This window comes from Balaenoptera musculus, chromosome 6 (genome assembly GCF_009873245.2).
Source record: "Balaenoptera musculus isolate JJ_BM4_2016_0621 chromosome 6, mBalMus1.pri.v3, whole genome shotgun sequence".
NCBI lineage: Eukaryota > Metazoa > Chordata > Mammalia > Artiodactyla > Balaenopteridae > Balaenoptera > Balaenoptera musculus.
Genome location: NC_045790.1, coordinates 83,628,026 through 83,700,114, shown reverse-complemented (window position 1 = coordinate 83,700,114; position 72,089 = coordinate 83,628,026). Strand labels below are relative to the sequence as shown.

General features: G+C 41.9%; 3 protein-coding genes across 3 annotated transcripts; 2 read left to right on the top strand and 1 right to left on the bottom strand.

Annotated features, from left to right (window-relative positions):
* Positions 1–38,667: 38,667 nt before the first annotated feature.
* Positions 38,668–71,848, top strand: LOC118896396. The gene is made up of 3 exons (XM_036854168.1): positions 38,668–38,783; positions 68,220–68,517; positions 71,470–71,848. Exons 2-3 carry the CDS (start codon positions 68,225–68,227, stop codon positions 71,846–71,848), a joined length of 672 nt encoding a protein of 223 aa, XP_036710063.1. The 5' UTR covers positions 38,668–38,783; positions 68,220–68,224.
* On the bottom strand, positions 48,289–57,043 carry SEC61B (SEC61 translocon subunit beta). The gene is made up of 4 exons (XM_036855561.1): positions 56,734–57,043; positions 56,439–56,536; positions 51,438–51,539; positions 48,289–48,571 (listed from the first exon to the last, which is right to left on the bottom strand). The coding sequence occupies exons 1-4, from the start codon at positions 56,734–56,736 to the stop codon at positions 48,484–48,486; spliced, it is 291 nt and encodes a 96-aa protein (XP_036711456.1). The 5' UTR covers positions 56,737–57,043; the 3' UTR covers positions 48,289–48,483.
* Positions 57,050–61,503, top strand: ALG2 (ALG2 alpha-1,3/1,6-mannosyltransferase). The gene is made up of 2 exons (XM_036855560.1): positions 57,050–57,546; positions 59,990–61,503. The coding sequence occupies exons 1-2, from the start codon at positions 57,199–57,201 to the stop codon at positions 60,890–60,892; spliced, it is 1,251 nt and encodes a 416-aa protein (XP_036711455.1). The 5' UTR covers positions 57,050–57,198; the 3' UTR covers positions 60,893–61,503.
* Positions 71,849–72,089: the final 241 nt, after the last annotated feature.

The following is a 72,089-nucleotide window of genomic DNA, read 5'->3' as shown; positions in this document are numbered from 1 at the left end:
TATCTACTTTTAACTCTATTATTTACCTCCTGCTATTATATTTAGTTTAATATTTATCATTTTAAGAAGGTATAAAATTGCAATTTTCTCCATATCTGAAAATATTTATTTTTACAGCTACACCTATTTAGAATATTTTATTTATTATTATTTCAATTAGAAATAGCACTGGAAGGAACATCTTTGAGTAATTATTTCAGAGGAAGTATGTATGGTATACTTTCTGAGACCTGTTATACAACTTAATATTTCCAGTTTCTTCATGCATGAACATCTTGACGGAGTTTAATTCTTGGGTCACAATATTTTTCTTTCAAGCACTACATGTATTAATTAGTTCATTGTCATCTAGGAAAGTGTTTCCCAAGTATTTTTGAAGGAACACTGGTTTTACATAATGTTTCTGAGAAAAAGAGTCTGACAGTCAAAGATATTTGGGAAGTGCTTCATGTGTGGTACCATGAAACATGTTCTAGTTCAAATTCTAGTATTCGAACATTTGGCATGAATGCAAGAAAATCTGAGAACCGCTGACCTGGGACTTACATCTGGGAAATCCTCACCTTTTGGAGTGCATCACACTTCCCATCACCAGTCTCGTTTCATCTGTAACTGTGTCATTGTCAGACTGTAATTAGATGAAGGGAAGGAGATTCTGGGGTCTGCCCTGGATGCCTTCTTTTTTTTTTTTTTTAAGTTTTTAATTTATTTATTTATTTTTGGCTGCATTGGGTCTTTGTTGCTGCGCGCAGGCTTTCTCTAGCTGCGGCGAGCAGGGCTACCCTTCACTGCGGTGCGTGGGCTTCTCATTGCGGTGGCTTCTCTTGTTGCGGAGCACGGGCTCTAGGCGCACGGGCTTCAGTAGTTGTGGCTCACGGGCTCTAGAGCGCAGGCTCAGTAGTTGAGGCAAACGGGCTTAGTTGCTCCGCGGCATATGGGATCTTCCTGGACCAGGGATCAAACTTGTGTCCTCTGCACTCACTGGCAGGCAGATTCTTAACCACTGCGCCACCGGGGAAGCCCTGGTGGACTTCTTTTGGAAATTTCATTTCTTAGTCTGAGAGGTTCTACCCTGAGGAATAGTGTATACCTCAGAAACCACTGCAGTGTCTTTAGGAGAAATGACACTATAAATGCCTGGAGTATAACACAATGAATGATAATTTGGTTTATATACCTCAATTTTAAATTCCAATGTATTTAAAGTTCCAAATATATCTCAAGTAAATATGCCAAACTCTACTAAAAGTTTGATCACCTTTTAAATTCACACAGTTGGTCTTTTCTCTGGCATTTCAAAAATAGGGCAAATGATAGTCAATGATGAACCTCACGTAAAACAGGAGAACTTTGTTATCCACATTTAATTTTTTATAAAGCAAAGCAAATAACTTGACGCTTCTACCCAATTTTGTTAATAAAAAATTACTACCCAATTTTGTTAATAAAAAATTACTATCTTGATAGCAAGATTAAAATCCTTTCATAAATTGTTTATCAATAAAGTCAACATATATCCTAAAAGCAGATGAAAATTTTAAAGTTTTTTCCATTAAAAAAAAAGTCTAATTTCAGACCCAGCATTGCTGGTTCACCATCAGGACACACTAAAACATTTTTTCCCAATTTAGTTCATTAACTTCAAATAATTTTGACACAGCTCGAAAGACATCATCAACTTCGATGATGGTCTCCAAGTCTTTAATTTAAAAAGTAGCACATCTTATTCAAATGTATCTCTAACCGTGCATTAGGAAATATACTCAATTCCTGTCCTCTGTGGATTCATCACAACTAAAAGCAAAATAATTTAAGATCAGCTCTTTTGCAAAGCTTGAAGTTTGATATCTTCAACAATACATCAGTTTGATTCTTGACTATAGAACAGAATAGAAAAAATATCCCAGTATTTTATCTACTAATAATTCTTGGCAGTATCCCAAATGCAAAATTGAGGAGAGTGTCTTCATTAGAGGAATAGTTTTTAAAGTTATTCTTTGTGATTAAATGAGCTATTTCATACAACAATTTCACTTTTGTGCATTCCTAATGCAATATTATATGTTACAGGGAAATCCAATTTGTAGAAAAATCCACTGCCTTTTAAATTATGTCAGTATGATTTTACTTGAGTGTTATTCAGTTTGAGAGATTCTCAAGGCATACCTGCTCTTCATTTTTACACTACTGATGCTAAGGAAGCTGGACTTCTCTTTTTCAATATATAAGAATCCATATGTATTAATTATCTATTGCTGCATAACAAAACAAAAAAACCAATTCTAATTCTCTTGCACTTGTACATCTTTTGGTCTTTTTGTTTATTGGCCTTAAGGACTTTTCTTTATGTTTAAAGTTTAATAGTTACACTAGAATATGTCATAGAATTGATCCTTATGAGTAAATTTTCCCAGGTACCTAGTGGACCCTTTCAATATGTAGATCCTGATCTTCTTTCATTTCCAGAAAGTCTCCTTGAATTATCCTCATCAGTGACTCCAATTATATATATTGTTTCTTTTTTGCCTTTCAGTCTACCATTTCAACTACTTTCTCCCTAACCCTTTTTGCTTCTTTATCTTCTTTTCATTCTCTTATATGTTTTCCTGCCTTTCTTCAATTTCTCTAATTAAAATTTCATTTTAGTCTATTCTTTCTTGGGCACCTTGTAAAAGGGCACTTAATCTTTTCTTTTCCAATTTCTTTTTTTTAATTGAAGTATAGTTGATGTACAGTGTTATATAAGTTACAGGTGTACAATATAGTGATTCACAATTTTTGAAAGTTACATTCCATTTATAGCTATTAAAGAATATTGGCTATATTCCCTGCGTTGTACAATGTATCCATGTAGTTATTTTATACATAGTAGTTTGTACCTCTTAATCCCCTACCCCTGTGTTGCGCCTCCCCACTACTCTCTCCACACTGGTAACCACTAGTTTGTTCACTATAACTGTGAGTCTGTTTCTTGTTTTGTTATATTCACTAGTTTGTTGTATTTTTAAGATTCCACATGTAAGTAATATCATACAGTATTTGTCCTTCTCTGTCTGACTTATTTCACTTAACATAATGCCCTCCAAGTCCATCCATGTTGTTACAAATGGCAAAATTTCCTTCTGTTTGTGGCTGAGTAGTATTCCATTATAGTAGTATAGTAGTATTCCAATATATATATTCCTCAACTTCTTTATCCATTCATCTGTTGATAGACACAGGTTGCTTTCATATCTTGGCTCCAAGTTCTCGAGGGGAATTTATTTTTATCATCCCATATTCTCTATTCAGTGCATCTATAAAGGCATAATTAATCATTCTTGTAAATTCCTGGCAACTGTTGGATGTGACAGTAGATCAAGCTAGATATTTAATTGAAGACCTTTCCAGGCATGCCTTGACCTCTCATTTCTATAACTCATTCAGACATTTTTTTTACTTGCTGACTTGTTTTGTTATCTATCTCATATGTATCTCTTGCTTTCCTAGGAAGATAGTAAATTTCCTTTTTTTTTTTTAAACAACTTTATTGGAGTATAATTGCTTTACAATGGTGTGTTAGTTTCTGCTGTATAACACAGTGAATCAGCTATACATATACATATATCCCCACTTTTCCTCCCTCTTGCATCTCCCTCCCACTCTCCCTATCCCACCCCTTTAGGTGAACACAAAGCACTGAGCTGATCTCCCTGTGCCATGCGGCTGCTTCCCACTAGCTATCTATTTTACATTTGGTAGTGTATATATGTCCATGCAACTCTCTCACTTCGTCCCGGCTTACCCTTCCCCCTCCCCATGTCCTCAAGTCTATTCTCTACATCTGTGTCTTTATTCCTGTCCTGCCCCTAGGTTCTTCAGAACCATTTTTTTTTTTAGATTCCATACATATGTGTTAGCAAACGGTATTTGTTTTTCTCTTTCTGACTTACTTCACTCTGTATGACAGTCTCTAGTTCCATCCACCTCACTATAAATAACTCAATTTCATTTATTTTTATGGCTGAGTAATATTCCATTGTATATATGTGCCACATCTTCTTTATCCATTCATCTGTTGATGGACACTTAGGTTGTTTCCATGTCTTGGCTATTGTAAATAGTGCTGCAATGAACATTGTGGTACATGATGCTTTTTGAATTATGGTTTCCTCAGGGTATATGCCCAGTAGTGGGATTGCTGGGTCATATGGTAGTTCTATTTTTAGTTTTTTGAGGAACCTCCATACTGTTCTCCATGGTGGCTGTATCAATTTACATTCCCACCAACAGTGCAAGAGGGTTCCCGTTTCTCCACACCCTCTCCAGCATTTATTGTTTGTAGATTTTTTGATGATGGCCATTCTGACCAGTGTGAGGTAATACCTCATTGTAGTTTTGATTTGCATTTCTCTAATGATTAGTGATGTTGAGCATCCTCCCACGCGTTTGTTGGCCATCTGTATATCTTCTTTGGAGAAATGTCTATTTAGGTCTTCTGCCCATTTTTGGATTGGGTTGTTTGTTTTTTTGATATTGAGCTGCATGAGCTGCTTGTATATTTTGGAGATTAACCCTTGATCAGTTGCTTCGTTTGCAAATATTTTCTCCCATTCTGAGGGTTGTCTTTTCCTCTTGTGTATGGTTTCCTCTGCTGTGCAAAGCTTTAAGTTTCATTAGGTCCCATTTGTTTATTTTTTTGTTTTATTTCCATTTCTCTAGGAGATGGGTCTAAAAGGATTTTGCTGTGATTTATGTCATAGAGTGTTCTGCCTATGTTTTCCTCTAAGAGTTTGATAGGTCTGGCCTTACACTTAGGTCTTTAATCCATTTTGAGTTTATTTTGTGTATGGTGTTAGGGAGTTCTAATTTCATTCTTTTTCATGCTAGTCCAGTTTTTTTTCCAGCACCACTTATTTGAAGAGCTGTCTTTCTCCATTGTATATTCTTGCCTCCTTTATCAAAGGTAAGGTGACCGTATGTGCGTGGGTTTATCTCTGGGCTTTCTATCCTGTTCCATTGATCTATATTTCTGTTTTTCTGCCAGTACCATACTGTCTTGATTACTGAAGCTTTGTAGTATAGTTTGAAGTCTGGGAGCCTGATTCCTCCAGCTCCGTTTTTCTTTCTCAGATTGCTTTTGGCTATTGGGGTCTTTTGTGTTTCCATACAAATTGTGGAATTTTTTGTTCTAGTTCTGTGAAAATGCCATTGGTAGTTTGGTATGGGATTACATTGAATCTGTAGATTGCTTTGGGTAGTATAGTCATTTTCACATGTTGATTCTTCCAATCCAAGAACATGGTACCTCTCTCTCATCTGTTTGTATCATCTTTAATTTCTTTATCAGTAGTCAGTGTCTTATAGTTTTCTGCATACAGGTCTTTTGTCTCCTTAGGTAGGTTATTCCTAGTATTTTATTCTTTTTGTTGCAGTGGTAAATGAGAGTGTTTCCTTAATTCTCTTTCAGATTTTCATCCTTAGTGTATAGGATGCAAGAGATTTCTGTGCATTAATTTTGTATCCTGCTACTTTACCAAATTCATTGATTAGCTCTAGTAGTTTTCTGGTAGCATCTTTTGGATTCTCTATGTATAGTATCATGTCATCTGCAAACAGTGACAGTTTTATGTCTTCTTTTCCAATTTGGATTCCTTTTATTTCTTTTTTCTTCTCTGCTGTGGCTAAAACTTCCAAAACTATGTTGAATAATATTGGTGAGAGTGGGCAACTTTGTCTTGTTCCTGATCTTAGTGGAAATGGTTTCAGTTTTTCACCATTGAGAATGATGTTTGCTGTGTGTTTGTCATATATGGCCTTTATTATGTTGAGGTAAGTTCCCTCTATGCAGGACACTTAATCTTGATTTCTGATATGATTTTGTCTTTGTTTACATTTCTTTTCTGTTTTCAACCAATTCTCTTTAATTCCTAATACAAGGGTGCCCTTTTTATGTCCATGTGTCAGTGCAGAATATCTTTAAAAGGTGGCTTTTATTTTTTGTGGTTGAGGAAGGAATTGCGTGTCCTTCAGTTTTTTGGTTCTCTCTTATTTGCAAGACTCTAAAATGTTCCCTTTGCTTCTTTTCCCCATCACCACCATATCTGTAAAAACCATCTCTCCTGGCCTTTTCACATTCTCTTCCCTCAGAAGCAGTGCCTTTTTAAAACTGCTACCTCAAATAACATATGTTTTTATATTCCTTCCTTATAGCAGGTACTGTGGTATACCAGGACTCTTTTTCAGAATTTTCCCAACTCAGAGTAGACTTTGTCTTTCTAGGAGTGATTTTAGATCAAGCCTGGGCCTGTCACTATCTACCCTCTTCACTCTTCCATGTAGCATTTCCCCTACCACCCTTGGTCTTCGTGGATGCTAGTGGGCAAAGCATGAAAAATAATTTCCTGGCATTAGGAGTTTTTATCTACTTGGGGATAAATCTGAAATTTGTACATTCTCTTTCTCCTGGTTATGCTGAAGACATGGATTTTTGTGGTTGTATTTATCCTTCTTGTTGTTCTCTATTATTTTTGAGAGATTCAGGTTTTTGTGGCCATCATCTCAGCTACCCCTAGGGCTAAGTTAGAAAGGTTTCTTATATCTTTTATATGACCCTATCAACCATAAAGATTTCATTGAGCTTTACTTCTTATAGTTTTCTCTAAGAATATATTAGCTATTTTTTGTTTTCCAGACATAAAATTATATGATAATATTGAATATGTTCTCAAACTACATGCCCCTCAGCCCATAGATTCTAATATTATCCTCCCCCAGGAGACATGCTTCACTCTCCCCACTCCTTATTTTCTGAGAATCACTATTCCAACTATTATACTTAAATCTGTATAATGCAGAATCTGTAGGTGATATGTTACAGGGACCCTGGAGTAACCAACAGAGAAACTCCTCAGAATGACATGCCCTAGAACAAAAGGATTTCATAAACCTTCCTGATTTTAGGCAGGAAAAATAATAACACTCTATGAATGTGGGGAAAAGGATGCATCAGATCAAATCCACACCCACTCTTCCCAGCCCCTGAGGGTATTAACATCAGGACATGACTGTTTACATATTGCTATGAGAGAAATAAAAGCAGAGGTAATTTTAAAAATTGTAAGTGGTAAGAAAATAATGAGTATTTCACTTTGGATATATGTACGGAATAAGTCAAAAAATGCCATGTGTATCTTTCATTGTTATATACTATAACTTGACATCAGTGTATACACATTAATAACTGGTAGAAAGTCATTTTAGACTTAGCAACAAATAGATTCATGAGCAGTTGTGCAAAATCCAAATTTTTTTGTTGATGGAGGAGCTTCTGGATCCAGTTTAGTCTGTGAGAATTTTCTCCATTTTTCAACCATCTATCTCTATACCTTTTCTGATGATCTCTTATCATGAAAGGTTTTTTTTTCAAACACTATAGAAGAGATCAAAAGGATTTTTGGAACATTGGGCTACAGGTTAAGCCTACAGACTATCAGGCAAAGTCCTATTATATAGCTGTTTCAGACCCACTTCATTTGGCTTGTACTTGTTCTCTTTACCCCAGAACCAAATATTATGAATCATACCTTTGACTCCTCTTCAACCAGACCCAGCAATTAGCTATTGGAATCGACAACTCTGCAAATTAAAATCCCACTGTCAAACACTGAGGTTTTGTTGGTAGTGATGGTGTTGGTGGTGGTTGCTTTGGTTTTGTTTTGGTTTCTCTTTGCTTCTGAAATTAAAAATCATGGTTATGGAACTGGACTTATGATCCTCAGGTATGAGGGTAGAAAAATAAGGCATCAACTGGGACATTGTTACTCTGTCTCCAGTCTCCTTGTTTGTATTTTAAACAAATAGCTCTTGTCTTTTGACACCCTAGCCCAGAGCAGCACTGAAGCATCCTTCCTACATGACAGGTGTAATTTATCATCTGCCAGGGTCTGGTGCAAATTATTACTCACCAGCCCTAAATGAGACAGAGCGGACTGTTGAGGGAGGCTGGATCATAACCTCAGCTCTACCTCTGGCTCATTGTTTAACCTGGGGCAAGTCCCTGCCCTGCTCTTGAGCCTCAGATTTCCCATCTGAACTGGATGCTGTCTGGAGAGACTAGCAGCTCAGAAGAGCGCAGCCCTCTTCTAAAAGAGACTTTGGTTAGAAATTGCCCTCATGGCCTCCAAGAGCTTTGTAGGTCTTGTGGAGTAGTGCCTACACAAGCAGGAGAAAGGAGTGGTCCAAGACAATGGAGGCCTGACCCCTCACCCCACAGCTTAGACAGGTGAGAGAGGATGAGAGAACACTCTCTATCACCTAGTTATCTAGCCTCTGCCATATCATTCACGCCAAGGGGCCAACCAGTCTCTCTTTGTATACCACCACCAATGATGAGTTCACTTCCTGGCAAAGTAGCCCCTTTCCTTTTGCATTTTTAACGCAGTAGAGTTGGAGAGAAGTGGGTACTTTCAAGAGATATTCACAGGATAAAAGTAACAGGAGGGAAGTGTCAGAGATGAAGCCTAGTTTTCTGACTTGTGAAAGTACATGGACGGGCAGTGCATTCACTTATATAGGAGCAGATTAAGGGTACGTAGAAGAAGATCATGAATTCAGTCTTTGACATGTGACTTTGAGGAGCCATTGAGACATCCAAGCAAAGGCAAGTGACCGGTAGGATATTCAGATCCAGAGCTCAAAGGAGACATCCAGACTGAAGACAAATAAATTAGAGTCGTTTTCCTAAAGACTGATAGAGGTAGTTATTGAGGAAGACAGTATGGAATGAAAAGGAGAAAAGGGACCTTAGATAAGAACTTGAGGAATACCAATGTTGAAAGTGTGGATGCATGGGGAATTGATGGGCAACCAGAGAGGTGAGGGGAGAACCAGGAAGGTGGCACTTTGGAAATCACTAGAGGAGAGTTTCAAGAAAGACCAAGTTGTCAATAGTGTCAAGAACTGCTAAGTCAAGTAAAATAAAGACTAAAAACAGCCATTGAATGCAATGAAGTAGTGATGCTTGATGACTCTATTAAGAACGATTTTGGTAGACTTATGGGGCCAGAAGTTAGGGTAGAGGGTTGAGGACTGAGTGGGAGGTGAGGAAATGAGGCAGCAAGTGTAGACAATTCTGCGAAGGCATTTAGCTGTGAAAGGAGAGGAGAGAAATGGGCAGTACTGGGGTGGGATGTGGAGCATTAGATGCTTTCTTAAATGGGAAAGGATTTATCATGGTTCCATGTCAATGGGATGATCCAGTTGAAATAGAATGATTGACTGCACAGGAGAGAAAAGGTTACTGATGTTCCTTAGAAGACAGGAGGGGGATGGGATCCAAGAACAGAGGGGAGGGGTTGCTTCATCAGTGTTTCAAATTCTTCAGCCGGGTTTCTAACCAGGGCTGTAAAGTAAATAACTGGTCTTTGGTTTCATTTTATTGTAGTACTTAGGTCAATTTTTTTATAAATTACAATTTTACATGTGATTGTCCTCTTTTTGCTCTCTTCACATCTCAAAAAGTATTCAATTCCTATGAAACATGTTTAAAATGAAATAAACATCTGCAGAAGTTATGATAGCTAAAAAAAATGTTATATTTATTCAGAGAAATGAAATTCAAATATCTTAGAGAAAATTCACAGAACTGTATTTCAGTATACTTTGTGAGAATATTCTCCAATCTCATCTTCTAATTGACTGAAGGAAATCTAAATGGAAAATAAGACATCAATAATTTGTGTGATTATCACTTAGCCATCTTTTCTTCAGAGAAGAAGCATTGGGCCACACAGTGATCCAGACTGCTCTGATCCATGGTCAACACCCATGTGGCCACCCCAACCGTCTGACTCCCTGCAAAAACCCCTGACTAGTAGTCTTTTACCCCTCATACACAGGCAGTTTATGGACCCTCATATAGATTCAGAGCCATTCTCATCTCAACTCAAAAGAGGAAAAAGTCTCTCCATGGGAATCATCAACTCAGAAGAATTACTCACCTTTCAAGGTCAAGCACCACAAAGCCACTGAGGACCTCTTTCTTTCCTACTGGGGACTGCGACACATTTCTTCACAGCCCGTTCATTTAGAAATTCCTTCTCTATTCATATTTCCTGAGACCCTTCATGCAACTCATAGAGAAAAAGACCACAGGGGCAAGTGGATAATGCAGATGAACACAGCCCTTCACCAGTAAGTCTTAGATTCATAGATTCCAAGAAGATTCTAAGAAACCATGGGTTAGTGGGGATCATCTAGTCCAGTCTCTCACCTGTGGGGGTTCCCTTTTCAACTTCTCTAACAATGGCACTGTGGCCTCCATTTGAACCCCTCAAGTGACGGGGTTCTACCCCGTGAAGCGGATACAAGAGAGAATATAACTAACACAACATTGTAAAGCAGCTATACTCCAATAAAATTTTAAAAACAAAAATAAAAAAATAAAAGACCTATATCAAGTGAAAAAGAGAGAGAGAAAGAGAGAGAGATAGGACACTCTCTTTGAGTTTCTAAAGGGTTCTCCTTAGGAAGAGGGGCCTGACCTCCAGGAACCTAGGATAGAACCTCAAAAAAAGCAGATTTCAACTTCATACGAGGCAGAAGACCTTGAGAGAAAGAGTTGTCCAAACTGAGTTCATGGTCTCATCCTCAGTTGTTCTCTCTCCTTCCTTCTGATACAGAGGGTCCTCCTGCCTAACCACCTACAATCCACTATTTTTGTTGGGAAAGACTTCCTGGTATGGAGCCACAAGTCCTCAGGGAGCTTCTTCTGGTTTGTCCTTTTTTATGCTCATGGAGAAATAGTGGCCATCCCGTTCTTTTAATAAGAAGAAACCTTCAGAATTTGCTAATGGGGTCATGTCTTACTTTAAACCAGATTAACAAGAAAAGGGAGTCCCACATCCACCCAGCAGACTAAAGAGAGAAAGAATCCTTAGGCAAGAGCCCTCCCCTGACAGTGATGGGTTAAAAGCAGAGGATGCTGGTAACCGGGGCTGCCTCTCAGCTCTGCCAGCAGTCATGGCTTAGCCTCCATCAACAGGGCCCCCACCCATCCAAGCAGAGGCACACAGCTTGATTGCAGGGGTCATGGTTTTGTTTATATAAATGGATCAGACATCACCTAAAGTCCTGCAACTTGCTTTTTTTTTTTTAATTTTATTGAAGTAAAGTTGATTTGCAATGTTGTGTTAATTTCTGCTGTACAGCAAAGTGATTCAGTTATACATATGTATATATTCTTTTTCATATTCTTTTCCATTATGGTTTATCACAGCATATTAAATATAGTTCCCTGTGCTATATAGTAAGACCTTGTTATTTATCCATCCTATATATATAATAGTTTGCATCTGCTAATCCCAAACTCCCAATCCTTCCCTCCCTTACCCTCCTCCCCCTGGGCAACCACAAATCCGTTCTCTATGTCTGTAAGTCTGATTCTGTTTCATAGATATGTTCGTGCAACTTGCTTTTTTAAGTAATGGTTATGGATATTATTCATTTTTTATTATTATGAACATCTTTATCTGTACATATAGGCCTATCTCATTCATTTTACAGGCTGAGTAGTAGTCTATTAAGTGGATACACATAATTTATTTACATAATCTGCTTTTATTGGACATCTGAGATATTTCCAAGTCCTTCCAAAACTACAGTGACAATTCTATGCATACATACATTTGTGTGCACTTCTGTTAGCATCCTCTAAAATATGTGAATATCTTTTCCTTCACTTTTTACTACAATAAACAGTTAGAACCTTTTTACATACATCTCTGGGCACAAGTGTAGTATTTCTAAGAATATATCCTCCAAAGCAGAATTTGGATCGGAGAATTCCGAATATTCAGAGGGGATGAATATTTTTAAAATTTACTGCCAAATCGCCCTCCTAAAGATCTTACCAATTTATATACTTTCACCAGTAAGAGTATGAAAGTGTCTGCATCCCTCGTATACACTACAACTCTGGTTATTTTTAACTTTTTAAATTTTGCTGATTTGTTAGGTAGAAAGGTGACTTTTTTAAAAAAGAATTGCATTTCCCTGGTCATTGGTGAGGTTGAGCATTTTTTAATATCTTTGTTGATATTTTTACTTCTTCTTCAGTGATTTGCCTGTTCAGAGACTTAGCTGGTTTTTCTTTGTCTTTTGTAATATTGATTTACAGGAGCTCTTTAAACAATTAATGCTTTCTTAATACTTTATCTGTTTTATATGCTATAAAAATTTTCTCCTGGTCTGTCACTTATCTTTTAATTTTGCTTATCTTTGCCCATTTTTCTGTTGACTTATTTAGATTTTCCCATTGATTTGTAAAGACTTTTTCTATCCTAAGAATATCCATCTTTGTCGTAAATCTTGCAAATATGTTTGTTTTCTTTTCTGTTTTAGACTTTCTTGAGTGGAGGAGATGTTTTATGTTTGTTTTGGCACATATAACTTTGTATATCATAAGTCTTTAGAAAGGTTTTCTCCACCCTGAGATGCGATATTCACCAATATCTTCTTTATGTTTTCCTAGCTGTGATTCTTTAATCCATCTGGAATTGATTTTGTTGTGCGATATGCCATAGGAATCTCATTTTTTTCTTCCAAAATAGTTGGTCAAATTTCCCAATATCTTTCATCAAATTAGTCATCCTTTCCTCTCTGGTTTGTAATCCCAACTTAGTCATATATTTTTTATTTGGACCTGAAAGAGGTAGAAATTTTTATTATCAGCAATCTTGACTTCATTTACAAGGGAGAGATGAATTATTTGTTTTGCATGGGAAAGGAGAGTGTGGTGGCGGATAAAATCAGGAGAAGGCAGTTAAGATAGTCATGGAATTTATTGTGAAAAAGGAAAGTCTGAGGAAAAAATGGGGAAAGAGAAAACTACTGAGTCATAGAAGGAATGTGTTATCAAAACAACAATGGCCACAGGGGAGGAATGTTCGTGAGCGTCTCACAAAGAGAAGGATGCAAGCAGAACTGAGTTGGCTGTCCTGGGCTCCCAGCTGAAGGGAAAGGTCGTCAGTCAGCTCCCCTTGCCACATGACCTAAGTGGCTCTCACTAAGCCTGGCATAGAGTGCGTGTTAAGTCAGGGCTCTTAATTAATTAACAACTATGAAGAACTGGCATTGGGGCTATATATTTAACATATATGTGAAGGTTGTCCTGTAACATTTACATTATGTGTAAAATACATATAAAGCTTTACTTTAAAGCTGAAAGCTATTTAAACTTTAAAGCAATACATGTCCGTTATTAAAGAGAGAGAGAGAGAAAATAGAGGACAGAATAATGCTAGGGTTAGGATTAGCTTTTTTGAGCACCTACTAGGGTCCAGAACGTTATTAGCTGCTTTACATATATTTTATTTCATAAAGAAGAAAATTAAAACTCCTGTAATCCCACGACTTGAGATTAACCACCATTAACACTCTGCTATATTTCCGTCCAGTCTGGTTCTTCTGATAAATGTTTTATAACAATATCTAACATTTATTGAGCTGTTACATGCCAGAACTAATAAAAAACGCTTTACTAAACCTCATGACAATCCTAAGAGATAGACACTATTATTATTTTAATTTTATAGATAAGGAAATGGAGACTAGTGAGGTTAAATAATGGACCCTGGTTCTGTATAACCAGTTTTGTAGATTACTTTTTATCACTTACGCTTATATCAGGAATGTTTTCCCCCATTAACTATCCCACAGAAGAGATCACTTAATAGCTACGTAATATTTCTGTTCAATCGTTAGTGATTTTTTAATAGAATAAATACTGCTGGTGGCGCTCATTTTGAAATGTATAGAAATATTGAATCACTATGTTGTGTGCCAGGAACTAACATAGTGTTGTAGGTCAATTATACTTCAAAAACAAACAAACAAACAAACTCAGAAAAAGAGATCAGATTTGTAGTTATCGGAGGCTGGGGTGGGGAGGGGAGAAATTGGATGAAGATGGTCAAAAGGTACAAACTTCCAGTAATAAGATAAATAAGTGCTATGGATATAATGTACAACATGATTAATATAATTAGCATGTCATATGTTGTATATGCAAAATGATAAGAAAGTAAATCCTAAGAGTTTTCATCACGAGGAAAAAATTTTTTTTTCCTTTTTTAAAATTTTATATCTCTAAGAGATGATGGATGGTCACTAAACTTGTTGTGGTAATTCTTTCAGGACGTATGTAAGTCAAATCTTTATGCTGTACACCTTAAACTTGGGCAGTGCTGTATGTCAGTTATATCTCAATAACACTGGAAGAAAATAAAAGTAAAATAAAATAAAGAATAATACTGCTGTTAGGAACAACCTTGTACTTAAAACTTTGTGCGTATCTGAGTGCTCAGATTAAAAAAAAAAATAAGTGGAATTACTGAGTCAACGTTTTTTCAGGCTCTTTCTACATATTGTCAAATTGCCTTCCAGAAAACTTCAACCATTTTACACTCCACCAGCAATAAATGAAAGTACCCATTTAATGCCCTAGCCAACACTAAGTATTATTAATTTTAAATTCTAACCAATTTAAATGGGTAAGCAATTATAAATCATCATTTCAGGTTTTTTATCATAAAGGAAAAACAAAACAGGATTTTGTTTCTTTCAAAATTTTAATCAAACCTCTCTCATATGCCAGGCACTCTTCTGGGGGCTAAGGATGGGACAGTGAACAGGACAAACCCTACCCCTGCCTTCGTGGGACTCAAACCTAACATAGAGGTACATTCAACAGGTAATGAACAAATTCCAGGTGTTAGCTCTATAATAAGTACTTAGAAGCACTTAGTGTTCATCGGCCCCTTCTAAAGTAAAGCACTAAGAACTCATTTGATCCTCACAACAATTCTTTTGGGTAGGTACTATTATTACCCCCATTTTACAGATGAGGAAACTGAATCACCAAGAGGTCAAGTAACTTGCCCAAGGTCATACAACAAGTAGCAAAGGCAAGATTCAGACCCAGGCAACCCCGATTCAGTGGCCTTTACCTCTGCTATCCCGCTATTGAAGGACAGAGTATAGGGCATGCTGAGACACTGAAGAGTAGAAAGAAGATAAACGAAAATAGAAAAATTAAAACAAAGTAGATTCAAATAAACAGTAAAAGGATCAGAAATGGAAGTCCACTTGGGTCAGAAATATTACTGTGAGGTTCTGAACTGTGTCTTTGCCCTCCTTTATTCAGAGGAGTAGGTGAGAATGACACGTGGCAGAAACCTGCAGATCCTGCACACATGGGACAATAAACCTGGAACAGTCCAAAGACAGAGGAAAGGAATGGTCTAAATTCTCCTGCTATGAGGCAGCAGAGGAGGGAAGAAGGGAGCAGCCCCTGCCTTCCTAGACCTTCAGGAATGGGAAAGATAAAGGGCTCAATCCCAGCAGCATTCAAAACTGAACAGATGAGGAGAAAATAGAAACTTGTACATTTCCTGGGCTTCTGGCTAAGTGATCTCCCAGCTTGGCCTGAGGCTACCACCCCCACTGGCAGGACCTGTGGTTTTGAAGGAGACCTTGGGGTGACGCTGCTGTGGGATGCAGCGCCATCTAGCAGATGTGACAGTGAAATGGCACCAGAACCACTCGGCCATTCTGAAGTCCTTCGAAAGACAAGTACTGTACCCCACTGTGCTAAGTGCTGAGGTTGCCACGATGAATAAACAAGCCTCTGTCCTTGAGAAGGTCACTGTTCATCTGAGGAGACCATCGCAGGTTCTAGAGCAGAGATCTATGCAAGTGTTTAGGGAACAGAGGCTAAGGAGACTGACCTTCCCTGCGGTTCAGGGAAGGCTACACAGAAGAAGCAATATTCAAACCAGGTCTCAAAAGATGAGGAATTATTTGTCAAGCAGTAGACAATAGAAGGAACTTCCAGGCAGTGAGACCAGAAGTTCAAAGGCCCAGAGATGTGAAAGAGTTCAATGCATTCAGGAAAGGTTGGAACATTCAAACCACAAGCCACTGTCAACCTTACAGACCAGCTAGTTCCATGTTTAATGGATGAAGTTACGAAGATTCAGGCAAGGAGGGGACCTCATGCAGATTCACACCCAAGTTAGGAGTGTCCACACTGGAACCCATGTCTCCTGGCCACAGGAGATCAAGGCCTGCTACCAGCTCTCTGGAGAAGTCATGGTCACCTGGCAGGGCCCAGCAGTAAGGCTGGGCACCTGGAAATTTGACCTTGAACTCAAGAAGAACTGCTTGCATTCAGAACCTACCTCTACCCCTAGCTAGGTGAGGTTTTCAAGTTACTTATTCTTTTCAAGTCTCAGTTTTCTTATCTGTCAGATGGGAACCATCATAGTCCTCACCTCATATGGTTGTTGTGAGACTAGAAAGAGTTAATCCATGTTAAGTGCTTGACACGATGCCTAGTATATGCTGAATGATTGGGGATCAGATACTAAGTCTGCAATTTTAATATTGTCACTTTTTATTGCAGTATTATGATATTTTTATTATTTGAAAGCATTTATTATTATTAATTGATTGTTTACTATTTATTATTTTTACTGTTTCTTATTATGTACTAAGAACTTACTGAAGGAACTGGAGCTATTCTGTGTGAATAAGGGTAAACACAGAAGCCACAGTCCTGTTTTCAAAACTCGAAGGGTTGTGCTAGAACAAAAGGAGTAGAAATCATCAGAGGGGCCCCGGGGGCCCAAGCCAGGCACAGCGGTTGAGAGCTTCAGGAAGGCAGACTTTAGTGTAGTGTAAAGAACTTTCCTACCCTTCAAGTGGCCCTGGGCGGAAGTTATTTACTTGTTGGAAATGTTCAATCTGAGACCAGATGACTATTGATCGCTACCACGCCCCACCTTGCATGGGGCAGGAAGTCATCTAGCCCATTTCACTATCTGATGCCTTAAACATCTAATTGAGCTCTGCTTTCTAGGGGAATATGATTTGGTAGGTCATCTGGGAAGACAGCTGTCTATGTTTATAAATTTCAAAGTCATGAGCAATGCTCAAAGAAGTCAGGATCCAAAATGTATAACCCTGTTTTTCAGAGTAATTCATTAGATTTAAGCTAAATGTGAGGAAAGGCTGAGATGCCCATGTCAGCCTGGAGACAGGGGGAATGGGCCAGAGAAACTGAAGGCAGCTCAGCCTTATTCCCCAAGTGCTGCCTGGAGAATGTGTCTTCATTCTGAGGAGATGGGAAGGGCTCTTATGATCCTGACAGCCATAGAGGGTGCAGAGGTATTGCCTCAAATCATTAAATAACAGAACACATCAAATGCTCACTATTCAAACATTTATGCAGGGTCTGCTACGTGCAAGCACTTGGAATATAAAAGTGAATTCAAAAACCAGAGTCTAGATGAGGCCAGGAGGGGTACAGTCTAGGAAGGTAATAAGACCTGGGCACAGAATAATTTCAGTCCACAATGGAAAGGACTAGTGTTAATAGACAGGCCCGTGGGGTCACATGACTCTCACAGGAGGCAGCAGTGGAGGAAGTGATATTTGCGCTAGGCCTTGAATAACACGTAGGATTTGAACCCAAAATGATGAGAGGGAAGAGCTTCTCAGAGGAGACAGCAATGTAGGCAAAAGCGTGGGGGGCCTAAAAGCATGGCTTAGGGGTGGATAGAGCCCCACTGTGGCTGGAGTTTAGGGAGCGTAAGGGGTAGTGCAGGATATAAGATCAGAGAAGGCATCATACAGCAATTCACCTCCCTGGTGTGTACCCAAGAGAACTGAAAACATGCCTCCACGTAAAAAACATGTACACTAATGCTCATAGCAGTATTACTCAATAACAGCTGAAAAATGGAAACAACCCAAATACAGTGTAGTATATCTGCACAATGCAATGTTATTCAGCATTCAGCAAAAAGAAAAAAGGAATGAAATAGTGATACATGCTACAGCATGGATGAAACTTGGAAATGTGCTAAATGAAAGAAGCCAGGCACAAAAAAAACACCTGTCATATGATTCCATTTACATGAAAGACCCAGAATAGGGAAATCTATAGAGATAGAAAGATTGGTGATTGCCTAGGGCTGGGGCGGTTAGGAGTTGATGGCTAAAGGGCATGGGGTTTCTTTTGGGGATGATGAAAATGTTCTAAAATTGGTTATGGTGATGGTTGCACAACTCCATGAATATACTAAAAACCATTGAATTGTACCCTTTAAATGGGTGAATCGTGTGGTATGTGAACTGTATCTTAGTACAGCTATAACAAGCAAGCAAACCAAATGGTCCTTCCCAGAGTCAGCGTGAGAATCAGTGGGATAGACCACAGAAAACACCTAATCGACCTCCCCCCATGGTACAGAAGGGGACATTAAGGCCCAGAGAAGGGAAGGATTCAACCAGGGTCTCACAGTGAGTCAGTGACAGAGCTGGAACTAGACCGCACGGCTCTGCTGCCTGACTCAGGGTCCCTGCTATGCCCAGCGCTATTCTCCTTACTTTTCCACTCCTAGAAATGCAACCCTCAAGCAGAATTCATAGCCACGGCTGCCTGACAGTCTACCTGGAGAAACAGGGAAAGAGCAGCAGAATCATAAGATTTGTTTCCTAACTCAGGGTTGGAAGAAAGGCCATAGATGAGGTTGATATCCCCTTTGTAATATTCTCACCAGCTGGTCATCCTGCAACCTTTGAACATCCTGGGTGACAGGGAAATTGGTACCTCCAAAATATCCTCTTTCCATCTTTGAACAGCTTTGTGGTAAATAGAATTCCATCTCCCTTTACTCCATGTATAGGGAGGTCTAAGGGGTGTACTTTAGCCAGACTTCTGTGGGAGACCTTAAAATGAACTGCGATTGTGTTTGCATCTCTTTCCCTCACTTGGTCAGATGTTTCTAAGGGCAGGGGCTGGGTCTGAGTTTATATCCCAATGTCCCAAAATAGAGCCAGCACAGAGAAGGCAGTTCTGAATGTTTGGTGAAAGAATGAGTGAACCAAAAAGAGGAACCATAGGGTTTGATGCTCTCTAACCAAGCCCTTCCCCTGCAGAGTTTCTCTTTCCTTGGTTTCAGTGACATGACCCAACCTTGATGCTCCATGCATTTTGGGGCCCCTCCACTGCCTTCAACCCTGTCTTCTGCTCATGAATGATAGCATTTTTCAAAGGGTACACTTCAGATTTTCTGGCTCTTCCCACTGTTAGAGAATTCCTCTACTCTCTCAGCGCACTCCAGGATGCTCAGCCAGACTCACCACTTGGGTGAACTTGGGTGGCCACCAGACATCCCCATAGAATGACCCTCATCACCGCAGATGTCCAAACTGATTCATCATACCTTTGCCAAGAGACGTACCCTCCCAAGGTTTTCCTGCCTCTTATTAGTACCAAATACAGCAGAAAAATATTTCCTTACATTAGCAAGTACAGTTGCATTCTCATTTTTTTTAATGCACAGCGCTTCTCCCATTAAAACAAAATCAGGAGGCTAAGACATTCAGGACTTACTGCCTCAGAACAAATCCGGCATAGCTGAAATGTAAAGGGAAAGCAAAGAATCAAATTCTTGGCTTTTGACATTCATAGCAAGAAGAGTCTTAAAAGCCAAGATTCTGGTTTGAAAGAGCCAGGCTTTTTCAGATAGACTAGAGCTCTGTCTTGTAGAAGCATGATTTGGGGCATAAAAAGCAGAGTTTAAGGAATTGGGACTTTAAATTCCAGCCATTCATGGCTTTTCCTCCTCCCTTTAAATATCAGCTAAGCTACTCTCACATCTTCACTCCCTCTCAACTGCACTGCTCCAAGCTGAGCCCTCCCAACTCCAGGCCTGGGATATTGTAACTGCTCCTTACCGAGCACAATGGCTCTACCCCATGCTCCCCCATCCACCTTACACAGTCTACTGCAGTGGTCCTTACACATCCTACCTCAGACCCTTCCAATGTCTCCTCTTTGCCCTCTAGAAACAATTTACATCAATTCAATAAATACTTACTGAACAGGATAAGTATTCTTATCAATCTAGCAGAGATTGGGGTTAGCCAATTAAAACCCCTGGACCAAATCAGGCCCACCAACTGGTTTTGTAAATAAAATTTTATTGGAACACAGCCCCACTCACTCATTTACATATTGTCTATGGCAGCTTTTGTGCTAAGAAGACAGAGTCAAGTAGCTGTAACAGAGGGAGTATGGCCCAAAACACCTCAAATATTCACTACCAGGCCCTTTACAGAAAATGTTTACTGACCCATGTGCTAGATGCTGAGGATTCCACAGTGGATGAAATACACATGGTCTCCTGCTGCTTATAGATGAGGGTGTCCCACCCCAGGCCCTTGCCTACCACTTCTGCCCTGTCTCCCACCGCCCTCTATCCAAGTCCTCTGAGAGTACACCGGTTCCTAGATTTTGGAATTCACAGATCAATGAAAACAATTTTTTTAATCACAGAGGATTAACATAGGATTATCAGATAGGTACATTTTTAAAAACCAACTACCATCTAATATCACCATCATTTTATAAGGAAAAAACATTTTAACATTAAAAAGCAGCAAGGATATCTCTAAAAATAAAGAAGAATTCCACAAGCTACATTAGTTTTACAAAATTCATTCTGTGGACTTAATTTTCCCCATTGCTATGAATGATGACCCTTCTTCACTAATCATCACAGGTCTGTGGGCAGTCACATGGGACCTTTGATCTAGTCTAGGCAAACTGGTTTACTTTGTATTACCCAAATTTGCTATGGCTCTTCCCATGCAATTTTGCATCGGGAAAGCTCTTCCTCCTATTCTGCTCATTGTTCAAAGCCCAGCTCATTAGCAGCAGAAGCATAAGCTTCCCTCCAGCAGCAATCTAGAGACCCAGCTGGGCAAAGTTGCACGCAGGCTGTCGGCAGCGCGGATGAGTGATATGGCTGGGGTAGCTGTGTCGGCCACAGAGCAGGGTGACAGGAGGGCCAGGAGGGCCACCTGGAGAGTGGCCCTTCCACTGGCACAAGCAGGTGAAGCCATTTGACACAGGCATGCTGACAGCTCCACAGCGAAGGCTCGCAAATGCCCGAGAGGTGAACACCAGCCTCCCGACCAGTCTCTCACGAGGGCCCCAGGCAGCAGCCAGCTCCCGATCAGCAGGTGGTGGCAGCAGACACTGAGAGAGGTCGCCTTACTGGCAGGCAGCCCCAGGGTACTGGGTACTCACTGCTCACGCGAAGCTTCTGGAATCCCCTTATACAGTCCTGAGGTCTGTGGAAAACAGGTTATGGCTCTGTGATGAAGATAATCCCAGCAAGGCCTGGTGCCAAGCATACTTTCCTGCCTGACTTTCCTTCAGGGACAAACATTCTCCAGCCTCCCCTGATGTGTCTGTGTGTGATCACTTTTGCAAACCCTCCACCGTGGGTGAGATATGAACGGTAAGCACCCCATTTCTTTTTACCAACCGGAGTGGGGCTGCATTTCTCTAACTGCTCTCCACAATAGGGTGAGAGGTCTCCTTGTCCTTCTGAGACGGTTTATAGCCAAGTTGTTTTGCTTCTCAGTCATTTAATCCATTTGAGACAAACAGGAAAAAAAAAAAAAGGTTAAATTTCCAAGGGGAAATTAGAGACCCTGAGGCAAAACTGGAAAGAAGTCTTGGGATCACCTGGCTCAAACACCTCCCACTACAAAGAAGGAAACTGAGGCCCAGACAGGGAAGAGAGTTGCTCAAGACCTCACAGGGAGAGCTGGAACTAGAAATAAAACCTCCTTGGTCAGCCCAAACCTCTTCAACTAGACGCTGAAATGTCTAGATTGTCATTCCCTATAATCTAGAATTAAGGTAGTATTCCTTCTTGAAAACAGGAGAATAGGTACCAGCTCAGATTAGGACGTGGTAAGGAAAGGGGAGGCTGGGTGCAGAGGGAGAATGTCCCAGGCAGCACATAATGACATGTCAGACACTCACCCTTCGTAGTAGCATTTCCGCTAAAGGCTGGAGGAACAGGGTCCCCAAATTTTAAGTAAAGACACCACAAAATCTGTTCTCTTAAGACCTTCATATTCAGCCCAGAGGGGGAAGCCAAGGTCCGAAGAAGGGGGCAGGAATCAAGTGAAGGTCACACACCGTCAAGTGGAGGGTGGAATTAGGAGCTTGGCCTCAGAGGGTCTGGTCCAGCTCTCCCCTTGGCAGTTGGTCAGACTATCAGCCATCCCTGTCCTGGGGCTACCGGCCAGTCTTGAACTTGGGACTTCATCTCAGCTTTCCCTACAGAGAGTCAGCTGTTCTTTCGGGCCAGTTGGTGCCAGGCTGATATCGCATTCCTCTCCTTGGCCCCCGAGCCAGGGACACGCTTTCCTGCAGCCGGATGCCATCCCCCATGGCGTGATTTCTGTGTGGTGGCCCAGGGAACAGCTGGTTGGAGGGTGGCAGGCTGAGGCTCTGAGTCAGGCCTGGCTAGCTCTATGAAGATCACCTGCCCACCAGGAGGGCTTGGGTTTTACTGCCTTCTGGCCATGTGTCACAGCAAGACATGCTAAACCCTCCCTGTGACTTGAGGACATGGCTTGGGCGGTCTGGGGCAGGTGGGGCAAGGACACTGAAAGCAATCCAGGCAGCACCCCTTTCCTGGGGGTGTTGTCAGGCAACGCAGCAAGGAGGTACTGGTCCTGGCGCCTGCCCTCATGCAAGGGGAACAGTCTTGACCTCAGAACCCCCTTTCCGGACCCGTGTCCAGCATTGCCAGGCCTGTCTAGGAAACCAGCAGACCAGCTCGGCAAAGGGTAGAGAGGAGAGAGGTTCCTTTCCCTAAAGAAAGAGTCCAGAGCATCAGAAAGTAGCACCCTGGCCCATGGCCCAGATCCCCCAGCTTCTGTGGGCCAAAGGACCTCAAAGATCTTCTAGCCCAAGTCCTTCATGGAACAGGAAAGAAAACAGAGGCCCAGAGAGGGGAAGGAGTTTTCCCTGGGTCACACAGCAACTTACAACCAGGACTGAAATCCAGCCCTGCTGTTCAGTCCAGTTCTCAACCCACAAATGCTTTCAGAGCGTGGAGGTGACAGATCTCACTCTGGCCCCCAAAGGGTCATGAGGGAAACATTGCTAAGAGCCACCAGGTGCCCTCACGGGGTGAGTACTAAGTGTAGTTGCCCTGTACAGAGTTGGGATTGCACAAAGCATATATATGCATTGCCTTTTTTAATATGTTCAGCAATCCTATAAGGTAAGTGTAATTATTATCATCATTTACTTGAAAATTAACCAAGAGGCCTTCATTGGACCCTCTCTAGTCATCCCTTGTCCTTGTTATCCCCTCACTGTCACGTCCAGTCAATGGACCAGTAAAGCCAGCCATCTCTAGAGCACCCCGGGAACAGAAGGGAAGGGAGCTGTAAACAGAATTCCAGGTGCCCAAGGCCTCAAGGACCACAATACGGACTCTCTGCTAAACAGCATTCGGAACTCTGCTCCGACCACTAAAGCAGAGCAGCCTGGGAGCATCCAGCGCTCCCCCCCGGGGGGATCACCCTACAACCAGCACAGGACCTGGTGGGCTCACCTGAACCAGAGTCTCCCTGCGAATATGTGCTGGGAAGAAGCTTGGCCCACAGTAACCCCAGCCCCTCTATTTTTGTTCCATCACACACGCCAGGGCTCTCTTTGCCTCTCCTCCCCTGCCCCCGCCCCCGCTCTCTGCCTGACAGCCAGCTGCCTGTCCATTTGAGGAAGCTGCAGTTAGAGCCTCTGCAGTCTTTCTCCCTGCCAGCCCAGCGATGCCCTGTTATGGGTGTGCTCTCCCTGTGACTCAGACCCAGCCAATAGACAAACTGGAGGGAGGGAGGTGGCCTGGAGAAGGAGGTCTCTAGAAAAGCAGTGGAGGAAGTTGAAGGCACTGGTGCCATACAGCCTGAGGAAAAAAAGCTCAGGGAAACACATGCACATCCCTGGAAGGGTGTTAGGAGCAGAGAGAACAGATTCACTCTGAAGGGCTCCAGAGGCCAGAGTGGGAGGGTGGACACACAGGACCTATTTTAGCTCAAAACATGAAAAAGCTTCTTGACTATCCTAAGACGGCCCAGGGTATGGCAAGCGCATCATACTTGGAGTCAAGGAAGCCCAGATTGGAGCCTCAGCTCCCCGCTGTGCCTCAGCAAGCAAGATACTCAGCATTCACTATCTCTAAAATAATCTCAAGAGGTGTCTCTCAGAGACGCTCAGAACTCCTCGTAACACATCCAAAGGCAAACTTCAAATTCCCCAAGAGAAAAGAGGCTCAGCCTCCACACACAGAGGCTGTGATCCCACCCAGGGCAGCCACAAAGAGCCAAGCCCACCAGGGCAGTGGGCACAGAGAAAGGAGTCCTGGTCAGAAGCCACACTAACCTGGGCTCAAGTCCTAGCTCTGCCTCTTACCATCTTGACCTCTAGCAAGACACTCAGCCTGAGTCTCTGAGTCTCAGTTTTCTTACCTGTAAAGTGGAGCTGTAAACCCCGCCCTACCTCCCTTATAGGGTTGGGGTAAGGATCAAACGAAGGAGAAGAACAAGCACCTTGGAGGCTATATGTTACTAATACAAAAAGCAATGGTGTGTTGAGAATTTCTGACTACAGTTATTTTTATCCCAGGAAGAACATGGATGACACAACAATTGCATTCAATGACAAATGTCCGTTCAACAAACATTCACTGGGCACCTACTGTGCCAGATTCTGAAGATGCAAACATAAAGAAGACAAAACTCTATGTCCTCCAAGACAAACTAAATGGGACAAGAAACATGTAAATTACTCAGGATAGCAGAATGTGGGACACAGAGGTGTATCCAAGTTATGGTGAGAGCACAGAGGAGAGTGACCCTGCCCCTGGCGGGGGGAAGCAGGGGTGAGGGCACCCAAGGAGGGAGTGTTTGGATAGAGGCTTAAGAATGAGGAGGAACATTTACACACCCAATAACAGACCATTAAGGTGTATGAGGCAAAAACTGACAAAGAATTGAAGGGAGAAATAGACAATTCTACAATAAAAGTTGGAGACTTCAATACCCCGCTCTCGATGGAATGGATAGAATAACCAGACAGAAGACAAGTAAGGAACTAGAGGACTGGAACAACTGAATAAACCAACTAGATCTAACAGACATAACTCAGAACACTCTGCCCAACAACAGCGGCATATACATTCTTCTTGAGTGCACATGGGATATTCTCCAGGACAGACCATATGTTAGGCCACAGATCATGTCTCAATAGCCAAAAGATGGAATCAACCCAGTGTCCATCAACAGATGAATGGATAAACAAAATGTGATGTATACATACAATGGAATACTATTCAGCCTTAAAAAAGAAGGAAATTCTGACACATGCAATAGCATGGATGAATCTTGAAGACATTATGCTAGGTGCAATGTCAGTCACAAAAGGACAAACACTGTATGATTCCACCCCTATGAGTTACCTAAAGTAGTCAAATTCATAGAGACAGAAAGTAGAACAGTGGTTGCCAGGGGCTGGGGGAAGGAATGGGGAATTATTAAGTGATGCAGAGTTTCAGTTCTGGAGATGGATGGTGGTGATGGTTGCACAACCATGTGAATGTTCTTAATGCCACTGAACCGTCACTAAAAAAAAAAAAAGTGGTTAAAATGTTAAACTTTATGTTATGTATATTTTACCCAATTTTTAAAGATAAATAACTATAAAAAATAAAAGAATGAGAAGGGAGTGTTCTAAGCAGTCCAGGTTGGAGAGAAAAGTCTAAACAGAAGAAACATCTTGTACTAAAGCACAGACGTACGAAAGCAACTGGTGTTCTCTGGAAATAGCGAAAGTGCCCCCAACATGTGAGACACACAGAGGTAGCCTCAGTGGGCTGGAGAGGTTCCTGAATGTCCTGGAACATTTGCATGCCACTCCGTGGGCTCCAGGGAAGACAGGGTCACAGCATGGCTGAGAGCAATCAGACTGGGAGGAGCCTGGGAAGGGCAGGCAGGACTACCTCTAGAGAGACACTAAAAGAGAAACTGCCTTCCAGACAGCCCCAGCTCCCCAGACCTGTGGTCACCCTCTGTGGTCACCAGCCCAGTGCTGCGGCCAGAGTGACTCAAGACCTTTGCCTCCCAGGGCCACCAGCTGAAGGCAGGAGGGATTCCCCTGAAAAACGAAACAAGGAGGCACTGGTGGGGGCCCTGTGTGGGAAGCTCCTCTCTGCCATGTCATTCTCCCTGCGCTGTGCAGTCTGTTTGGGTGCCAGCATAGTGATGATGGGGAGCTTATCTCCCTGAAGGCTCACCCTGTGGTTTTCACCAGCCCACAGAGAGGCAAGTTCCGTAGCTCGAATGTGCATTTGGGCATGAGGAGTGGGAGGGGGCCTCTGTGAAGCCTGAATCAAGTGAATTTGGGAAATCCCAAGTCTGCAACTTATGAACAGTGACCTCGAGCAGGCCTGTGTCTATATGGGTCTCAGCTTGTCCATCTATAAAATAAGGGAGTTAGACCTATAAGTCCATTGTTATGCCTCTAACATTAAGAAGGACAGGACATTACTGGACATGTTTTAGTAATTCAGCAATCAAGTATGCACACACACACACACGGATGGGGCAAAATGTTCTTTCCTTTTCCCCTTGAGTCTTTCTCATCTACGTTAGTCTAGGTTTGACAACATTGAGTGAGTTTCCTCTGTGATTTCCATCTCTCTCTCTCCCTCTCTCTAGTTCCCTTGGTTTCTTCCTCTTAAGTTGTCTTCCTTGTAACAGTAGGGGGAGCATGAGAGGGGGCTTGGCATCCTGTGAATGGAAGGAAAAGAATGGAGGCAAGTCCTTCCTCATCTAACCACAGGGTAAAAAAAAAATCTATAAAATATGCAAATCTTTGAGTAAAATCAGCTCTTAGCTAAAACTGGTGTGTTATTCTACTCAAAACACCACTTGGTCTTTCCAAAGGAAGCAAGCCAAAGTTATTCATATATATATATACCCTCAAGGAAGAATTTGCTGGAAATTGGATTGTCAAAGGTCAATTTACCAAATGATCAAGTCACTTTATTACTGAAAATGTTCTTAACATAACGTTGTAGTTTCACCACCATGATAGCAAAAATTGTTCATGCCCTAGTTAGGTGGGCTAGTTCCCAGATATTGCAGGCTCTGCCATTGTCACCTACTGACTCCAGGGGTCTCCATTCCAACCAACTGGAAGGGGAGAAGCATGTGCATTAGCCCGTGTGGGAGGTGAACATCACTGGCACTCACATTCTGTGGCCTGCCTCTAAGCCGCATGTCCACCTATAAAGGGGACTGGGAATGTAGTCCCTAAGCAGGCAGCCTCTCCACAGTGACTTTCCTGGGACCCAAATAAGACTTCTAGAGATGAAAACTATGTCTGAGATTTTAAAATACACCGATTGGATTAACAGTGGATTAGACAGTGCAGAAAAAAAGATTACTGAACTTGAGAAAATAGAACTTTTGAAAATAAGAAGAGCATCAGTGAACTGTGGGACAACTTCACGTGAAGATGGACCAGCTTGCCTTGAGCTTTCACTCTTCCAACCCTCCCCTCTCAGAACCTCAAAGCCGGAGGATTACAACCAAGGGTGGTTTTGTCTGCCCACTGGTGCTTCGACTGAAAGGGTTTTTAAGGGGTATGAGTGTGTGTGTGTGTGTGTGTGTGTGTGTGTGTTTTACACTTTTTAAATGTTTCATTTAAAGTGAAATACACCTATAGATAATTACACATATCATGAGTGTCCAGCTCACTTATTATCAAAAATATTTATAAAAACCTTTTATTTTGGAATAATGTTAGATTTGCAGAAAAGTTTCAGCAATAGTACAATAATGTTAGACTTGCAGAAAAGTTTCTTGTACTCCCTTCACCCAGTTTCTACTCATGTTAATGTCTTACATAACTGCAGTACAATTAACATGGGTACATCACTATTAACAAAACTACATTCAGATTTTGCCAGGCTTTTTCCATTATTGTCCTTATTCTTTTCCAAGATCCAATCCAAGATACTATGTTGCATCTTGTCCTGAAAGGTTTAAAGTTGAAACCCTGAACCAAAGGGTTGCCTTATGAGGAGTTAGCAATCAGGTGTGATCAATAGTGGCCCTGTGGTTACCCTATCCACAACCCACACTTTATATTCACAGGGACAGATGGAGACTAGAACTCTCTGTTGGAAATCCCCCAATATACATTACCAGAGTAGCATGAGCTCACTGGGAAAAAAAAATAGACATCTGAAAAGAAAGACTACAGAACAAAATTACAATAAAAATGGCAAATGGAACACTGTGGACTATATGAAACAGAAGAATAGACCAAGAATTTAAAATAAACATAATAAATATTTGGATAATGAGACAAGGACAACAAATTATTTTAAAACCAGGTGGAAATATTCACATTAGATGAGATAAATGCAGATAAATGATAGGACAGATTTAGCTGAAGAATATATTAGTGAACTGAAAGATCAAAATGAGGAATTCTTCCAGATGGCAACAGAAAAAAAAATTTTTTAAAGAAACACAAAAGAAAAAAAATCTAAGAAATAAAGAGATTAGATGTAAAATTTTCAACATCCAAATAATAGGAGTTCTAACGAGCGAGGAAAACAAAAATAGAAAGGTGAAAATATTTGAACAAATAAATGGACATTAATTTTCTAGAATCAAGGAAAGATGAAAGACATCACATTGAAAGTAGACAGAGAATGAAAACCCATACTTAGATTGTAGTAATATTTTTTTTAATTGTCCCAAAGACAAAGGTAAAATTTGAAAAGACTTCCAAGGATAGAGAATACCTACCTAGACAAAGCAGAGAAATACCTAAAGAAAGAGTAGATTATCTACAGAGAAGCATTAGTCTTTGCAAAAGAAGTGTTGGATACAAGAAGATGAAAGTAATTTTTTTTTAATTGAAAGAAAATAATCTGGAAGGTAGAACTTTATATCCAAAAATTGGCATTAACATATGAGGGGTAGTAAAAAACATTCTCAGGCATACAAGGTACCAAAAGGGTTACCACACATTGAAAATAATTTTGGAAAAAGTACTCAAAATTTTAGAGACATAAATCTAGGAAGGTAATAAAAAAAATCTAGCATGATTGAAAAAGAAAGAAAAATCATTTTCATATAATGATGGCATAGGAAGGGGGTGGGGAAGAAACTGAAGGACATGAGAGCAGACTAGAGTATTTGTCTTTTTAGGGGAAAGACATAAATACTGACAAGTTTAACAGATTAATAGGGGAAATTTTTTAAATATATATTAGTCTTAAGTTTAAAGCAATCATCAGATGCACAAAATAGAGTATAACTTTTAAACCAGCAGAAGAAAATTCAATACATCCAGTGAAGCAAGAATAAAAAGAAATAAAAGAAGACATATAAAAGGAAAATATGAAAAAAGATGGCAACTAAGTTTAAATATATAAAATAAATATAAATGGGCTAACTGTCCCAATTAGAAGAGAAAAAGAGTCAGACTGCGCTTTAAAAAAATAAAATCCAACAATATGTTATCTACAAAAGACAATGGTACAAAAAGTTGAAAATAGAAGAATGAAACTCTCCACAGTAATAAATTTGAAAACCTACATGAAACTGATAAATTGTAAAATATGGAAAATGCAATATTGATACAAAAAGAACTTGAATAGACCAAAGAATGTTACAGAAATGGAAATGGTAGCTAAAGACTTTCTCTCTACTTTTCTCCCAAATACACCAGGCATATTGTATATGTACTATCTTATTTGTCTATTGTCTGAGTCTCCATCTTTGAATGTAAGCCTCATGAGGGCATGGACTTGTTTGTTCATTGCTATATCCCCAGTGCTTTAGAATAATGTTGAGAATGTAGACACCCAGTAAATAGACACTGAATGGAAGGATGGATGGATGAGTAAATGGTTGGATGAAGTGAGTTGAAAATTCAATTCTTAAACTCTTCATCTATACTGAGAATAGAAAAGCTCTGAGATTCAAGGAGATAGAGGATAGGTACTGGGGATTGATTAGGTGAGCACAGCCTAATCAGCCATAGACAATATATAAATGAATTGCATGGCTGTGTTCCAATAAAACTTTATTTACAAAAACAAAAAGCTGCTGCATTTGGCTCACAGGCCATAGTTTGTCTACCCCAATGTAAAGTACCATATTTGCCATTACTAACTTGAGAAGAAATGGAAAACCCAATTGTTTTTATAACAAAATAAGAACTTGAATTAATAGTTTTTCAATTTTCCCACAAAAAAATTATAGGTTACAGATGGCTCTCCAGGTGGATCCTCTAAACTTTCGTAGAACAGATAATTCCAATTATATATAAATTCTTCCAGACAGTAAATAAAGATGAAACTCCTCAACTTATTTTATGAAGCCAATATAGTCTAGATAACAAACCAGACAGGGGGGAAATATGTACAGGCCCCCCACTTCAAACATGTACCCAAATACAAGAATTTTTTAAATAGATACATAGATAGCAGACAGACAGGATAGCAAACTTAATTGAGCAATGTATAAAAAGAAATACATCATGATCAAGTAGAGGACGGTCCTCTATCTTATCTTTTCCTTAAAAATATAGAATACTTTAACATTAGGAAATCTACTGATGTAATTTACTAAATTGGGAAATTAGAAGGAGAAAATTATATAATCATGTCAATAGGTTCAGAAAAAGAAACATAATGAAGTCAGTCATGAATGGACTTTGGGAAAAAACACCTTGGGCAAAATAGTACTAGGAGGTAGGTTCCTTAACCTGGTAAAAAGGTAACTACCAAAAACCTACCACAAGCATCATACCTAAATGCAAACCTTAAAATCTCTTTTAAATCAGAAAAACAACAAGAAAATAATCCCCACTTGAACTCCTAGCCAACATTATACTAAAAATAGAAATAAGAGATTTAGGGATATAAAGTAAGAAACAAAACTGTCATTATTCCAGGTGAGTTTATTATCTTCAAAGAAAATCCAATATACAAAGCATTAGGACTATTAAGAGTAATATCATATATCATTATAGAAATGTCATACAACAAAATACTATCTTAACAGATAAAATGAATGAACTAAATCTACATTATTAATATCAATAAATCTCGCTGTTAGGTGAAAATTAAAAGCCAGTTGAAAACGGATACAAGCAGTATGGTGATGTTACTGAATTAGACGTGAGACCCCCCCTCTTGGTGCCCTAGCTGAACCTAAGCTCTCCCTTCCCCCAACCCCCTATCAGACAGGGAGTTCTTTCCCACTCAAGTTTCGAGCTCCCAATAATGAAATTGAGTTTGGTGCAAGCAAAACAGGCTTTTACTCAAAGGCCAGAGAATGGAGAAGGGAAGCTCAAGCTCTAAAAGCACCTTCTCCCCAAAGAGAGGGGAGTAAGGGAATTTTAGGGTTACGAGGCAGAGGGTCATCAGGGCTCTAGAAAAGGGGTGGAGATTTCCAGGGGCAGCCAGGTCATGCGCAGTCTTCCACGCTCCTTTGCACGTGGAACAAATTGTGCCTAGCAGAGCACAAATCCCCGCTTTGGGCGGAGATGTTAGCAAGGTAATGAAGCAAAGGTAATGCTGGGACAGCCCCCCTGGTTTTATCTGCGCAGGTGTGTCCCCGTGGTGGTCAGAGCTGGTTTGGGATGGTTGACCACTGTGTATCTCTCAAAGTACAGCCCGCGAAGCATCTCTGCCAAACACCAGGTACTTCTGAAACAAACACAGAGATAAATCAGGGTAAGTACCTTTCAGCTCTCAGGGGTTGGTATGGAAACACAGAGATAAATCAAGGCAAGGAAAGCAGTGACCTTTAGCCTACTTTGCCCGCCATCTTGGACCTAGCTGGTTCAGTCTGGTTTTGTCTCTGGCCTTCGTGGCTTCCTGTTGATAAAAAACAACTAACCTGTATGATTGAAAAAAAAAACAGTTTCCGCGCCTGGAGCCTTGGCTGCATAGCGTGGGTAACAATACTGCTTATGAAATGTTTTAAGTACACAAGACAATACTATATATTGGTGTTTACCCACGTGAAAACAAAGTAATATTGAGCACCGAGAAGCTGCGTACTAACTTGAGAGTTACCTCTGGAGAGAGAGGGAGGGCAATGGGGTTTCAACTTTATCTGTAGTTTTACTTTCTTTCTAAAAGGATCTAAGGCTAATGTTAACATTTCTTCCATCTAGTGATGGGTACATTGGTGCTTATGACATTTTTATCTATAACTTTCTGTAAGCTTAACGTCTTTCCTAATTGAAATTATTTTTAATGGAAAAGAAAAGGAGCCATGATCAAACCTGTCTTATCTTAGAGTCGGCTCTGGCTGCACCTGTGAGTGTAGAGAGGACACCCCGCCCACCCCCGTGTCCCCAGGACAGAGGCTTACCTTTCACCATCTGGGAGTTCAGAGTGACATGGTCTTCTGTACCCTGAGGCTTACTGCTCTGCCGCCGGCTTTGCAGACTCCTTGGGAGGACAGGCTTGTGTGGGTCAGGGTCACCGTTAGTAAGGGCGGCAGTCCGTTCCGTATTGATCTCCTGTTACCCCATCCCACAGATTTGAACTCCTGTTTCCCACCTAGTGTCGTCTGAGGCTCAGTTTGAAATTCTCTTCCATGAAATGGAAATCATGAGAATCTTAAGACAGTAGATTTGTTTATCCTTGGGATGAATTACAAGCACATGGGGGCAATCATCCTCTTAATCCTTTCATCTGAAGGTCAAGAAGGGTCATAATTTGAGGAGAAATCACTGTTTCCACTGGCTCCTACAGTGGTTCAAGACTTCAACTTTTAACATTGGGTGGTATCCACCAATTCTCAAAATACAGTGAGTTTAAGGCTGGGGCAGTGAAAATACGAGAAAAATGTGGAACACCTTTTTGTGCCAAGTAAGGATAGGCTCATGGACTTATGGGAACATGTCAAGAGGACCCAGGAGCCAGAATGAAGGGGTTCCCACTGAACAAGCACAGTCTGGTCATCGAAACCCATGGAATAAAACAAAAACTCATTGAATAAAATAAGAATCCATGAGACTATAGTGATATAAATTAGTAAAAGAGTACACAAATCGATGGAGAAGAGAGGAAAGTCTTCTTTGTAGTAGAACAACCACTACTAAATACAGATGGAATGAAAAAAATGCTTGTGGGTAAGCTTTAAAAGCATGAAAGGCAAAGAGTAAGAAGGATCTAGTGAGCATGCTGATTGAAAAACAAAACGTACACCCTGCTGTCAGAAGAAAGAAGATGACTACTTCCCCATCTCCGCCTCACCGAGAAAGTCCATTTTCTTATTGACTGCCCTGAGTCATCATAGTGTTTTCAGCTGTTCCCCCTCCCAATGACTAGCACCACTGCACCCCAATTGAAACAAAAAATTGGTGGATGGACCGCCACTTTGGGGAGAGAAGGCAACATGGAACTGTGGAATTCATATTACCTAGACTGAGAAATGGAAACTGGCTTTGTGCCTTTCTTGCTGTGTGACCTTGAAAATCCCACATTCTTTATGCTCCAGTTATCTCATCTGTACAACAGGGATTCAAATGATTTCTCTACTTCACTGGGTGGTGATTAGGACCTAATTATTCACCACGTGAGAAGGTGCTTGTAAACCACCATGCCAGCAGACACTTAGGGTATCACAGAATAAAGGGAACTTCTTAAGAAAGGGCAGGGGACGGGCAGCGTCGTCCATCTGCTGGAAACAGGCTAAGGGCCAAATTATTATTTTTTCAACTTGAATAATGCACTGAACCCTTTTTAGAAAAGTCTCAGATGCAAGCACCGACTTCAGTGACTCTTACTATTTCTTATACACAAAGGAACGTAAAACTAGGTTTTGATGTCTTATGTTTCCTATGTAATTTATAATGAGAGCATCATTTAGGAGCAGTGAGCTAGGACGTTCTGGATTGAAGGCCTGAGGAAAAGAGTGAAAGGGGAAGAGCAGGCTGTAGAAGGAGAGTGTCTGACCTCATCCTTGTTTTTCTTTCTCCCACGGAGAATATAACTAGCTGTATTAAGATCAACGCAACTGCTATGGGCTGAATCGTGCCCCCCCCAAAATTCATGTTTTGAAGTCCTAACCCCTAGTACCTCAGACCATGACCATATTTGGAAACAGGGCCTTGAAACAGGTGATTAAGGTAAACTGTGGCCATTGGGATGGGTCCTAATCTAATCTGACTGGGGTCTTTAAAGAGAAGATTAGGAAACAGAGATGGACAGAGGGAATACAATGAGAAGACAGAGGAGAAGGAAACGTGAGGAAACAGGGAGAAGGCAGCCCTTTGTAAGCCAGAGAGAAGCTTCAGTGGAAACCAAACCTACTGACTCCTTGATCCTGGACTTCCAACCTCCAGGTCTATGAGAAAATATACATTTCTGTTGTTTAAGCCACCCAGTCTGTGGTACTTTTTTATTAGCCTGGGCTGACTAATGAAATTACATAAAGTTCATGATTTTTTTTTTAGAAGCTGCTTTGTGCTTTGCTTCTTTGGAAAGAATACTATGTCAGGACAGAAGATATTGTTGTAAATATGTATGATTTGCATATGTGAATATTAATGGGTTAACTTTCTATGGACACAGGGTGGGGTCAGGGGAGTGGCAGCAGGAGTTGGGGTGTTTCACTTGTTTCTGTCCTGTGACGACTGCCTGATGGGTACAAGGCTTGGGTGCCAACACAGGCCAAACAGTGATGATCACATTTAAAACGTTTCTTTCTAGTGTGGGCCATGCCACGCTGCAGTATATTCATAAAATTGAATACAGCCATTAAAATGAACAAACCACAGCCACGTGACACAACATGGCTAATCTCCTAAACGTAACGGTAAAAAATACAAGTCACAGAAGAAGACAAACAGTATGATTTCATTCATATAAAGTTCACAAACAGGTGGCTCAACTCTACCATACTGGGACGGATACCTAGGTCATAAAACCAGAAAAGCAAGCAAGAAAGTGAGTCTCCCAAAAGTGGGGATAGTGATGACCTGGAATTGGGGGGGAAGACATAGCTGTCAGGGAGGGGACACAGAAGATAACAAGGTGCTTACAGGGTTCATTTGTTGCCCACAGGGGTTTGCTTTATAATTATTCATTGAATTATGCAAATTTTTACAATTTTTTTCTTGTATAAATCACATTAAAAAAACGAGGAGAGGGCTTCCCTGGTGGCGCAGTGGTTGGGAGTCTGCCTGCCAATGCAGCGGACACGGGTTCGAGCCCTGGTCCGGGAAGATCCCACATGCCGCGGATCTGCCTGCGCGTCTGGAGCCTGTGCTCCACAACAAGAGAGGCCGCGATAGTGAGAGGCCCGCGCACTGCGATGAAGGGTGGCCCCTGCTCGCCACAACTGGAGAAGGCCCTTGCACAGGAATGAAGACCCAACACACCCAAAAATTAATTAATTAATTAATTAATTAAACCCTTAAAAAAAAAACGAGGAGAGCTGAAGCGAATATGGCTAATTAACTTCTCAATCCTGGTGGATCTGTGTTATGTCATTAATTATACTTCTCTGTAAGTTGTGAGGTTTGTTGGCATTTTTTTGTTTTTTTTTTTGTTTTTATATTATTATACCAAGTGAATGAAGCTAAACAAAAAAGAGTACATACATCGTACATGTTTTTATGGAATTTTATATTCCATTTGTATAAAATTCAAGAAAATGCAAAGGAATCTAGAGTGGCAGAAAGCAGATCGGTTGATTCCTGGCAGGAAGGGGGTTGGCCAGGAAGGGGCAGGAGGGAGGGAGTGTGAGGAAACTTTTGGGGGTGATGGATGTATTCATTATGTTGATGGTAGTGATGGATTCATGGGTGTATACTTATGTCAAAATATATAAAATTACACACTTGAAATGTGCACAGTTTATGATATGTCAATTATATATCAATAAAGCAGGTTTTTAAGAAAAACTTCCTTGTGCCTTTTCATATGGTTCACATAGTCTTCAGTATACATATATTGCTTAAAAATGAGGGAGATATTTTTTAAATAATCAGAGAACCCTGAGCAAAGAACTTTGATGCTGTCTCCCAGGTAGCTGTATATGTGTTTGGGTCAGACATAGGATTCAATTATGTCAATATATGTTTGTTCTGCCTTTGATAGAAAAGGGGCCTCCACTCTTCTCTCTCCCCATTTCCCTTCTCCCTTCCCCCCTCCCCCTCACTCTTTCTCTCCTTTCCTCTTTGGCTCTCACTCTTGCTCTCTCTCAGAAAATCCTTTTCTTCAGCCGAGCACACGGCTTTAGAAGACGTGACAACACTCATAATAATGATAAACGATCATTTCTGTTGCTGAATAGTGTTTTATAGTTTATAACATGCTGTCTCATATCTGTCTTTTGATTCTCACAACAATCCTTGGGTGTAGCAATAGGAAAATAAAAGGCAACTGTAACCGCTTCTGCCTTCTAAGGAGGGTGGTAAATTTCGTATCAGTGGGCAAATAAATCTCTTTGTTGCCATCCACTTTCAGAGACTGTCAGTGAAGACAGCAGATGAAAGATTCAGCCATTTCTTTTACTCCAGCTCCCTCCCTTCAGCCTTGTGATGGCCTCTTAGGTTTAATAGAATAATGAGTCACTGGGATGCAAAGATAGGTCCAGACCTGAGTTGGGGGTTGTGGCAGACATTCTGGTTGCCTACCCAAAATTTATTCTTCTCTTCTTACTTACACAGGGCCCTGATTTTGTTGGAGGTAGCAATGTGCCAACTGAAAAATTAGATTTCTCAGGCTCCCCTCCAGAGAAGAGTGCCCATGAGAGTAACTTCTGGCCAATTGAATGAAAGAATAACTATAGTATGAGACTTCTGGGAATGCTCCCTGAAAAGGGGGCACTGACTCTGTTGGCAGGCCCCTTATTGGCCTTCCCTCTTCCTCTACCTGAAACATGGATGTAATGACTTGTGCTGCAGCAGTCATTTTGCAGTCCTGAGGTGATCTTGCTTGAGGACAGTAGGCTTGTGCTAAGGATGGCAAAATGGAAAGATGAGAGGAGGTTAGGACATTGATGAGATTGTGGCACTACCTTACCAGCCCTAGAATGCCTACCTCCAGACTTCTTTTACATGAGAGAAAAATCATAAACCTTATTTAAGGCATTGTTTTACAGGTCTCTGTTGCAACAAAACACAGTCCTGAGTGAAAGGGAATTGATGAGCTGCGTTATTCAGTGTTTTGAAGTGGGGGAATTTCTGGGATGAATCCTACAGAAGGGTGCTCTAAAAAGAAGGGGAAACGAGCAACATGGTTTTCTCGACACAAACCTCTTTCCTCAAGTCTCATATAAAGCCTGCTGTACATATGTAGATGCCGTGTGTGCATGTGAGGGGAGGTTAAGGAGAGGGGGTTGTGGTTCCTCTTCAGTGTGGCATGCAAAGGGACAGCAGCTGTGAGCAGGCAAGTTGATCCACCAGGCTCATTCCAAATAAACAGGATCTTGGAGCTAGAGGATGAGGAAACATTCACACTTCCCTTTTATGCCAGAGAGACTGCTAAAGAAGCTTACCTCACGGCACGTGGGGTGAGTTTTGAACCAATACCATCTGAATTTTTAAAACCTAGATTTGAATCCCAGCCCTACACTTATTACTACCTGTGTGATTTGGGGAAAAACCTTTAACCTCTCTGGGCCTCAATTTTTTCATCTGTAACAGGAGGAATTGGTCAAATTAAGTTCTAAGGTCCAATCCAAACCTTCTAGGAGTCCATTTAAAACATATCATTGGGGCTTCCCTGGTGGCGTAGTAGTTAAGAATCCGCCTGCCAATGCAGGGGACACGGGTTTGAGCCCTGGTCCGGGAAGATCCCACATGCCACGGAGCAACTAAGCCCGTGCGCCACAACTACTGAGCCTGTGCTCTAGAGCCTGCGAGCCACAACTATTGAGCCTGCGAGCCACAACTACTGAAGCCCGCACGCCTAGAGCCCGTGCTCCACAACAAGAGAAGCCACCGCAATGAGAAGTCCGTGCACCTCAACGAAGAGTAGCCCCCGCTCACCGCAACTAGAGAAAGCCCGCACAGAGCAACGAAGACCCACCGCAGCCAAAAATAAATAAGTAAAATAAATTTATACCAAAAAAAAGAAATAAAATATATCATTAAGGTAAAATTAAATCTATTAAGCACTAAATAAAAATTAATTCAGCTTTATACAAATATGTACTTCCTAACAATGAGAATCCACCGTCTCTCAAACCACAGTTCACAGGAGAACAGGATCTCCAGTTAGATGAGCTATGAATGCCTAATACAGTTCCTATACTGTAATCCTTCCCTTACTTCTGGCTCCTCACACCTAGGTGCATAGGTACATTTACATTAGAAAATCTGCTTTAAACCTTGAAATTCATTTCCTTTAAATAAAAATGAAATAGACACAATGGGATATTTAAATACGTTCTGGCACCATCCCAATAGCACAAGAATGTGCGACATGAAGCTGGTAACAGCAGGACCGTGGGAGGACTTTATTAGGCAAATCGGGTAGTTTATTAAACACCCCAGGGCCTTCTCATCATAAATGCAGCTAAGCGGCCCTGGAGTAATGGGGATGGAGCCCCTCCTGAGCTCTAAGCTCTTTATTCTGACGTTTAATGAGCATGAATAACCAGGGATGGATGATATTGTTTATGAGTCCTCGTGAACCCAGGAAAAGAGTGACTTCAAAGGTTCCTTTGGGATTTTTGAGGCCTTGTCTATAAAACGTGTCTGAATTAACTGGGTTCTACCTCATCCTCAGGACCTTATCTTCAGCTGGACTGGACCCCCCCAGGAACTGGGTAAGTGGAGAGTCTAGAGCCTGAATCCTTCACCTGTGAGTATGTCATTGAGTTATTTGCCGAATTATCCTCCAAATGATCATTTGTGTCCTGTTCTCTGGCAGCCTACATTATTGTAGTTGAATAGGGGACAGCTTTCTGTTCCCTGCAACTGGAAAGCAGTTTAAATGCATCACACCTGTAAACAGAGCTAATTGACGTCTATAGAGTAACCCAAAGAAGGCAGGGATTCCCCAAGAGCAGTGCTCCCCATCCCAGGAGGTATCCAAGCAGAGTCAGAGACCAAATAGAAATTTCATAATCAAATGGGTGGGGAGATAAGAGGGCTTAAAGGACTTCAGTTTTCTTTTCAGTCCTAAGAGATGGGGATTCTGTGACATATAGGAGCAAATGCTACTCAGTGTGAGTAATACTACTTGTTGTTTAAGGCTTATTACGCACCAAGCACTGTGCTGAATACTTTACTTCAGTTCTTTCATTTAATCCTGACATATAAGAAAAGGCAGCCCTGTACCCCTTTCACATGGTACTATATCTGAATATCTGCAGACGAGGGAACTGAGGCTTGGGGCATTGGAGAAACAAGATGCCACAGCCTGTATGTGCCAGGCTGGGTCTGAGGGCCCCAGAGCCTGTGCTTTGTACCTCTGCGGGGTACTTCACCCACACAGGGGCATAGGATGCAGCAACTAGCTCATACAGGGAGCTGACTGGGCCCCACCCAGAACCGTGTATCCTCCTCTAGCCACCGTTTTTCAAGGGTCTGTGCACAAAGACAGAGGAGAGTCTGGGGTGATGGAGCTGGGAAAACAGGAGTTTGAGGCTGAAAGGTCAAAAGGCTGCTGTACTGAGACCGTGAGAAAGGTCATCAGAGGGTACAGCACTGAAGCTTTGGTTTCCTAAGAGGGGCGTTCCGGGGAAGGGAAGTTCTAGCCGAAAGTATTTCTGTTCCTTTGAGTCGCAGCCTTAGTTCCTCTGAGACACCTTGGCTGGGTGCGATGCTTGAGGCCAGAGCCAGCCCCTATTCCCCTCCACACCATCCCAAACCCCTCCTGGCAGGGAACCATCACCTCTGAAAACTGAGCTGTGCCCCTGGAGCCCCTCCCCACCCCCCCACCCCTCCGCCAGCCTGTTCAAGAACCTGCCTGAGTCACCTGGGGCTCTCTGGCTACTTACAGACCCTGAGATTAGACTCAGTAGAAGGTGGGAGAAAAATTCAAGAGACTTGGCATCCCCCCCACTGCCCCACCCTCTCTCTCTCTCTCTCTCTCTCAAGGCAGCCCCCAGCGGTGTTTGTTCTCAGAGAAGCCCTGGGAAGAAGGATGGTCACTTTCCTTTTTCCCACAGATAATTGAAGAGAAGTAAGAAAGTACCTGTGTTTGAAGGCAAAATGACGACAATTAATCTCTAAGCATAGGGCCTCACTGTTAAATTCGTTGGAGAAACAACTTCAGGAGTTTAACGACAATCGAGAGAATGAAATTTAATTAAGAGAAATAGTAATTAAATCGGGAAAGAAGTTTTTGCAAAGGGGATGGTGCAGGAAATTAAAACCAGTAATGCTGAAAAATGTGGTGGGCAGAGATGGGGGGTGCACTTGGTGGAGAAGAGGAAAGAGCAGACAGAGCAAGGCGGGTTGGGAGGTGCAGAGTGTTTGGCACTAAGGCAAGGTCTTTGGAAATTGGTCTCCTTGAGAGACCAGGTGTCTGGCTCTTCCAATTTGGGCCTAAATAGGCCACCTCCTAATGGGGACAAGCTCTCCCTCAGGAAAATAGAAGTATCTAGTTGGATAAAGTATTAAAAAAGCCGTGGACTTGAAGTAGGGTGACCAGGTGTCCTGATTTTGCCCAGGACCGTCGCAGTTTTAATACTCAGAGTGCCATGCTCCAGGAAACCCTCAGTCGAGGGCAAACTGGGACTGCTGGTCACACTAACATAGCTGCAGATAGCCCTGGTTCCCAGCTCGGCTGTGCAGTCAGGAGCTCCATGATGCTGGGTGAGTCACTCCATCTCTGTGGGCCTCAGCTTTCTCACCTATAAAATGAGCTGTCCTGGGCACCTCAAAAGATTAAAGAAGTTGCTATATGTCAACGTCTAGAACAATGTGCATGAAGAAAAGCTTGACAAATGGGAGTTGAACTGAACAATATCAATAAAGAAAACATAAAATATTAGCAAACACAACCCAACAACACATTAAAAAGTAAAACACCGTGACTCTTTCAGGGATTCCCCAAGACCACCCACATGTTTGTTGATTTTCTAGAATGACTCACAGGACTCGGCACATAGTTGTACTCACAGCACGGCTAAGGTTTATTACAGTGAAAGGATACAAAATAGGATCATGGAAGGAAAAAGACACAGGTGAGTTCTGGAGAAATCCATGCAGGCTTCCTATACTCTTTCCCTCCTGTGAGGGACACATCAAGCATGATCCTTTCTCTAGCAGTGAAGAATGCAACCATGTGTGCGATGTTTCTGCCCAGAAAGCCCGTTAAAGACACAGTGCCCAAAGATTTTATTGGCAGTGGTTGCCTAGGCACAACTACCAAAATTCCAGACTCTCAGAAGGAAAGCTCGGGTACAGGAGAAATCACATCATCAATCAGCCTTAAATGCCAGGTCTGCAGACCACCAGCCAGGGGCCAACCTTGAAAACTGACCTCTCTAAAAATAGCAGTGTTCGGCCTGCTATGTTAACTCTTTTCATCACAATGACAGAGTGGAGCTCATTCTAGGAATGCAAGGATAATACACATAAGTGAAAACTTGAATCTGGACACCAAGCTGCTGTATATACCCTCAAATCCTGGCTGGGTGTGCCAGGCCTTCACTGGTCCAGGCTTATGCTTACTGTACGAATGCCATCCACTCTGCTAAACAAGCTCTGATCACTACCAAATTCCCTGCCAAGAATTTACCACCAACCAAGGTCTTCTTGGTCTTGAGTCAGAACACTGGGGTTTTCTCAGTTCACCATGACATAAACAAGTCTCTGGACTAAACAATCCAAATAGAAATCGTGCTCACCTTGTGCATGAAATAGGCCATATTTACATTTACATTAAGGCTATCCACTTCCAGTGACCCAAAATGCTTGTGTTTCCAATTTGGGGCACCACCTTTCTCAAGGTGGTTACCAGAGCAATGAATCAAAGTTTGCTGATTTCTTGCTCCGCAGGAGAGGTGTTAGAAAAATAGAAGTCATTCAAGCTAGTGGTGGGGAAGGGTTTCTGGAGTTTAGAGATCAAGAGGTTCCACAGCTGCTGCAGATGTGAGAGAACTAGGAAGACAGGAGGGCGGGTGGTGGTTAAAAACATCGCTGAGAATTACAGACTGGCTTCCCCTTTAGTATGTATTGGTTTGCTAGGGCTGCCATAACAAATACCACAAACAGGGTAGCTTAAATGATAGAAACATATTGTCTCACAGTTCTGGAGGCTAGAAGTCCAAAGTCGAGGTGCTGACAGGTTTGGTTCCGTCTGAAGGCTGTGAGGGAAAGAACCTGTTCCAGGCCTCTCTCCTTGGCTTGTAGATGGATGTCCTCAAGTTCACGAGGTGTTCTCCCTGTATGGCTGCCTGTGTCCAAACTTCTCCTTCTTAGAAGGATGCAGTTCATATCAGATTAGGGACCATGCTAATGTCTCAGTTTAACTTAATTACCTCTGTAAAGACCTCATCTCCAAATGAGGTCACATCCTGAGGTATTAGGGGTTAGGACTTCAATATATAAATTTTGGAGCACACAATTCAACCCATAGCAACTTGGGAAAATGTAAGTGAAAACCAGAATTACTTTTAAATAACTTTCATTGGAGGACTGTGTTTCTTTGCACACTTTATTGTATTTGTACAAACAATAGCCCAGGAATATTCGAGCTGTGTGGAACAGAAGAGAGTAATGGGAGGGTAGAAGGGAAGGGGAGGGTCAAGGGAAGAGGAGAAAAGAAAACGAAAAGAAAAGGAGGAGGAGGGGAATGGGAAGGAGGAAAAGAGGAAGAGCAGTGAGCAAGGTCAGACCACCAAGCCTGCACCAGCTTCAGAGATCGGTGAGAGTGACAGCTCACCACTCACCTAAATTTGCTTTAATTTCGGTTTACTAAACGCACCAACAAGAAGTGCAGAGGATACGCACACATCACTACAAATGTTTGCTGGCCCCTCCCACCATCGCTTACGTCTCATGGAAGTGTTCGCAAGTGTGGTGGACCCGACAGCTCTCCCACAGTGGGACATGTGCCGGCTAGAGCCTTTTACACCATCCGGATGGACAGACGTGGGGGAGTGCCAAGCCAGTATCTAATGGCCCACCCAGTAAGGGAATCCCTGCCAGCACAGTCATGAAAGACTTGCAGCACCTTTCATGTTTTTATTGCCTCCTGGAGCTGACTGAAGGTTTCAGTGCAGCAAGGCTACCGCAAAAGGAAGTCTGACAAGAGTTTGTTTTGCTCATTCAGGCAGCACATGCTCTCTGAAAAGAGGTACTGCCTTGAGTCAAAGAGAACTGAAGGGAGAACCAGGACTCTGCAGGCTCTCGGGGCCTTCCACTCCACTGCCAGCTGACCGTGCGTACCACCAGGTCACAAATACACAAAACGCAAAGCCACCCAAGGCAGGTGGATTTCCCCAGATGCAGTGCAGAGACTGCAGGACAAATAGCACCACAGTTAAAGATTCAAAGAGAAAGGGGGACAAAATTAACACACTTGTACCTGCGATGGGCCTGGAATAAACCCCGCCGTGCGCCTCGTGTTTTAGGGAGCCGGGACGCCCAGTCCGGGGCTAGCCAGATCTGCCCTGGAGCCGAAGCAGACGCCCCCGAGGGAATTCAGCGCGTGCTGAACTTTGAGAGCCCCTCTTTTAAGTCTACAGCCCAAACCAGTTTAGACAGGGCCCTGGGAGAATGAGCTTCCGTTTTCTTCCCAGCAACTACTGTCTATTAGAACAGCTTGAGACCATAGGGGCAGGCAAGAACAGGATTTACCACCTGCATCGCCTATGACCAGCGTCGATAGGGAGAAAGACAAGTACTTGGCAGGGCTAATTTAACCCTCTTACGTGTAATTCAAGTTCTTCTCGTGTCTTCATTTGCTTTGTGAGGTACAAACTTCCAGCCCTTTACCCAAATGGAGTGATCTAGACTGTGTATGACTACACCTGTGACTTCTATTTAGTTAATTTGCATGTTGTATTTCACCTTTAGCATGGGAAGGAGACCTAGTTGCCAGAGCGGCCAGGAATAGTATTTAAAAGTTTAGCCTTTACTTTAACCCTGGCTGGTCAGTCTCGCTGTGTTCTTGGCTCACCTAACATCTGTGGTCACAAGAGTGCAAAACAGTGCAGTTCTGCCGGCTGCTTCTCCCTATTTTGTCTCTCCGTCAAGTCTTATGAACTTGTTGACTTTCTCCTAAATTTACTAACATTATCCATATTATTTTTACTAGCTAACCTTGCTGCTTTTACTCCTCTCCCTTTGATTAACATTGCCCACTGAGCAAAGCCCACCACTTGGTTTACCTCGTTCCAGAGTCTAGCCTCCAGAGATGTCTGCTGGCTTATGCAGAGGCCCCAAATAGGGCTCAGAGTGCAGTTCGGAGGTGGAGCCCTGGCCTGGAAACAGGAAGCCTGGTTCTGGCCTCTGCTCTACTACGGACTTGCTGCACAATCTTGGGCAAGCCCCTCCTCTCTGGGGCCCCAGAACTCTGTTGTACAATGGGGAGAACACAGTCAGTCAACTCTCAGCCCTTCCAGCTAGAGTATCCCAGGGTTTCCCGGTCTTCCTCTGTTATACAAGTGGCCATGCAGTATAGACTTCCTGGAAGGTAGCTCCAGTTTTGCAATCCCTGGCACCGTTGCCCACACACCATGAGCATACTGGTTCTTACTCTGTGGTCCCAACTACTGATTTCGCCAGTAGCTGAGGGGCCCTTGAGGGTGTCCCTGCCTGGTGTCTCCACAATCACAGTTACGTAGGACTTGTAGCCCTGGCAGCCCCGAGTGGGACTAGGATCCGAACGCCCAAATGCCTAGCCTTTTGAGCATGAGTCACCTCACCAGGGCATTTCTAAAACCCCAGTAGAAAGGCGTATCACACAGTAATCAGTGTTTGTTGAATGAATAAACAACTACACTTTCTCTACAAACACAAGAGTTCCATAGACTGAACAAAGCTCAGGACTGAAATAGAGAAACCAGTTCCTTCTGCAGAGCCAAAACCTCAAACTGAAGCTATGTAATGCCTGGAGTACACCAAATGATGGCGCTTTCTTGGAATTGTGTTATATTTAAAGCTCTGTGTGCCAGCTCTATTGTTGTGATACCCTTCCCTGGCCCTCAACCCAAATACTTAATAATCCTATCTATGTGACTGCAGTGGGTAAGTCAGAGATCTGGAGTTAAATCCCAGCCCTTCCACTTACAAGCTGAGTGGTTTAAACTTCAGTTTCCTCTTGTGTAAAATGGGGCAAATAGTAAATTCCTCATTAGGTTGTTGATTTAATAAGAAACCTACATCTCCAAAATTACTGAGAATAAGCATGTGTTAACTGTTAGCTAATTAACAAAGCAACTCTTGGATCTTTCTTCTCATTCAGTCTTCCTGTTTGGTGGGAATTATCATATCTATAGTCATTTACAGCTAAGGAAAATGAGACCCAAAAAACAGAGGTGAGACACCCATGATCCCACAACTGGTAAATGGCAGGGCAGCAGCTGAACCCAGGTCAGAAACACTTCCAAGCCTGGAAGATGGGGTCGTAAGCGCAGTAAGTTTAGACCTTCTAGTAGAGTCAAACAAACTTGGTCCTGGCCAGAACCCTCCTCCTGCAGCACTTGAGGGGAGGGGCAGTGCAGCTCTGGAGTTCCTGTGCATAGGAACACCACATACTGTACAGTATTTCCTGTTGAATGAAGCCAGCTTTGTAGACATTTTATCCATTTTAACTTGATGCCAACATTTGCATTTCAGAAGGTTTTTTTCAATTCTTCCTATGAGGACATAAGCACCTGGAAAAAAAAGTGGAGTCTAGACTAGGACAGGTGTGAAAACAGAAGGTATATAACGTGTTTCGCCTCTCCCAGGGATAGATCTTTTCTCATCTACTCTTTTACTGGAATGTGTTCAAGGCACTGTTGGGCCCAGAGATCTTAGTCTTTCCATCCCTCACTAGCCTCAGGGACTCTTGGGCGCTTTCCCCAATATGGTTGTTCCCCGGTGACTTAAAAGGCTCAGCTCAAATTGCAGTTATAATGTAATTCACTTTCCCAGTTTTAATCACTCAGAGCTTCTATTCAGCATGTGCTGGCTGTGTCCATTCAGTAATGGCTAGATTTTAGCCCATAGTCAAGGGAGCTTGAGGATTCTTTGGGCCAAGGTAGCCTCAATGCAGGTCAAGGTCTAATTTGTTAAGTTTTTGAAATTACTATAAATGACTCATGATCCCCTAGGACTCAAGAAACAACAGTCTAGGAACCCTATTTAAAAAGAAAGGAACATAAAATGTGATATATACATAAGTGGAATATTATTCAGCCTTAAAAAGGAAGGAAATTCTGACATATGCTAAAATGTAGATGAATCTTGAGGACATTATGCTAAGTGGAATGAGTCAGTCACAAAAGGAAAAATATTATATGATTCCACTCATATGAGGTACTTAGAAAGTCAAATTCATAGAGACAGAAAGTAGAATGGTGGTTGCCAGGGGCTGAGGGGAAGCGGGAGAGGGAGTAGAGTTATTATTTATTGGGCTTAGAGTTTCAGTTTTGCAAGATGAAAAAGAGTTCTGGAGATGGACAGTGGTGATGGCTGCACAAAAATCTGAATGTATTCAATACCACTGACTTGCACAGTTTAAAAACTGCCAATGTGGTACTTTTTATGTTATGTGTATTTTACCACAATTTTTAAAAATTGGAAAAAAAGAAAAAGAGAGGAAAAAGGAACAGCTTGAACACTAAGACTCTCAGCTATGGTATTAGCATTGTCTCATCAGAGCCAAAAACAGCTACATAATAAATGTTGTACATTTTTATGCCCAACCCCCAATTTTCCTTCTGCTGAATGAAGCATCTTGCTCTGCCACTGAAAACTAGCATTTTCTCCTAAACCACTAGCTCAGAAAAGTCAGTGACTTTCAGCAGTCAGTCCACTAGAGACCACTGCTAAGCAGAGGAGGCTAACAGCAGCACTGTGCAGTGAAGAGAGTGCATCCCTTACAACCAAATAGCTCCCCCAGGTGGCTTCAGCTTCTCCCCCAAAGAAAAACAGACCCCCTCCCGCAGAGGAGCAGATTTCTTTCCCAAATTAAATGTGTAACTTTTAACTGTTATTAGTATTGTCAACATGAAAAAAATATATATATCAGAAAAAAAAAAATTCCATTATAGATACTATCATCTTTAATTTCTTCCAAATGAAATTGAGACTTTTTCCTCTGACTTTCAAAATGAAGATACTTATTTCATGCAATAATCAATTCCCAAGATCAAAGGGAACCAGTTTTGCATCATTTTTTTCCCCAATAATTTGCCATCTGTTAGGATTTACAAGAGCACACTCACCCATATATCGCCCTAGGAAATCATTTTTAAAGATACATACTTTCACCACTTAAATTTGGCACTTTGGACCTAAAATTACTTTTCAGCCAGGATTTAAGAAAAACACTTATGAAACTGTTCTAGAATTTTTTTTAATAGGCTTAGAGAAAGATGTTTTCCAAATTATCGATTTTTTAAACTAATACACCTCTTCATCATTTTGTGATTCTGCTGGACAACTAGAGCGTTTTACATGGATCTCAATCTTTAGAAATTGTGGCTTAGAGTCCTAGACTCCTGGAGTGCACACCTTTGAGCTATTCTTGGTATTTCCTATGGTCTACCAGAAAGTGAATGCTCATATCCAGAAGGCAGCATAAGCTAAGTGAAACTTCAAAAATTTTTATTTTTGGTTGGAATTATATCAACTCAGTTTAGAAATGGTATCTCACACTGATTATTAAGGTCTTTAATTTTCAAAATGAAAACAAAATTTTATATAAGAAATCCAATTTATCAAATGAATTCTTTCAAAAGGGGTTTAGCAACAAGTGATAAATAGATTGAAACCCCTCATCTACACCCACAGAATTAAGAACTGATAGAAAGAAGAGGCAAAAATATTATGTATGGTTTTAGAGACAAAGAACAGAATGAGCAAACATTTCATCCAAGATTTCTGGATGATTTCTATGACGATTCTGCTGGGTACCAGCTGCCTTTGAACACAGATCTGCCTGATGGAGTCATAGGCACACTCCTTGAAAACCACAGAACACCCAAAATAACAAGGACCAAGACAGAGATACCTAGAAGAAAACAAGCCAGGGCCACTGACAGTATCGTGCATTTGAATGACTACATGGTCATATAAGAAACTGTCAATCCAACCAAAAAAACAATCTCCACAAAACGCTTTCTACATATTTACTTGTAAATCTAAAGGCAGAGAGACTAAGGGCCCTAGCAGCCAGGCATAAGCAATGAGACTTGGTATATGAATTAAAAAGTTTATTAGCCATAGGAAAAAAATGATTCCTTAAAATCAGTTTTCATTAAGTTCCCTGTAAAACAGTAAGCTTACAGAAAATTTCTTTCTCATGAACAGAAAATCACTATGCTTTTGGTCCAAGATATGTTGGGTTTTTTTCCTTTCTTCTTCACATGACAGACAGATGGATGTAGCCGAATCTATGAACGAGTGTACTTGCCCCAAATGTGCAACATAAATACAGAAGCGATGAACAGAAGACTCATAACCAATACTGGAACAGGGCCACTGGAAATAAGAAAAGGCAGGCTTAGTTTCAGTAATAATACATTATTATATTTGTAATATTAAAGACTGCCTAGGGGAAAAGGGAGGGGAAAGCACCTAAGAGCCATAGAAGAATATTATTTACATCATTTAAAAATATTCCAAAAATTATTACTGTGGATAGTTTGAGGTTGTGGTGACAGCATTGCGGTTATTTAGAAAGGAGGAATCCTTATCTTTTAATGAAACATACTAAAATATATACAAAAAAAGGATCTAATGTCTTAGAGACACTAGTCTCTTTAATTTCGTGCATTTGATATTCTCCATAATAAAAAGTAATTTTAAAAATTCCCCAAACTCTTTAAGTACAAATGATCCAATTACCAAACTATTATTTCAAATTAATATTTAAAGATAACCTTCATCGTCTAACTACAATAAACTAGGCATAACAAAGATGAATATCACATTATAAGTTATGAAGCATTTTCAAATATATGATCCCATATGATTAACAAACTGAAGACACAGGCGAAACAAATATTAATCTTATGAAATAAGAACACAGAGCCTAAGAACACAGAGCCAGAATGGAAAGGAGGGATCTGAACTCAGGTTTTCTGCTTCCACACATAGTGCTCATTTTACTGCTTTAAGGTTCCCATATTTACGGGAGCAAACATTCTAGGCAACATTAATTAAGTTTGATTTATATTTAGTTTACTGTAGAAAGGAAGTAGATTTTACTCATCAGCCCTTCCCTACATCAAATGCTTTCCAGGTTGAGAATTAGTACACGGGTTTCTTAAAGGTAGAACTCCTTGATTTTACACAACCTGTCAATGCTGATGGTCAGTCAAAGGCCTCGTCTTTTTGACTCTTCTTGCCAACAACAGTTTTGAAGAATTCAAGATGTCCCTTCACCTCCCAGATACACCTGGGGGTGGACACAGGAAAAGAGCCCAGGAGTCTTTATAATTAGGGCAGTAGAGTAACCCAGCGGAGCAGCAGGTAGCAAGAGTCCACTAGTGGACGACAATCAGTGCACGGAGATCCAAGTCCTTGCTGCACTAGTGTGTTCTTCCAAATGTGTACAATTATGGGAGTAAACACACTTAAAAGTACCTAGGAAGAGATCGTCATCACGATGCACTGGATCACACTGCCTTACTTTACAGCGCCGTTAGGTAACATCAGCCATAAAGCTGAGAGTGCCGTGCTTAGAGTCCAAGCGCTGGAGTCTGGAAACCAACTCTGTCCCTCACAAGCTGTGACTGTGGCCCTGTGACTCACCTGCTCCAAACATCATTTTCCTCATCTGTAAAGTGGGGATAATCACAGCACCTCTCTCATAGGGTTGCTGAGGTAGTAAATATATTAACACACACACGGTGCAGGCTTCTAGTAAGCTCTCAGGAAATGCTACTATTATCAACCTGAAAAAGAATTCTAACTCCCAGGAAGAGCCAACAGCAAGCTCCAAGATGGTACCTGACTGCTCCAAGATGTGGATTTGAGGATACAATTTCCCAACTGTGTCCTTTCACCATAAACCTCTCTCTCTGGTATGATGAGACTGTGGTTTATGACACTGCAAAGGAATAGCTTCTGTCGATTCCTAGGACTCACAACAGCAGCAAGCAAGCCTGGCTGCACAACAGCCCAAAGCGAACAAGCCAGATTCACCCACAAGAGGACAGTTGTTTCACCACCTCGATAAGGGTTTAAAATGTTGTCCCCTGGATACCCTGAAGAGCAAGGGGCTTCAAAATTTGTCTCTGAAATACTCAGAAGAATTACCTCTAACAAGGACCAAAACGCTGCCAACTCACACATCCCCAACCCCAAGAATTACTTCCTGAAATACATTCTCACCTTGTAAGTCTTCGTCATAACAGGGAAATAAACACGTAAATAAATAAATAAAACAAAACCTCAAGAATTCTAGGGACGTCTTTCTAAATTAAATTTGTGATCTAAGTCAAGCTAGTGGTCAAAAGTTAATTAAACTAATCCAAATAAATCTGATCTTGTCTCTGTTACCAAACAGGCAGAATGGAAAGAGCATGGAATCTAACAGTCCCAGAATATCTGGTTCCAGCTCTTGCTGGCTGTTTGTCTTTGACAAGTAGCTTTGCCTCTCTGAACCTGAACTTCTGAACCTGAGGTGCTATACGAATGAGAGCTGCTGTCATTTTTCCAATTCCTCATCCACTGGATTCAGTCAAGAAACAGCTGTAAGCAGTGGTGTCCTGGAGCCTACCTGGTCAGAAACCTGTGGGATTAGGTTTCACAGTACCAGAAAGCGAGGTGAGGCATGGGGACAGGGGTTCCCCCAGATGCCCATATCCCATCACCTAATGAGCATTCCCAGGCCTAGAACTTGGGAAGTGATAGGGGTCCAGTCACCACCCACCAACGGCAAGGAGGCCAAAGAACTTTTGGTAACACAGCCTAATGCAGAAACTCCCATTAGACTGCAATAATATCAGCTTATGCCTCCAGGAGAGCTTTGAAAAATCACCTAGCTCCTATTCAAATGGTTACTCCTGTTTCTCAGTGTCGGACAAGAACACCAAATGAAGAGCAATTTCACCTAATTAAACCATTTTCCCTCCAGTTCTCTCTATTCCCATCATTTATTCTGACAGAGCTACATGAAGATGTTCCCTTGCTTTCACTCAAACCATGAACAGATGTCACTCCAGGCCCTAAACTAATTGGCTGCTATATGGACAAACCAAACCCCGCCCACCTGGCACAAAGGAAGCTGCTGTGTATTACAAATCTCATCAAAGCAAACACCACTGGTGGCAAAGAGAGAGTGCTGCCAAAGGGCTCTGTGATTCTGGACAGAAGCACAAGGTCTGCTCCCAGGACTTACACTTTGAGCCCCGGTGAATCTTCTGTGTAGAATCGCCACATCCCCCCAGTGCCTGCTGAGGTCGTGCGGCCTGCGCTCCTCGTTCCGCAGCTGGCATTTTTCCTGTTGAGAGAAAAAATGTTACAAATGGCCTTTTCTTGGAAACCCTTATCAGAGCATTATAACATATGCTACCATTACACTGGTAAAGAACCAAAAAATTAACTTTTTCTTTGCTAATACCTCCTTGTTTGCTTGCTTTTACTCCACTGATCATAAGCACTAAGAACTGAGTACCCGCCACACACTGACGCACACAGTAACCCAGAGAAGTAGTTACCATCTCCATTTTATAAATGAGGAAAATGAGGCTCATAAAAGGTTAGGCAAAGTGCCGAAGACCACACAGCCAGCAGGCAGCCACGCGCGGCTGTGGACCCAGTTCTGACTTGAGCCCATCCACTTGCTCACACATATGGGCACCGCATTTGGACAATGCACTTCAGTTTCACTTCACATGTATTTTTGTGAAGTCAAGTAAAAAACTCCTGCTTAAAAATACCCTGAATCCATATTATCTGATTTTTAAATGACTACTTTAAAATGTTTTAAAATTACTGTATTTTCTACAAAAAAAGACAAAAAACATAAGTTGTAATTGTAATCCAAGTGTCAAAACAGAGTATATATTTTATGAAAAATTATTTTACACTCTGTTTTCACTATTTTGATATACTGACTATAGATCTTGGACAGAGGTAGGACGTGAAAAAATGCAGGAAACACCCAACCAGAACTTGTCCCTCACAAGGGGATCAAGGCTTGTGAAGTGAGCTGTGTGGTGCAGGCAGCCCTGGCACACAGAAGCAGCGAACAGCACTAATGCCGCTGACCAGGAAGGAAGCAGGGAATCCTTTCCCTCCTCTCCTCAGTCACTGGGAATCCCTCCCCAACAGCTATTCTCCCACACAGCACTCCTCCAATCCCACTTCTCATCGCCCCTCAGTGCGAAACTGGTACCACGTAAAAATAAGTAGTAAGTTTGAGACAGGTCAGAAGAAACCTTCTTCAGCCCATTTATCACCAACTGAGAAATTCTAGGGAAGGGGAAAGGAAGAGAGAGAGAAAGCCCTGTCCCATCACCACCCCTCGCCATTAACCAAATCCCAACACACCCTCCCCCTCAAAATCCCATTCCAGTTATCCGTGGACTGCTGGTTCTGGATTTTTGAAAAAAGACGGGCATACAGGGAGAAACCAAAAGTGAATACCCTATCCCCACCATCTCTTCTTGCCGCCCAACTCTGGTTCCTAATCCCCACCTCACCCTACCAGACTTTATTCCACACTCTGAATGCAAGAAGCACTGGTCTAGAGCTCAGGGAGCTTGCCCTGCTGCATGGAGTGGGAGAGTGGAGTCCTGGTTCCAGTGTGGGCCCCAGCAAAAAGAGCTGTGTTCATGCTAGCAATCTAAAAACAATTAGTGTCAAACGATGATTTCGATGTACTGTACTAAAAAGATTACATTTCAGACACATTAATTATGGGCTACATGGTCACCTGGGAACTTCTAACTCCATCTGTATGTTTCTATAGGAAAACTGATTGTAAACTGTACAGGGATTTACAGAGTAATTCATACACTTACAAGAGCTTTCACACACAGATACACATCATCTAATTGGTGGAGTAGGTACGTGAAATTTTCCTCGTTCATAAAAAGGAACTTGAGCTAGATGATAAACCCAGTGTGGACATAATAAGTCATCGGCTGAACCAAGACTAGGACCCAGGTACTTTCTACTATTCCCACACCCACCCAACTCCAGTTCCTGTCTTCAAAGTCTTCAGGAGCCCCCAAGGAATCAGTCTGTGCTCTTTGAAGATTTCTTACATCTGCTGGCAAACGGGACATAGCAGAGGATTCAGGGCACCTAGAAATACCAAAAATGTACTCAAAATACCTCCCATCCCCCCCTACTGGGAAGCTAGGTAGAAGTTAACAGAGCCCATTTTAATCTCCTAAATTTCTTTTTGGGGTCTATTTTACCCTTTCTTTCTGGCCACTGTGTAACTGCCTCCCTCTTCCTATACCCTAACGCAATGGTTTTCATAACCAACCTTTAACACACTTTGTTCTAACATGGTGGTCTTCTGGCTGTTCCTCAAAGAAGCCAAGCTCATTCCCATCTCAGAGTCTTTACACTTAACTATTCCTCTTGTCTAGGAAGCCTATTCCTCCCCAGACCATTGCATAATTTGCTCCCTTGTCTCCTTTAGGTCTCTACTCACCTGTCACCTACTCTGAACACCCTATCCTCACCCACCCTCTAGTCTCCATACAACTTTATTTTTCTTCTTGGCCTTACTGCCTGAAATTATCTATTTATTTGCCTTGTTTATGGTCTCTTACATTGGAATATAAGGTTCATGAGGTCAAACCCTGACTAGCTTGTCCACAGATACAGCCTCATGACTGGAACAGTGCCTGGCATGTACCCTCAATAACTATTTGATGACTTCCTTAAAACCCCAGCTAGTCCATCACCTTACTATGCCTGATTCCCATTAATCCCGAACGCTAGAGACTGTCATACAGAGTGAAGTCAGAAAGAGAAAAACAAATATCGTATATTAATGCACATATGTGGAATCTAGAAAAATGGTGCAGATGAGCCGGTCTGCAAGGCAGAAATAGAGACACAGAAGTAGAAAACAAACGTACGGACACCAAAGGGGGAAAGCATGGGGGGTGGGGGGGATGAACTGGGACACTGGGATTGACCTATATACACTGATATGTATAAAACAGATAACTAATAAGAACCCGCTGTATTAAAAAAAAATTCAAAAAAAAAATCCTGAACACTGCAGCATTTTAAGGCTTTACAGTTTACAATGTGTTATTGCTCCTTTTCATCCTAGCAACTTCCTTTTATACTGTAGTAACAGAGCAAGGACGCCAACCCTGGCCTGACCTTAAATCCCATAGTTACTTCTCAAGGTTCTACTTCTATTACCTCATTGAACATGGAGACAGAATGCAAATCTGTGGACTACATAATCCACAGCACTATTATTAACTGTTAGCTTCAACTTTTTCTTACAGACTCACAAAGAGGGAATATATTGTTGAACAGTCAATACCTATTACATTACACTCATGAAGTAACACTTAGAAGAGTACCAAGATTCTAGAAGGGAACTCTGTAGGGTCTCTCAGTACATACAACCATGGTCTGTTGAGTTACACTGGCCCCAGCAGTAGTGAATTCTAAAAGATGACATCAACACCCCCAACTTGATAAGCTGCATCTGTCCTCAAATGTTTGTGTCTCCATTTCACTTGTGCAGCAGTTATTTCAACTTTATTTATTAAGTAAATAGTTATTTCATTTATTTGATAAACACATGATCTCTCTTTCTTTTAAGAGTTTTCAGATGGCTAAACTTCTCTGCCACAGTGTTACCAATTCTCCTTAACTAGACCCACTCCCCAAGGAACTGTACCTACAGGACAGGTTTTCCATTCCAGCACAAAGAATCTTTGAAATCCAGGGTGGGAACAAGACAGCACCCCAAGCCCAAATAACCTACACCACAGCCTGACACACTTTCCAGCTGGTCCATCCCAGCCTTACCTTGAACATCTTGATGACAGGGAACTCAGAATCATTCAGGGTCATCTTAGCATTTCTCATAGTTCTACTGGAATTTTTTTTGCTCTAAGATGAAATCTGTCTCATCTAAGTTCAAATCATCAGTTTTAGATTTACCTACTGTAGCCAACAAGAGAAGTCTCATCCCTCTTCACATCCCTGAGAATAGTTTTCGTGTATCTCTTCAAGGTCTTTTCCTCTCTAGATAAAACCCCCACTGGTTCCTTCAAAAAAATCCCAAGATTACAGGGTAGCTTGATTCCTTCCCTCACTCATCATTTATTGTGTCAGCCTTATGGTAGGATAGAGCTGATGGGCAGTTTTTGTCAAAGTCTAATGAAGGAGATAAACATGGAAACAGAAATGCTATTAGAAGGGTATGAACAAAATGCTTGGGAGTAAAAGAGAAGACTAGTAGCTACTGCTACCTTTGGAGTCAGGGAAGGCCTCAAGAGGAAATAACCCCTGAGCCTAGTCTTGGAGAATATACACAAATGGCCAGAGGGGTGGGGGTGGGGTGTCTAGTGAGTTCAGAAAACAGTAATAAGCTCACTGTTGCTGGATCACAGGAGAGAGAAGAGAAGCGATTAGGCGGGGGCGGGGGGGGGGGGGAACCCACCACCAAGAGCCTTGGTAACCCTCTCCCCCTCCCCACCATGTTTAAGTTCAGCAACAAGAAACTAACCAGCAGTGTGCCAGAATCAGAGCAGAAGATGCATTAGAGTGGAAATGATCTGGAGAGGAGGCGAGTTACGTAGAAAATTCTCTAGATGTGAGAAACTGAGGGCTAAACTGAGGCAGTAGAAATGGAGAAGGAAAGAACGGATGAGAAGTTCTTCATGTACAATATAAACGTACTGGATAAAGACAGCATTAAAAAAAATCCAAGATGACGCTGAAGTTCTGGCTTTGGGTGAACGAGTTTACAGCAGTGCTTTATGGACATAGGGAGATATAATTGGGGGCGGGAGCTGAGGTGAAAGGAAAGACTGAGCTGCGCATTAGACGAGTCATGTTAGACCGAGTGTGTATGGGACTTCCAGATAGAAATGTGAGTGGAGAGCTCAGGTCTAAAGACACCAGTTTAATGACATCGGTTTTCTTAATGCTGTCTATGACCTTACTCCACTTTAACTTTCCTTTTTCAAGAGTGGTACTCAAAGCTGAGCAATGCGAAGAAAATATTGCCTCCCTCTCGAGACCCAGAAGACCAAGAAGTCTTTAATTACCCCTACGGCCACATCACAGGCAGCTCGTTTTGCCCTTATAAATCTTAACATCCCAGGATCTCCTTCTCAGGACCAACGAATTCTTGGGCCCTATCCCTCGGAGCCCACAGCCGAGAGGGTCGTAGGATCCTTACCTCTGCCGGACTGTGGATCCCGCCGCCCGGGCGGCCACTGCTTTGCTGGGAGAGCGCCCTGCGGAGCCCACGTTAGTGCCACTGGGGGTCGGACCAGGCTGTAGAGGGAGACAAGGACAGAGACTGGTGAGCGCCGCCGGCCGGCCCCCAGACCCCAGGCTCTGACGGCCGAGACCGGGACATGCACGGGGGGCTGGGGAAAACAAGGGAGCCGCGGAAGCAGGACAAAGCGTAAGGCAGGAATCTCGGTGCCTGGGAGAAGTCGGGACAAGGAGGGACGGCTGGGGCCACAAACCATGCTGAAGACAGGAAGGTGGCAGGAAGCTGAAGTGGACGGCGGGGAAGCGGTGGAGCCCGGCGGCCGGAGGGAGTGACTCAGGTCCCGCCCCCAGACCTGCTGGCAGGGTCCTCGCTGACTCCAGGGACGCCTGGGCTGTCCTATGATATGCCTGTAGGAATTTTGCAAGAGGAGACCTGGTGAGCTGCTCTATGGGAATTACAGACCTCATGTATTTTTTCCTTTGGATCACAGCGTCCTTCCTAGAGTCCAGTCTCAACCAATGGGAGGATCTAGCCATGGTGAGACGAGAAATTTCCTCCGGCAGTTACTAGGCACCCACAGATTCGCGCTGACGTGACCTAACCGACGCACGCGCCGCGGGGCGTGGTCGGTCCCCGTCTAGGGCCAGCTGGGAAGCTGGAGGAAGGAGCATGCGCGGAAGCGCTTAAGCGTGCGAGGTGAAGGTACGGCTCCCGGGCTATGGCGGAGGAGCAGGGCCAAGATGAGGACCTGGGTCCTAAACCGTCCGTGCTGTTTCTGCACCCGGACCTGGGTGTGGGCGGCGCCGAGCGGCTGGTTGTGGACGCAGCGCTGGCGCTGCGGGCGCGCAGATGTAGCGTGAAGATCTGGACGGCGCACTACGACCCCGGCCACTGTTTCGCGGAGAGCCGCGAGCTGCCAGTGCGCTGCGCCGGGGACTGGCTGCCTCGCAGCCTGGGCTGGGGCGGCCGCGGCGCCGCGATCTGCGCCTACGTGCGCATGATCTTCCTGGCTCTGTACGTGCTGTTCCTTGGCGACGAGGAGTTCGACGTGGTAGTGTGCGACCAGGTGAGGTGGCCACGACCGGCCCTCGCCGCTCCTCTTTTTCTCACTACGGAGGGCGCGCCGCATGACCTCTGCTGATCTCTCCCTGTCTGTGGTTCGGAAAGATCGGAACTTATCTGGAGAGATCAAAGTGGGAGTGAGACTGTGGTTCTCAAACTTTAGTGTGGACCCGTTAAAGTGGCAGATTGCTTGACCCCACCCTCAGGTGTTTTCATCCTGGGCCCCTGAGGTGGGGCCCCGAAATCTGCATTTTCACTGGATCATCGGGAGATTCTGAAGCATATGGGCCTTGGTGCTCGCTCTAAGAAACGCAAGCATTAGAAGTCAGCCTTCAGTCATGTTTTGTATGTCTTCCCTGTTTTGCACTATTCTTCTTGACACTAGTTCCAAGCCACATGCATCCCACTGTAGCATTTGCTGTCAGGCCACTCCGTTCCTCAGCAGTGTCATGTGTTTAATAAAGCCCTAAGCTAAACATGTCATGTCCCTATTAAAACTTTAACATGGCTCCCCATTAGTCTCTGGAGAAAAATCCAGGCTCTTTACCTTGGTAGGTAATGTCCACCTGGATCTGGGCTCTAGCTATTCTAGACTCTCTGTGGTTTTTTTTTTTCCCCAAAAAATATTTATTTTAAAAAGTAACACCTACTCAGGACTAAAAATTCAAATAATAAGAAAGGCTAGAATGTAAAAGCCCCATTCTAATTCCACTCCGTAAAGACAGCCACTTGTTAACAGTTTCTTCTGTATGCTTTCAGAAATTGTGGCTATACCAGCATATGATGTCTGTTCATAGACACATCTTATTTGTAATAATTAGGATTATGACACACCTACTATTGGACAGCTTGCTCTTTTTCACCAAAAATTTTTACTTGGGACATTCTTACATATCAATATTAGAGATTCACTTCATTCTTCATAGTGGCTGGAAAATTTGCTTTTGTTTGACTGTACCGTAATTTATACATTCTCTGCTAAAGGACAGTATCAGTGTGACCAGTTTTTTGTGAATAGATCAGTGTTGTAATGAACATCTTTATGCTTTTTTTTTTTTTGTACTTCTGCAAGCATGGCCTTTGAAATTCATAGAAATAAAATTGGTAGGTCAAAATTGGTAGGTCAAAGAGTTGTACATCTTAAATGTCAATAGCTTTTGCCAAATTTGCCTTCCAAAGAGGTTCTGTCATTCTACTCTCCCACAGTGATAGAGCCTGTTACTCCATGCTTTTGTGCACATTGGATGATATCAGCATTTTAATCTTTGCTAAACTAATAGGTGGAAATGGCATCATGTTTGTATTTGTATTCTTTAATTATTACTTCTGAGTTACTTTTGATCATCCTTGCTTGTGTACAAGCTATTTCTTTTTGAGAAACGTGGGCATTTACCAAATATCCTGCATGTGTAAAGCTAGTCAGTAAGTATGAGGCAACTGAGACTGCAGTGGCTAGAGAAAAAACCGAGCTTGGAAGTGGGAGACCTGGATTCAAGTTCCATATCAGCTACTTTCTAAGTAGCTTTGGATAAATCACTCAATATCCCTAAAGCTCACCTTTTTCAGGTATTAAGTGAGCCAGAGATTGACTTGTAAAGATTACCCAACAGGAAAGTCTCTAGTAATGATTATGGTTAACATTTCAATAAATACTGAACACATAGTGTGTGCTAAATTCTTACACGTTTTACATGCACCAGTGCATTTAATAATGACAAAAACTATATGGGTTTTTTTTTAAACTGGAATTGTCACCAATTTACAAAAGAAACTGAGGCCCAGAGAGAGAGGTATATAACTTGGTCATGGTCACACAGCTAGCTAGCAGAGCTGAAATTCAAACCCTGCCAATCTTGATTCCAGAGCCTACACTCTAAACTACTGTAGTTCATTCATTCACTTCCTTAGGATGAGGAAGGTCCTGGAGTGGCTCTGTCCAGTGTGGTAGCCACTAGCCATAGGTGGCTATTGAGCACTTGAAATGTGGCTAGTCTGAACTGAGATGTGCTGTAAGTGTAAAATACACATCTGATTTTAAAGATTTAATGTGAAAAAGAAAAAAAGAATAGAAGATCTCATTAACTTTTTAAGTATTAATTACATTTTGAAGTGATAGTATTTTAGATAAAATACATTAAAATTAATTTAACCTTTAAAAAGTTGTTAGTGTAGTTAGTAGATTTTTATTTCCATTGGACAGTGCTGTTCTAGAGGAAACCACTGGACTTGCAGCTTTAAATATTTAGCACATATCCAGAAACTGTCTACCAGCCTTCTGTACACCGGGCATTGTACCAGGTGAGAGTCTGGGGGCACACAAAGAAGAACCAGACATTGCCCATGAAGGGCCCACAGACTAGCAGGCAGGGTAGGTATCTGTTTCTTTGATTTGGTTGAAGTTTAGTCGACCAGTCACTTCATCTGCTGTTGATTTTTGCTTTGGCTAGGTGTCTGCCTGTATCCCAGTGTTCAAGCTGGCCAGACGGCGTAAGAAAATCCTGTTTTACTGTCACTTCCCAGATCTGCTTCTCACCAGGAGAGATTCTTTTATTAAACGCCTATACAGGGCCCCAATTGACTGGGTAGAGGAGTACACCACAGGCATGGCAGACTGCATCTTGGTCAACAGCCGGTTCACAGCTGCCATTTTTAAGGAAACGTTCAAGTCCCTGTCTCACATAGACCCCGATGTCCTCTACCCATCTCTGAATATCACCAGCTTTGATTCAGCTGTTCTTGAAAAGCTTGATGACATAGTCCCCAAGGAGAAAAAATTCATACTCCTCTCCATCAACAGATATGAAAGGAAGAAAAATCTGACTTTGGCACTAGAAGCCCTAGTAAAGCTGCGTGGAAGATTGTCATCCCAAGATTGGGACAAAGTTCATCTGATCATTGCAGGTGGTTATGATGAGAGAGTCCTGGAGAATGTACAACACTACCAGGAATTGAAGAAAATGGTCCAGCAGTCTGACCTAGGCCAGTATGTGACTTTCCTTCGGTCTTGCTCGGACAAACAGAAAATCTCACTCCTCCACGGCTGCACATGTGTGCTTTACACACCAAGCAATGAGCACTTTGGCATCGTTCCCTTGGAGGCCATGTACATGCAGTGCCCAGTCATTGCTGTTAATTCAGGCGGGCCCTTGGAGTCCATTGTCCACAGCGTCACAGGGTTTCTGTGTGAGCCTGACCCAGTTGACTTCTCAGAAGCAATAGAAAGGTTCATCCATGACCCTTCCTTAAAGGCCACAATGGGACTGGCCGGAAGAGCCAGGGTGAAAGAGAAGTTTTCCCCTGAAGCATTTACAGAACAGCTTTACCAATATGTCACCAAACTGCTGGTATAATCAGATTTTTTTCAGGTCTTTATGCTGTATTCATTAACACCACATTTGTAGATTGTTGACCCAGTTTTGAAACCAAAGAAAAAAAGCCTAGTATCTAGGGCAGAAGAGATTTTTTTTTTTAACATACTTGAACCTTGAATCTGAATCACCTTCCTGTACCCCATATCTCCCAGTCTGCTTTTTTAGAAAAAAATAGTATCTTTTAGACTGTAATAATTCTGAGTCTTACCAGTGTTGATTAAGATGTAAATATGGTACAATTTCACATTCAGCAGAATGTTTTAATTATATGTTCTCTAGATTGTTGCTCTACTTATAAATTTTGAGTTATATTGTGCCTTGTTTGGTTTTAACACTTTAAGTGTGTCATCATCAAAGTTGATTAATTTGGCTTCATAGTGTAATGAGAAGACACTTACTGTAGTTTCCAGAATCAGTCCACCTCAGTGTTCATTGAACTCTGTTAGGAAATTTTTGTTAGTCATACCTTTGCCTGAATCCATAGCAATAATGCTTTGTTTTTTTTTTTTTTTAACAAAGATGATTTGTTGTGTTTTTGCACACAGACATGACAATAAATGATGTTTATCATAGGAAAAGACAAAATACTAGATTTTGGCCTCTGTGATCTATTGTGGTGGTGTTAGGACTATAGACAGCCAAGCCTGAATCAGAAACTAGAGTTAACTGGATATTGGAATGAATGGCTATTGTCACGTGTGCAGTGTGCATCTTGGTTAGGGTTTATCTCCTAGTGTTATCTGAGTCATCGGCTTCATTAATATTTGTGTTTTATTAAGTAAGCGCCTGCTAAGTGTAAGACACAAGTGCTTTTTATCCCTCAAGGCCTGCCTCATGCCACTGCTATGAAGCTTTCCTTGACCCTCTACCCAGCTCCTGAACTGGAAGTGACCTTCCCCTTCCACGTTCTCTGACCTTCTGGTGGCACTGACCAGTCTTAGAGTTCATTATTTACCTATTGGTCTAAGTACAAATAAACATAAAGCACTTTCCCACATATCCTTAAAGCTAAATTCATTTTCAGAAATAGCAAAAATCACTAGCCAAAGGTTCCACATTAATCAACTCTAAGAGCACAGACTTGAGAGCCTAACAGCCTGTGTGACTTTGGGCAAATTGCTTAATCTCTGGGCCTCAGCTTCTTCATCTGTAAAGTGGAGTAACTACTCTTGTACTTTCCTCGTAGGGTGGTTGTGATGGATTACCATAATATATGTAAAGTACTTAAAATAGTAGTTGGCACATAGTATGGGGTATATAAATACTAGCTATTTTGCAATTTAGGGATATCAGAAATTACTGTCGAAGTTCCGTGTGGTTTGGTGCTGCATTACTATATTGTTCTTTGGGGTTCTTCAGAGCATGAAGTTTCAGGTTGTGATTTATCACGTCGGTCTATACCCCAGGAGTATTTTATTTTATTTTATTTTATTTTATTTTATTTTATTTTATTAATGTTTAAATCACTACCAAATTTAATGTTGTCAGACTTAGTATTCATTAACATTTCATTACATTTGAAAAGACTGGATTCTCACAGGAGCATTTTAATGAAATGAAATGACTGTACCAGTAAGGAGTTCTCTAAAATGAGAGTGTCAGGTTTATTGAGTCTTTTATGGAATGAAAAGTTCAGTTGAGTTCTCTTTCCTTTGGCGTTGTGAAAGCTTGCCATCCAGTAAAGTACGTCATCCCATCTTTTGTGGCTTGGTGCATGTATTTCCCAGGGAACTGCAGCCTTTCCAGAAAGGCCCGATGGCTCTGACCACTGGGTTTAGGACAGACAGACTTAGTCATGCGCTGAGCCATAACTGATGCTTACCCATTCCAAGCACTAAAACTTTTGCCTATTTGACCATTTTTATGCAGATCTTTCCAAAATGGGCTACCTGGGTTCATGGGCCTTAAGTTTAACTTCCCTTCATTGTCTGAAGTCCCAGCAGGTGACAGTAAGACCACAGATCTGGAAAGGATGCAAAGCCCTGCCTGAGCTTCCAGCCTCTGGTGCATCTTGGACCTAGGATGGAGCTTTGCCCATAGGAGGTATTCACAGCTTCCAGAACTAAGGAGAAGTTAGGGGAAATAGAAGCATGGAAGACTGAAGTGAACTGTCCAGGACCTTAACAGTAGTAACTCTTCTGGCACTTAACTGTGGGCCATGAGACACATATCAGACAACTCATTTAATCCTAACAGTTCTGTGAGGTGTCGGTACTCTTCCCTTTTGAGATGAGTGTGGTTAAGCAGTTGCCTGTGTCACACAGCCTGGAGGGATGGGCAGCATCTCAAGACTTTCTGATTCCAACGTCCAACCACTTTACCGTTCTTCAGTCTGCCTCCACCCTGACCAAGCTCCTTGTGTGTGTATTCAGTCAGAAGTCCTCTACCCGACTGCAGGCACACCTGTTCAGGTCCTCAGGTTTAGAAAGACTTTGTTATTCATTTTCCCTTTTCATCTTCAGAGCAGTCTTGTGAGGTGGGTATGATTGTCCCTCATTTTATACACAAAGAAGCTCAGAGAGATGAAAGACTTGCTCAAGGGCACAATTGAAAAGGGAGTGAACCAGGATTCAACCCACAGTTACCTGATCCATCCAGGATGGCACATTCCAGAATTTCTCAGCCAGCTCCCCTTTGACAATCATAAATATCACATGTCCTTCAATATTTATGAAATTCAACATAAATATAGCATTCTTTGAGTCAAATCAAAGCTGGGGGACAGGACACTTTTCTGTCTTCAAATTAGTGCTCTGACCCTAAAAGAGGTGCTGATGTCCCACATCCACCCCATTGCCCTATCCCAACCCCGTGAGAATCGCTGCTTGGAGGCCATGCCACCTGCCCTCACTGTAGCAGACATTGGGTCATTCAAAGTACTAGTGGAGTTATCAGGGTCATTTCCTTGCACAAAGCAGAAATGCAAGCTGATGTAACTCAAAAGGTTTTAAGAGTTGGGTGTTTGAAAAAATCCACACCAGAAAATACTGTCACGTCCCCAGCCCCATCCAAGGATGGGTGAGCTGGAGATGGAAGCTTCTTTCTCATGCACTCTCTTTCAAAGGGGTCACTGTTTACCTGTGACGGCTCGCTCACCTGTGCACATGGATGCAACCCCTTACCCTTAACACACACACACACACACACACACACACACACATACACGAGATGGAGGTGGGGCTGGAGGCATGTACTTAGAAAAGACATCCACTCACTCAGCTGATGGGGAGCAGTATTGTGGTGCTTCCTGTTTGGAAAGGATCTAATGACTAATGATACTGAAGCCCTATTTGGACAGCCTTTAGAGTTGGCAAAGCCCTTTCCAGGTTGTATCATTTGCCCTTCACAGCATCATTCCAGGCAATTATTGTAGCCATGCTTACTGTTGAAAAACTGAGGCTTACAGCCAGGAAGCCCTGGACCAAGTCAACAGTTCTTTCAGTTGTACTACAGATGCCTCATCAGTAAATGCCTCACCACCTTCTAACAGGCCAGTATGCCAGTTTCACGTTTACTGTCTTCTCCTTCCATAAAGAAAATGAGGCACCTGGACACTCCCCCATCCCTGTTCATGACCATCAGCCCTTGTCTGTCCACCTCTGCCAACATCACTCACTGTCCTGTGACCTCTTTTCTTTGCATTTCCAACTCCCGGAATCAAGTAGACTCAGAGCTGACTAGGACCCCAGAGATCACGCAACCTAATTTGCTCTTACACAGATGGGAAAACAGGCCCAAAAAGAGAAAGGGACCTGCCTGAGGTCACACAGAGGGACAATTGCTGCCCTCCTCTAACTTCATTCTGAAGCCCCTCACTCCACCTCCACTTTGTCCAAAACCCCTTATATCCTGCGACTTCCTTTGAACTTCTTACTCCTTCATTCCTAACCTCAGTCCCCTGCAGCTCTGTCCCCAGCAGCCTGTGAGGGTGCCACCACCCAGACACCAGTGCTCTCCTGCCTGCTAGCTGAGGGGTGGGGAGCTTTCTCAGTGACAACTGTCCTCTGATTAAACAGCAACCCTTGGCAGGGGAGATAGGGAGAGATTTTACCACGCTGCCTCCGAGCCCAGGGGCTGCTAGAGCCAGCACTGTGTCCTTGTCCAGTGGACTGGGGATTGCGTGGGGCTCACAGTAAGGGTTAACTGGTCTTGTGACCCAGAAACAGGACCACAAGCAAATGCTGAACTGTCTTGTAGGAAGCACTATCACTAGGCTAGCCACTGATGTCATTTGAGACAAATATAGCCTGAAGTCTCTCAGGGGTTGTGTGTATGTATGTGTGTGTATATGTATGTGTGTGTGTCTGTGTGTGTTGGGGTTTTGGGGGGGGCACAGGTGTAGCACAGGTGTGACTTACCTTTGTGACCTGCCACTCACCCAAGAAATTTACAGGCAGAATTAGAGCAGACTGCTAAGTTGATGAAGTCAGATCGGCCTTTGCTTTTCTGTGTTACTTAAACTAGAATTTCAGGGTTCCACAACTATTGAGAAGGTGTCCTGATGGTGATAATTCTAAAGTCTAGTTTTCCTTATCTATAAAATGGGTATAATCAGGTCTAAGTAGCCCACCCCATAGGGTGGTTGTGAAGAGAGTGAGTGAGGGGACTGAATCAGTATATGAGTGAGACAGAGGATGTGAAGCTGATGTGTAAACTGTAGAGTGCCATGAGCTTCTTAGGGATGAAGGCCGTCTTTCACAGGTCAGGATGAATTGCCCCTGTCTGTTGGGATCCCGGTAAGAGTAGTATTGGAAGTCTACCTTCGCCAGGGAAACTCACACCATGGGGAGATGGGCAGAATGTTTAAGCAACCCCAACAAGTAGTATTCCCCTCTCAATTTGTGGATTGCATAACTCAATATCAGGTTTCCCAGCAGTCAGGACAGTGTGGTACTGAAGTAAGGATGCACAAATAGATCAATCCAACAGAATAGAGTTCTAAAATAAATCTGCACCTATGTGGGCAGTTGATTTTTGCCAAAGGTGCCGAGGTAATTGAATGGGGAAAAGATAGTCTTTTCAAGAAATGGTGCTAGAACAATTGGATATCTGTATGAAAAAAAAAAAAAGAACCTCAACCTTTGCGTCACAGTATATACAAAAATGAACTTGAAGTGTATCATAGGCCTAAACGTAAAAGCTAGACTGCAGAAGTTAGAAAAGAAAATGGAAGAAAATCTCCACAACCTTGGGGGTAGGCAAAGATTTCTTTGATAGGACACAAAAAGCACAAAGCATAAAGGGGAAAATTGGTAGGTTGATTTCATCAAAATTAAACACTGCTCTTCAAAGAACAGTGATTTTTTTTTTAAAAATTAAAGAAAAAGTCACAGCCTGGGAGAAAATATTTAATATATCTGGTAAAGATCTGCATCCAGGATATGTAAAGAAGTCTTACAACTCAATAGTTAAAGAACAAGCAACCCACATTTTTTAATGGGCAGAGATTTGAATGGCCATTTCACAGAAGCTATACAAATGGCCAATAAGCACATGATAAGATGTTCAACATCACTGGTCATTAAGGAAATGCAAATTAAAACCACAGTGAGATATCTGTCCACACCCATAAAATGAAAGACTCAGTAAAAATGTTGGTGAGACTGTAGAGCACCTGGAATTCTCACACGTTGCTGATAGGAATCGAAAATGGAATAAACTCTTTGAAAAACAGTTTGACAGTTTCTTACAAAATTAAATGTGACACTTACCACACGACCCAGCAATTCCACTTCTAGATATTTTGCCTAAAATAAGTGGAAACATATATCTAAACAAAGACTTATTCAAATATTCATAGCAGCTTTTTCCATTAATAGTCAAAAACTGAAAATCTAAGTGTCCATCAACAGGTGAATGGATAAACAAATTGTGGTACATTCATACGACGGGATACTTCTCAGCAATAAAAAGGAATGAAATGCTGATAAGCACAACGATGTAGATGAATCTCAAAAACATGCTGAGTGAAAGAAGTCAGACACAAAATAGTTCATATTGTATGATTCCATGGATGTGAAACCTTAAGGAAAGAAAAAGCAAAGCTAATCTATAGTGACAGAAAGCTGATCACTGTTTGCCTGTGGCCCAGGGTGAGAGAGAGATTGCCTAGGAAAGGGCACAAAGGAACTTTTTGACATGATAGAAATGTCCTATATCTTTATCATGGTGGTGGTTATAAGGGTGTATAAATTTGTCAGAACTAATCAAATGTATGCTTAAAATGAGTGCATGTTATTGCATGTAAATTATACCTCATTAAGTTTTTTTTAAGAAAAGCACAAGTGATGTAGTCCCATTTTTATAGAAAAGGTTTTCTAAATGAATAAATGTGAGAATATATATATATATAATTATAAAAGTTTCTAATTGAATATACGCCAAGGTGATAACATTGGTTGTCCCCAGGTAACATTGGTTGTCCCCAGGTGGGTGTGAGATTAATCCATAGGCATTAAAATTTTCTTTTGTTTGCTTGTATTTTCTGATACGCCATAAGCTGATTTTTCTCATAAGGTAAAAAAATTCAAACATAAAAGAAAGCATAAGATAATCTTATTGGTCACTTATATTCTTACAGTGTATTTTTAGACATTTGTGTTACCAACTATTGCCCTATTTGGGAAGTATCGTCTGTTCTAATTAATCCCTTATTATTATATATTATGATTGCTCCAACTGTTTGCTACTACAAGCAACCTAGCAGAAAAATAATTGACTTTAAATTCTAAAAGTAAATATTTAAAATTTTAAAAAGCAAATTTAAAAAGTAAAGACAAGGAAAAAATCAGAGAAAAGTAGACATATGAAAAGGTTGCAAAACTGCCTAGCAATACACCAAAAAAAATAGTAATTTTCAAAAAAAAGTCACTAACTGATGATGTTTATTTTCAAACCAAATTACCATGTTGTCCAGCTTGCTTTCAGCCAAATTATATGCTCCCTTTTATTGTGGGACCTGGAAACCTGACTTGAACACTTCAATTCAGTAGACTAACACAATATCATATGTCAGGACATACCACTATTTTAAAACTTTAAGAAGGTAACTGTATTAGCCAGAAATCTTTTGGTTGCAAGTGACAGAAACCCAATTGTAGCTAATGCAGAAAAGGGAAATTTTTTGGAAGCTACAGGGATAGATGATTCAAGGAAAAGTTACATAACTGAAACAGGGGAAGTGCAGGTATATAGCTAGGCCTGAGGTTCAAATGGAACCAGGAATTCACATGCCACTAGGAAACTATTTTTTAAAATATATGACGTCACTGTCTTTCATTATAGACTAGTTTCTTTCTCGTGGTAGGAAACATGACCACCAATAGCAGCCGAGAACCTCCATCTTACTTTTCCATCATCAAAGAGGAACCAGCCTTTTTCAGCGTTAAAAAAGACATCATTGAAGACATCACCTTCTTGGTTCAGGTGCCTTCCCTGAAAGTAAGGAAGCAAGTCAGGAGGCAAGGTACTGTGGTTTGCCGGGCTCAGGTTGGCTCCCATCAACTGTGGGTAGGATCCAGGATCACACAGCAGCAGGAATCGTATAGCTGGAAGAAAGGAGTCCAGGGTGTACAGAGGAAGGAGCAGGAAGCAGATCCCAGAAGGTGAGTTGGGAAGATAAAATAGGTGTCCTCTCTAGTTAAAAAATGATCTTACACTCAAGGGGCCCTGGCAGGCAAGCCATCCCTTCCCATGTACATTTTGCCCATTACTTCCACTTCCGCAATACATCTTGCTAATATCTATTTACAAGCTTCCTTGTGCAAGGGCCTGGAGATAAAGGAATGAAGTTAACAGTTTCATACTCTTTGACTTGTATAGCTCTGCATTGCTTGATATTAATGTTGCCAGACCTGACTTTCTTTATGTTCACATTTGAATAATTACATTTTACTCCTATTTTAATTTTTGAATATTTCATTTTATTTTTGTTTGTCTAATAAGCAGAGAAACCTTGGATTTAAGGGGTTTTTCCCTCATATCTAAGAGTATTGGCCTTTAATGATTTATTAGATTTTTTTAAAGTCTTTGTTAAAGATGACTGTGGTTGTTCTTATTATACCTTTATTAAACAGAAGTGTATCCTTTCTACCTTCCTTTTCTTTTTCTTAAAAAGACACTTGCTTTTCCTTTCCCCTTCTTCATTCTTTTGATCTGCATTGATGTATGCCAATAGCCCATGATTTCAGTATAATAATTTATTTCAAATATTTTAATCTTTTGATGTCAGTTTTGACAAGATACTTGCTGCAGTTGTTTAGACTTATTTCAATACAATCAACTGGTCTCACTGCTTCCTGCAAGTTGTTGCCTGCTGTTCTTGAGTTCGTCCTTCAGAGCCATCATCCTCTTCCTATGGACACACGTTGAGTACCATTTTCTCAGAAAGAATACATGTATTTGCATAATTAATTCCCATTGCCTTCACATATGTATAGCTTGGTCGTATATAAAATTCCTGGATCACCTTTTTCTTTCAAACCTTTGCAACTGTTGTGTTATCATCTTCTAGGTAGATTTTCCTGTAGTATGTTCTAGGCAAAATAAGGTGTGAAAGATGCTCCAGAGAAAAGGCTTTCATGGTCAAATAAGTGTGGGAAATGTTCCATACAATTGTAAATGTACTAGTCAGAGTAGCATGGTAAAGGCCAGGAGACATCCTGAGATAACAAAGGTGGTTTAATTTTATTTCCAGTGTATCCAACCTATTGGACCGCAGTAATCTCAAGAGAAAGCAAGTGACCAATAATATGTTTATAGTTAATATTTGTTGAACACTTACTATGAGCCAGGCAATGTTCTAGGACTTATTCTATGGATATCAATTCACTGGGTCCTCATGGCAGCTCTATATGGCTGATAGAATTTTTCAACCCATTTTAATAGATGAGAAAACTGAGGCAAAACGAGCTTAAGAAAATACGCTCAAAAATGGCCAATTCAAACCCAGGCAGTCAGTTCCACATTACTCACAGCCCTAACAGTTGGCAAGTGAGGACACAATAAAGGCAACTTCTATAACTGTCCCAAGTCTGAAAAGCATAACACAATATCTAATTGCACCAAAAAGGAAAAAAGAACTTTCCACCAAACAGCCTCTGTAACAGAATTTGCCACTGAATTACTGCAAAGGCACTTTGGGGGGTAATCTGATTATCTTCGGCGCGAGTGCTCAAACTCTGCTGTTGGCCAACGTCCAGGACCCATCATTGAATACTCATCACCTCATCAATTCAGCCTGCTAGACTGACGGGCAAAACAACATCCAAATATTCATTGCACATCTGTGCCGGGCAGATTATACATTAGCAATTCAAATCTGGCCAGTGTACCGGCCATTCCTGCAAATGCGTCTGTTTGGGTGAGATGCCTTGTTGTCTGGGACAGATAATAAGGCAACTCGGTCTAATCTTGAAGAACAATCAGCCCATCTTGTGAAGGTGACTGGCTGTGTGTGTTCTTGCCCTGGCAGCATTGGAACAATGGCCCCATGATGCACTCGACTCAGCTGGCAGTGAAGTCCCATCCTGATTAGTAGCCGTGGCTGGTGTCAATCACCACGGGATGCACCATTGTCCTCTGGTCCCCTACACAGTTTATTTACAGGAAAACAAAAGCTTTGGGGGGGCTATGGCTGCTTCCCAGAGATTGCAAAATAGATTGAGCTGTCAAGCACACAAAGTAGATGAAGATTAATGAGTTGTGCAGACAATAAATATGAAGAGATGACCATGAATATGCTAATGGGCATTATCCATATACACCGTAATTGCTACCAAAATTAAAAGGTGTCATGAAGAAGATGGGTCACAAGGTGACAGGGAGATAATCTTAGTTGCTTGAGACGCTCACCCCAGATAAGACCCTCTACAGGTTTCCTTTCCCCCGATTAAACCATCCTGAAGCAGCATTGTTCACAAGCTGTCTGAATAGGCTTCTTTTATACAGGGATGTAAGGAGTGGGGTGAGGGGGGAAGCTGGAAAAGTTACTTTAGGGAAAGGTGTAATTAGAATAAGAAAGGTGTTTATCAAAGGCAAGAAGTGATCAGTTGTCAGGCTCTCTTCTCATCCCCAGGGACAGAACTGATAAGGATGTCACTTCACACTTTAGCCTCCCACACCTCCCCACCACCACTACCGCAGAGCCACAAGGACTATTATAACTATGAGAATGTTAGTTAGATCACCTTTTAAGGAGGAGTGAGTGATTTTTCAGAGTATTCCAATACTCTGATGACTTTTAAAAAATAAACCTAATAGAGACATTTGAAGTACAAAATGTTTAAAGGCGAATGTTTCCATGAATGATTTGATTTTGGAAATCTATATCGTGTAGAACTGTGGCATGGCTCTGGCATGGCTGATTCCCACCCAGCCTCGCAGCCTGTCCTCACAGTCTTCCATGTGGCAGGATGGTGTCCTCTGACCCTGTTCGCCCCCTGTCTTCCTTTCCATCCTCATGTCTGTGGATGGCAGTTACGTTAGCATAAGAGCATACTGAAGTAATGCGATCGGAGTGTGTATGAACATTAGAGAAAGTTTTTCTTGTTTTCTAGTTTCTCTCCTCTGGAGGACCTGGGACCAGGATCTCATCCCCCAGAGGTCTGTGGAGCATCAACACCAATTGTAAGAACACACCTTTGTTCCTTCAAGATAGAAACCAAATGTTTATTTCTTGGCCCACACCAGGTAAAGGGGAGCAGGATGAAACCAGGGTCCAAGAAGAGGGCAGAAGGGTGGAAGAGAGGAAGGGAAGTCAGTAGAAAGAAAGGGTCTCAGAGACTGTCTGAGGCTGACTCTACATGGACTGAAATCTGCCTACCAGGGAGAAAAGGGAATTTTGTACAGATTTATGAAACAACCTCACTGAAAGGGGTGGGAGAAAAAGGTGCCACCCTAGGTAACTCTGGAAATCAGTGGAGTCTACAAAACTAAAGGCACACAAGCACTTCACTCTAGTTGACAAAGTTGTTACCATGGGTGGGCGGGTTAACAATTCTGAAACCACTGGAACTGAACAAGTCAGTATGGATGGCAGATGGTGGAGCCAGGTGTCTCCTTGTTGGAGTGGGAGTTTTCACGTAAGCAAAAGGAGATGGCTTAGAATGATCAATGTGGTGATGTGGTTGGGTTGGAGATATCAGTATGAATTCATGTTTAACTTAATATAGACACA

What these genes read in the sequence shown, in the direction of transcription:
- SEC61B (XM_036855561.1), bottom strand. An exon ending in GGATCCACAGTCCGGCAGAG is followed by an intron (nt 51,540 to 56,438) that starts GTAAGGATCCTA and finishes TTCTCTCAACAG; the next exon opens with GAAAAATGCCAGCTGCGGAA. An exon ending in GATTCACCGGGGCTCAAAGT is followed by an intron (nt 48,572 to 51,437) that starts GTAAGTCCTGGG and finishes TCTTATTTCCAG; the next exon opens with TGGCCCTGTTCCAGTATTGG.
- ALG2 (XM_036855560.1), top strand. Translation starts at nt 57,199, where the DNA reads ATGGCGGAGGAGCAGGGCCAAGATGAGGACCTGGGTCCTAAACCGTCC. An exon ending in ACGTGGTAGTGTGCGACCAG is followed by an intron (nt 57,547 to 59,989) that starts GTGAGGTGGCCA and finishes TGCTTTGGCTAG; the next exon opens with GTGTCTGCCTGTATCCCAGT.
- LOC118896396 (XM_036854168.1), top strand. Translation starts at nt 68,225, where the DNA reads ATGACCACCAATAGCAGCCGAGAACCTCCATCTTACTTTTCCATCATC. An exon ending in CAGGAAGCAGATCCCAGAAG is followed by an intron (nt 68,518 to 71,469) that starts GTGAGTTGGGAA and finishes CTTGTTTTCTAG; the next exon opens with TTTCTCTCCTCTGGAGGACC.